Source organism: Fundulus heteroclitus, chromosome 6, assembly GCF_011125445.2.
Source record: "Fundulus heteroclitus isolate FHET01 chromosome 6, MU-UCD_Fhet_4.1, whole genome shotgun sequence".
Classification (NCBI taxonomy): Eukaryota; Metazoa; Chordata; class Actinopteri; order Cyprinodontiformes; family Fundulidae; genus Fundulus; species Fundulus heteroclitus.
Window position 1 is genome coordinate 18,064,025 of NC_046366.1, and position 72,089 is coordinate 18,136,113.

The window sequence follows — 72,089 nt, forward strand, 5'->3', positions numbered from 1 at the left end:
TGTGGTAGATGACAGGCAGAAAGGTCTGAGAATGAAGACAGGTCCGTGAGTGAGTTTGGCCATACGCAATGAGGCAGATGATAGCTGATAGATCCAATGGGCTTGGCAAGGTTCGTGGTCAGGATACAGTCCAGGTTGATGTCTAGAAAAAACAGAAAGCCAGTGAGGTGTCCGTCAAGGGCAAGAAGAGATGAGGAAAGCAAGAAACTTGAACTTGGTAAAAAACAAAAACTTAGGACGGCAGGAAAGAAACGCTGGACATCTACTCACAGAATGCTTTCAATAATCTGGCACTGACTGACAGAAGAACTGTAGTATATAAGGGCAGGAGAACCGGGGAATGGGATTTAGGAGTGATCTAAAGAAACCAAAGAAATGTTGTTGTAAAGATTAAAGGAGCAATGAGCAATAATTCAGTGTTTTAGATATAAATAACTTAAAAACTAGTGATATGACCAACTAAAGGTTTCTTTTCAGATTGAATATGGTATGACGTCACACACCGTATCTCTGTTATTCTGCAGTCTCTTGTTTACAAAGCCAGGCCGGCCATGTGTGTAAGTACGTCCATGTGAACAGCTGCCACTCAGGGCTTACCCTTTCCTGCCCATAAAATGTCATCAGCAGAGCAGTGTAGCGTTGGAGCAACACACCAGAGAGCCCTTCCAGCAGATCTTGCTAACAGCATTTTCTTGCTAACAGCATTATAAAGTTATCAGTTACTCATTTCTTCACCAGACATTGTTCCTCCAAACGGTGGTGCTGTTTAGCTGTGTTTTAATCCTTGCAAATATGTGCATACGAAGTGATAGGTGAGAAAGGGAGGGGAAAGGGGGGCCAGGTTGCAGCTGGAGTAAGGGTAGAGAGGGACATGGCTTGTCACACATTTTCTACAGACGGTGCTCAACAGACCACCTAGTGGTGAAATTTTGCTTATTGCTACATTAAAGGTATACTAAGTAAAATCTTTACCGTAATAAATCCTCTTCTAAGTCCCTATGATGGTAATCCAAGTGTTTGAGACGATTAAGGGGTCTGTCATCTCTCCATATATGTCTCTGGCCAAAAAAACACACTTGCAACTTTCCATGCCTCCGACCATGAGGCAGTCTTGTGGCTCTATTCTCGTCCTCACGGTAAGCTTTATGGCAGCCCCATGTAAGCCCACTAGCATTAATAACAGTGTTACCAAGTCTGCTTATCATAAGCAATGCGGAGGGGCGAGAGTGTTTCCGACAGTGCTATTTTAGAAAACGCCCTGTAGTGGGAGTGCCACTCGAAAATCCCTTAGTATGGCTTTAAAGGTGCCATGACATCACTGTATAAACCATTTCATGTAGTTGATATTGCAGAATATGTAAATTCTCCAAAGAATTTCATTAAAAAAATAACCTGGTTGGTTGTGCAGCTCTACCTAGTTGACTTCACTCTGATTGGCTACAACCATATTTGGAAAACCTCCACGCTATTTCCCCCTTCGTCCACACCTCCCTTCTCAGCACAACACAAACCAACATTATGGTTTTATGGCTAGTTGAAGAGTTTGTGTTGTAGGATGTCGGCCAGGCAAGGCTAAGCTGACCAAAGGCTTTAAACTGGAACAGCGATTCAACACAGTGGGACCGAAGCCACTGGGGAAGACTGTTTGCTTAATGGTGTGCTCTGATTGGAGAATATGAATTATGTTGAAAGACAACCAAAGTAGACAACCCGTTTTCTGATCTGACTGTTTTTGAGCAAAGCAACAAAGCTGACCGCCCCTGAGCAAGTCCTTCGATATTCACTTTTGACATTCACACGGCCACATTAGTGTACAACAGATCATATTATACTCCTAAAACCTCAGAAAAGGGACATTTGTTGTCATGGCCCCTTTAAAGCTTACAGACGAGGTTTGTGCTGCAATACTGATAAATACTGACTTTGGTCAAGTCTCCACAGCTAAAACCATAAAAAATGAAACATACAAATATGACTCATATTTAACTTATGCAAAACACTGTTATATTTATGGGAGTCCAAAAAGCACTATCAACTGAATGATTCATTGATTCATTAATTTTGTCTGCTGCTTCCTGTGAAGGAGACAAGTTTCAACATAGAAAATTCTACTTTGGTAATAAATGAAACATCTCTTTATCTCACATCATTAGGAGTCTTTTTCTGTCATCCATGTGTTGATATGAAAACCGAAATAAAATTAAAAAAATAAACTTTCATATCATTCGGGAGGGAGTTCTGACAGCTCTCAAGGCCACTCCCTGGGTAATGTAAGCCAGGCAAGCAGGGCAGATATGTTGAAAGACTTGCACTAACAATAGCAACTTATCAACAGCACCAGATCCCTGTTCTGCAGCATGCCTCAATTACTCTGCTCTCCACTTCACCACTTTCACTTTATGAAATTATGCCTGTGGCCAGCTTGAACTATGAATAGTTGCATATCAGGTCTTGCCCTTCTGCTTGCTAATTTAAACTATGTTTTTAAAGGTTGGAATCAAATTTTGAACTCTTAACTTAATTTCAATCATTCCCAAGACCTTTTGCTTAGTCTAGCTGTTTTATTTTTTATTATTTTACTTGTCTGGATCAAAAAGGGTTTCATGGCTTTTTTTTTTTTTGGCTCCTTGCATTTAATAGTAACACGCCCATCAAACTATTGTGTATCTGCCTCGTCTTTCAACAGCATTAAACGATACAATGCCTCTGTTAAATCTTGCAGCAGCATTGTTTTGTTATGCATCTGCTTCTGTAGCATGCACAGTTTGATCTCAAGTCAAGCAAGGTCGACTCAAAGTTTTTTCTTATGTCAAAAGGTTCAATGGCTGACGATCACAATCTGAGATTTACTGTATAGGATGTTCGTAACAGTTTGTCTGCTAACATGCTGTGTGACACTCTGGATTGCATATAAGAAAGCAATAACCAGCAATTGGGGGAGTGATGCAAAAAGTTTTTTTTTAATTTACACCAAATTGTTTTTTAAACTGTGGCAATCAGACAAAGAGATGGGTCTCAAACATTTTATCATTTTATAGTGGGATGAGTACGTAGAGGAGTTGTCATGGTTCTCGTAAAATAACACAGGATTATTTATATGAATTAACATTATGTCCATAGGTCTTCATTTAATATCATATTGGGTTAGGCTGTGTTGCTTTCATACTTCCGAAATGAAGTATGGAATGGGTACTGTGTTTGGACATGACTAGGCCTGTGATAGTGCTGGATCTAAGTGTCGATCTTCTATATCATATTATAAACTATTGCAATACTATAACAGACATAAGCTGGCCATGTATTTTCAAAGCTTAAACTTCTGACATTGATTTGTTTAGACAATACATCTACATGTGCAACAAAATCTAGACAGTAAATATTGATTTCAGCATTTTAGGCAGGCTGGTTACATGTTGAATTTCATCCTACTGCAGTGTCACAGTAAGCCTAAATATGTCTAGGTGAGTTTTAGGTGTTCAACTTAAAACCTACGGTTAAATAAAGAAAAAACATAATTTTGACTATAGCCTATTTGCTTTTGGCATTTGGAGTCAAATATTCATTAAAAACTACCATATCTTTTCGTAACAACAGTTTTTGTAACTTACTTTCTCCAATACACCCACATGTATCACTTTTATTTGCTTGTTGCAATTATGCAGTTTGGATACTATGGGGATACTATTTTGAGATATCACTTTTTTAGGTTTCTGTTACTATTTGAACTCCTGAAGTACTGGATGAGAAAAATGTTCGGGCTCAACAATATAAAAAAAAGTGTACACATCACTGATTGATAAATGTAAAGGTGGGAACTTCTACTGTTTTTTACTTGTTAGGAATATAAATAAACTTGTTTTCATTCATATGATTGACACTTTTAATGCTCAAAAGATTACATACAAGAGTTTGCCACGTCAAATAAATATCTCAAGATTGCATAGGGTCTCAATTTCCTATTGCTTTATTGCACTGCATTTGCCTAATAATAATTTTTCACCCCACAACAAATTACTTGTGCAGCACAATATTCAACGCGTATTCCTCAATTTAAGTTTTTCCTTATGGTTGTTATTTTTATCCTTTTTCTTTTGCTCTTGCAAGGTGTTAAAGTGAAGCTATATAATTTGTAGAGGAGTGAACTGGAAAAAACACATTCCTGAACAGAAGAAACAGCGTGGTGCTGCGTAAACAATGATGGATTTCATGCCCTCTCATTGTCAGAGTTGGGGGTGGGTGAAAAGACCCGCAGAGGTTTTGTTTATTTGTTTTATAAGTAGCACCTTTTAATAGAGTTTGGATAACAAAAAGATATGCTTTATTTGCTTAGATGGAATGGACCATTCTGCTGATGTGCAAAGTCCTCCCAGCACACTTAAAATACTGGAAAATTCCCAGACATAATGCTGGCAGAGAGTAAGCAGATGTTCCTCTAAACTATTTTGTCAAAGGAGGGGAAAAAAAGGATAATAAATGCATTGCATTAGGCAATACAGCGTAGAGTGTGCAAGGCGAATTACCTGCAATAAATGAAAGCACAGTCGGGAGAGGATGAGATAAAGTGAGCGGGTAAAAATAGAGAAATGTGCTCACCGTTTGCAGATTTGTTGTGTGAAATAGTTGGCCATTATCTGGGCAGCGCAGAGAGATTTAGCACAGTGTGAAGAATGCGAAGGTGTGTCCTGGCGTGTAATTAACAGATAAACCTGTTGGTTCATTAAATGCATATGCAGTGTCATGCATTCAGCGTGCTAGTATTGATTGTCTGGACATCTCCGCGCACCTCCCTGCTCACCAGACTCCTGACACACTGCATCCATCACCCCACCTACCTCCAACATATTTATAGAATTTTAATTAGTTTTGAGCTCCAGCCAACATCATTAGCGTTTCTCTCTCCTTTTTTTTTTTTGCCCAGCAAACAGCCATGCATGGCAATAATGGAGACAGAAACAGCAAGTACAAGGGCACAGAGTTGGAGAGCACAGGACAAAAGGTTGACAGTTTAAAATGACAATGAAAAATGAAAGCAGTAAGAAAAAAAAAAGAACCAGCAGAACATGTGGACCGCAGACTTGAATGTCACCTTGGAAAAATGTCTGCATGATTAAACAGGTAGCTTCAATAGTTTTCAGTAATGACTATGTCTGTATACAGTCGGCACAACGACTCCAGCATACCTTTAAAACAGGCAGTGTTTCAAACTAGCTAAAGCTGCATGAAGGAATGTTGTGGACAGTATTCAGTGAGAGGGAGCCGTGTTTCTACCGTCCAAGGAAAGCCGGAGAATAGCGGAGAGGGTAAACCGAGATGGGTGAGGTCAACGTAGACCAAATAAATGTGGTTTTCTTAAAACAATCTAGGAGTTTGTTTCCTGAACCAGCAGCAAAGTCCAACAAAACTATGTTAGGTATGCTTTCATAACATGTTTTCATAAAATGCCCAAATTTGAACATGCATAAAAAAGCGACGAAACAAACCTGAATTATTTTCTTAGGCTAACCAAGCGGTTTTGATCGAGATGCCCAAATATTGTGTTTCTGTAGCAGAAAAACAATTTCTACAGACGCTGCAAACTGCTTTAATCAAGCAGTTTAAGCTTATATTCTAAAGTTAAAGATAGAGGTAGGCTACATAACTCAGAAGATGCTTCTAAAGCTTTGTTGTATAAATGCGTAATCATTACCAGCTATGTGTCAGGACTCAGACAGCAGGGCTGTGCAGCTCCCGGCCAGTCCTGCTATTTTCCCTTCACAGGTGTTCGTGGTTGACTGGTGGGCGGAGACGCACACCTGCGACTCATCCAGCAGCACTCGACTGACTACAAGAACAGCGTTCGAACAGCGAGAGGACGCCAGAGTGTTTTCGTTGCGGTATGCTTCAGCAGCCACGACCTCTCGCCAGTTCTTCCCTCGATGCTAAAGCTTTGTCTCTGTGTTTCCCTAAAGGTTACCTTCTCGAGCTCCAAGATCCCCTTCGTGACGCATCTGTTCCCTCGACCTCCTCCCGAGTCGAGCCCGGATCCAAGGCTCACTCCTACAACCTCCGGTTCCCCTCGCTGTTCAGGATCCCGGTGCCACGGTGCTGCTCGGACCTCCTCGCCCCGCTCAACGGCAACCCGAACACCTGCCATCAACATCAAGCTGAGTCCTTACACACACAACCCTCCCGGCCGCGTACTCTCGCACCTTGTGGTAAGCTTACGCTCTGTAGTTATCTCTGTTAGCCTATGCTAGCACTAACCACTTACCTTACTCCTAGAACGATCCGGTTCCCCGTTCCCGAGCCTGCCCGAGCCGTCACCTCGTTCCCCAGACCGTCCCACTGTCTCTGAGTTATCCTCCCGTCCGCAGACTGGTTCTGCTGTCTGAACCTCTCGAGTGAATAAAATTCTTAACTTATACCTGTGTAACCGAGTGTGATTCTGCATGTGGGCCCGACACCTAAAACCTAACATGACAGAAGAACACTCTGGCCACCAGTTCGACCCAGCAGACACACTCGGTGGGACCGTAGCGGCCCAGCAGGACCAAATTAGGGGGCTGGAATCCACCGTTCTGGGCCTGCAAGGCCAGTTGCAGAGTTTAGCCGGCCAGATTAGCCAGCTTACCGCTATGCTAAGCGCTAACCAGCAGCCTCCTGTTCCGGCTTCGCCCGGCCCCGCCCCTGAGCCTGTCGTCCCTCCTGCAACGTCATCACCCGGTACAGAAACCTCCTCCCCTTCTCCGGAGAAATTCTCCGGAGACAGCGGAGATTGTGGAGGATTTTTGTTTCAATGCACTTTAGTTTTTAACCGATCCCCGCGTTTATTTGCCCAAGACGAGGCTAAGATCACTTTTATTTTACGGTTACTTACGGGTCGCGCTCTTAGATGGGCTGAGGCACGTTTCCCTGACTGCCAACAGTTTGGTGTTACTTTTGATGAGTTTTTGGCTGAGTTTAAGATGATCTTCGCCGCAGAGGCAGACCAGGTTCAGGACTCCAGGCGATTGTTGGCTCTCCGACAGCGGGGTAGACGTTTGGCTGACTTTGCCATCGAGTTCCGCACACTGGCCGCCGCGGCTGGCTGGGAGCAGCGCGCGTTGAAGACTGTGTTCTTCCAGGCATTAGACGAGTCCCTTAAGGACGAATTAAGCCGCCAAGAGGAACCAGCTACGCTCAATGAGTTTATCTCACTAGCTATCCGCCTAGACAATCGTCTCCGTTCCCGCTCAAAGAATCGCCCTCTCGGACCGCTCGCTCCTCGGCCACAGTACCACGAGCGAGACCTCCCTAGACCCGCTGATCCTCCGCTGCCGCCACCCGAACCCATGCAGTTGGGCCGGGTTCGGCTCACCCCTGAGGAAAGAGAGCAGCGCATGAGTTCAAGGCTGTGCTTGTATTGTGCCTCCGCTGCTCATTATGTTAGGAACTGCCCTGAACGGCCAAAAGATCAGGTCCGTCGGTAATAACGGAGGTACCGACGGACCAACCTAAGTTAACTTGTTCGTCTCCTCCGCGGCTTTGCCTAAGAGCAACCATTGTTTCTCCTCGAGCTACCCTTTCGTTATCCGCCCTAGTTGATTCAGGGTGTGATTTTAATTTGATTGACAGCTCTTTCGCCCGACGGGCGGGGCTGAAGATTTTTCCTCTCGATTCGCCACTTCATGTTTCGGCCTTAGATGGAGGAGATCTCCCGAGTATTTCCTACAGAACCCAGCCGTTTGAGTTAGTTATTTCTGGTAATCACAGAGAACGGCTTTCCTTTTTTGTTTTTCCCGTAAAACACGCCCCGTTGGTTCTCGGCGTCCCCTGGCTGCAACAGCACAATCCCCACATTAACTGGGTGGACCACCGGGTGGAGTCCTGGTCGTCTAACTGCCATGCAGTCTGTTTACAGTCTGCGGTCCCTTCTTGTCAGGCCCCGCCGCAGCCGCCCCTTCAGGCAGATCCTGAGTCCCTAAGATCGGTGCCTGAGTGCTATCACGACCTCAGGCAGGTTTTCAGTAAATCACAAGCCTGCTCCTTGCCCCCGCATAGGCCCTACGATTGCGCTATAGATCTCCTGCCGGGTGCCCCGCTGCCGGCCAGCCGTCTCTATAATATTTCTCAGGCGGAGCGTCAGGCTCTAGAAAAGTATATTAAGGAGTCCCTGGCTGCCGGGCTTATCCAGACCTCTTCCTCGCCGTTAGGGGCAGGATTCTTTTTTGTTTCTAAGAAGGACGGTTCTCTACGTCCCTGTATTGATTATCGAGGTCTTAATGCTATTACGGTGAAGAATAGGTATCCCCTTCCCCTTCTCTCCTCGGCCCTTGAACCGGTTCAGTCAGCTACAGTCTTTTCCAAATTAGATCTACGTAACGCTTACCACTTGGTGCGGGTCCGCCGGGGGGACGAGTGGAAGACAGCCTTCAAGACTCCTTTGGGTCATTTTGAGTACCGAGTCATGCCTTTCGGCCTATGCAACGCCCCTGCCGTCTTCCAAGCCCTAGTGAATGACGTCCTCCGAGATTTCCTAAATGTGTTTGTGTTCGTCTATCTAGACGACATCCTTATTTATTCTCGTAACCTCTCTGAGCATCAACAACATGTGCGCCTAGTCCTCCAACGCCTGCTTGAGAACAAGTTATTTGTTAAGGCTGAAAAGTGTGAATTTCACAAGTCCTCAGTAACCTTCCTTGGTTTAATTCTAGAAGGAGGACGAGTTCGTTCGGACCCCGAAAAGATCAAGGCAGTCCTCGAATGGCCAGTCCCCGAAACCAGGAAGCAGCTCCAACGTTTCCTGGGGTTCGCCAACTTTTACAGGCGTTTCATCCGGGGTTATAGCCAGATCGCCGCTCCCCTTCACTCCCTCACCTCAGTCAAAGTACCCTACATATGGAATCCCCAAGCTGACTCAGCGTTCGCCGATCTCAAGAAGAGATTCTCTCAGGCCCCCGTCCTTGTTCACCCCGATTCGAAGAAGCAGTTCATCGTTGAGATTGACGCCTCCGATACGGGAGTCGGAGCAGTGCTTTCCCAGAATTCAGACCCAGACCATAAGCTACATCCCTGTGCCTTTTTCTCCCGACGCCTAACCCCAGCAGAACGAAACTACGACGTCGGGGACAGAGAGCTGCTCGCCATCAAGCTCGCCCTGGAGGAGTGGCGCCACTGGCTTGAGGGGTCCGAGCAGCCCGTTCACGTCTGGACCGACCATAAGAACCTGGCCTACATTCAAACAGCGAGGAGGCTAAACCCCAGGCAGGCCCGCTGGTCCCTCTTCTTTTCTCGGTTTAACTTGTCCATCTCATACCGCCCCGGTTCCAAGAACCTGAAACCAGACGCCCTGTCTCGCCTTCACTCTCCCCCCGACTCGGAGGAGGAACCAGCCACTATCATCCCTCCATCCTGTGTTTTTGGTGCCCTCCAGTGGGAGATCCAGGATTTGATTACTCAGGCTCTGCGGACTGAACCTGACCCCGGAACCGGACCTCCTGGCCGATTGTTTGTTCCCACTTCCGTCCGTCCCCGAGTCCTACAGTGGGCCCATTCTGAGAAGTTCTCCGCGCACCCTGGCATCCACCGTACCCACACGTTCATCTCCCGTCATTTTTGGTGGCCCTCCTTATCCCGTGACGTCAAGACCTTTGTCCTCTCTTGCCCCGTATGTGCACAGAACAAGCCATCTAACCGACCGCCTGCGGGTCTCCTACAGCCCTTACCCATACCTGAGCGCCCCTGGTCCCACATAGCCCTGGACATTGTCACCGGTCTTCCCCCCGTCCCAAGGAATGACAACCATTCTCACTATAATCGACCGTTTTTCTAAAGCCTGTCACCTAATCCCACTCCGAAAGCTTCCCTCAGCACTTCAAACGGCCCAGCTCCTGGTCAGACACGTTCTCCGCCTCCACGGAATTCCGCAGGAGGTTCTGTCTGACCGTGGTCCACAGTTTGTTTCTCGTGTGTGGAGGGAGTTTGCCGTGGCCCTGGGTGCCCGGTATACTTTAACCTCCGGTTATCACCCACAGACCAACGGTCAGACAGAACGTCTGAACCAGGAGCTGGAAACCGCCCTCCGTTGTCTCACTTCTCAGAACCCAACTGACTGGAGTAAGTTCCTCCCTTGGGTCGAATATGCGCACAATAGCCATGTTTCCTCAGCCACTGGTTTATCCCCCTTTGAAGTGTCTTTAGGTTATCAGCCTCCTCTACTCCCAGAAGACAACTCACGTATCACAGTCCCCTCAGTAAAGGACCATATCGCCCGTTGTAAGCAGTATTGGAACCAGACCATCCAAGCCCTCAAGAACACTGCCGAGACCAATCGCCGATTCGCTGACCGGAGGCGCGTCCCTGCCCCCAGTTACCATCCCGGTCAGCGAGTCTGGCTTTCCACCCGAGACCTCCCCTCCCGAGCAGCCTCCAAGAAGCTGTCCCCACGTTTCACCGGCCCTTACGAGATCATCTCCATTGTCAGCCCCACAACTGTCCGTCTCCGTCTCCCATCTCACTCCCGAGTTCATCCAACGTTCCACGTCTCTCAAATCAAGCCCGTCGTCTCCAGCTCCTTGTGCCCTCCGGCCGAACCCCCTCCACCCGCCCAGGACCATCATGGGCGCCGCATCCAGCGGATCGTGACCTCCCGTCGGCGTGGTAAGGGGTTTCAATACCTCGTGGACTGGGTTGGCCGCGGTCCCGAGGATCGGACATGGCTCGCCGGCTCCTCCATCCCGGATCAGTCTCTTATCGACTCCTTCCGTTCCTCCCGTCCCTCCTCGTCATCCTCGGAATCGCCAGGTGGCGATCCTTGAGGGGGGGGGTGGTGTCAGGACTCAGACAGCAGGGCTGTGCAGCTCCCGGCCAGTCCTGCTATTTTCCCTTCACAGGTGTTCGTGGTTGACTGGTGGGCGGAGACGCACACCTGCGACTCATCCAGCAGCACTCGACTGACTACAAGAACAGCGTTCGAACAGCGAGAGGACGCCAGAGTGTTTTCGTTGCGGTATGCTTCAGCAGCCACGACCTCTCGCCAGTTCTTCCCTCGATGCTAAAGCTTTGTCTCTGTGTTTCCCTAAAGGTTACCTTCTCGAGCTCCAAGATCCCCTTCGTGACGCATCTGTTCCCTCGACCTCCTCCCGAGTCGAGCCCGGATCCAAGGCTCACTCCTACAACCTCCGGTTCCCCTCGCTGTTCAGGATCCCGGTGCCACGGTGCTGCTCGGACCTCCTCGCCCCGCTCAACGGCAACCCGAACACCTGCCATCAACATCAAGCTGAGTCCTTACACACACAACCCTCCCGGCCGCGTACTCTCGCACCTTGTGGTAAGCTTACGCTCTGTAGTTATCTCTGTTAGCCTATGCTAGCACTAACCACTTACCTTACTCCTAGAACGATCCGGTTCCCCGTTCCCGAGCCTGCCCGAGCCGTCACCTCGTTCCCCAGACCGTCCCACTGTCTCTGAGTTATCCTCCCGTCCGCAGACTGGTTCTGCTGTCTGAACCTCTCGAGTGAATAAAATTCTTAACTTATACCTGTGTAACCGAGTGTGATTCTGCATGTGGGCCCGACACCTAAAACCTAACATGACACTATGTACATCTAATTTTTCTATATTTAGCCTCTATATTTATTTTTCAGGTGATTTCTCAACCCCTCGCGACCCCAGGGATAAGCGTGTTAGAAAATGGATGGATGGATGGATGATTTCTCTTTGAATTGTTGGCTGAGCTTTTCAGGTAACCATGGAGACCGTGACTACTTCAGATTAGGCTTAACTCCTTCCTATTTGATAAAGCTAGATATTAAAGTGGCTTAGGTTAAATTGTAAATGTCCTATACTTGCAAAACGCTTTATCAAATTCTGAGGACTCCAAAGAGCTTTACACTACATGCACGTACACATTCACACGCTGACGGTATGTAGCCACAGCTGTCCTGGGGCAGATCGGCAGAAGTTAGGCAGCCATACAATCGGCCCCACCGGGCCCTCTGACCACCGCCAGCAGGCAAAGCAGGTGAAGTGTTTTGCTCAGGAACACAACAACTGAGACGGTCGGAGCGGGAGTTCGAACGAGCAACCCACCGTTAACAGGACGAATTTCCAAGCTCCTGCACCATCTCACCCCACTGTCGATCATGTTATCCTGAGCTATCTCTGTAGGTATTCTGCGACAGGCTTAGACTGCTGGAAGACAAAGTTATCACTTTTCCTCAATCTGCTAATTTCACAGACTATACTCCATTGGTGTATTTTTTGCAATTATCAATGCTATTAACTTCATGTTCTCTCTGTTTTTTTTTCTCTTCATAGAAGCTACACTTCATTCGGTGTTTATGTTTTTAACCAGTTTTCCTGCTTTGAGGATGCCATCAGTTGGGCTATTGTTGCCAGTAGCATCAGGTTCTCGCTCCATAAATGCTACTTTATGTCTTTGACTCTCTCCTGGGCACTAAGATTAACTTCAGTAATGAGAAAAAATGGGGCAAAGTATGCTAGCCTGTGTGTTTGCCAGTCATATTTTGACATATACATATTTAACATAGCACTGGATGATATAGAAAAAGAGCATATGGATTCAATAGAAATTATATTAATCGATATCGATAATTATCAACTCATTCAAAACGTGTAGTTTAAGTACTGGCCTGGCCATTTAATGCTGTTGATTAGCGACCTATTTTTAGATACAGAACACTGAATTCAAACTCAATCCTTTATTCAACCAACTTTTTACCAAAACCGCAAGTTCTTAAAAAAGAAAAGAAGAACACATGCTCTCTGAACTCTTTGAAGGGGGCGGAGCTTGGTTCCTGGATTTGCGTTTGTGATTGGTTGAGAGGATGTAATGACTGTAATATTAACTTACATGGCTAGAATGCAAAAGGAAGGAAAATTGTAATTCAATTGAACTTTTTATTGACCCTTTTTTTTCTGTCATCGACATAGGTCTATCGATCGATATATATTGTTATTGATTTATCATCCAGCGCTAATTTAACATACATTTTAACAGTGCTGTGAAGTTTAATTCATATATATAAATGTGAGAAAATAGTTTTTTACATTATAATAATAAAGCAATTTTGCATGAGAAATACATTCTTTTACCTCCTCACTTAAAATGGCTATATTTACACACATACATTTCACATAAAGTACACATGATTAAAAAAGCATCTTAAAGGAGGGTTGTCCTTTTTATATCTCAGAAATGTATTCTGGCATGCTGCTGACTGAAATGAGCGTGAACCCCATGGTAAGGCTGTGAAGAGCCTTTTCTGAGTCCATCAGAAACAAGATTGCAGCAGCGTATGAGTCTGGAAAGAGTTTTAAAGATGTTTCAAAAGAATTTAAAATCATCCATTCCACTGTGCAGAAAACAGTCTATCAGCGGAGTACATTTAAAACACCTGCCAACATGCCAAAGTCTGCCTGTCCAGACATTTTCACCCCACGGCCAGACTATCGGATGTTGAGAGAAAATCCCAACACCCCTAAACTAAATCCCTTTGCTTTCCAAGAAAAACAAGACAAAAACAACAGAAGAGACTGATAAGAAAATATAGACAAAGGTCATGACTTCTGGAATATCGTTTATTGAACAACTGAATCTAAAAGTACATTTCAAGAAAACCAGAACAGAAGACATGTTTGTCATAAACTTAATCTGCATTAAGTTTATGACAAACATGTCTTCTGTCTGGTGCCAGTAAAAAAAAAAAAAAAAAAAAAAAAAAACTGACTACAGTGAAGCATAGCACTGTGGCGGTGTGATGGTTTGGGGATGCTTTGTTTGCCCAACTTACCAGCACAGAGTCTATGTGCTGTCTGAGTTCTACCATATGATAATGTAAAAAAGAAAAAAAAAAAAAAAAAGATAATAAATTGAGTAGAACTGGACCCTCCAACTGACAATAACCCAAAACACACCGATGAATCCAACAAGGTCTGACTGAGACCTGAAAAATCGTCAAATCCTGTCATCTCCTGTCCTCCCAACCACCGGCAGCTGAGAAGACATTGCTTGGAAGAGAAGAGGATGCTATGGTAGGTAAAATGCCTACAGGTAACAGTTAATAATCAGAAAATTCAGAAACAACAGTCAATAATCAGAAAATTCAGCAACACTGGAAAGAAGCTGATAAAAAAATCATACCCTCTGAAGCTGATGGTTTTCTGCTTAAGGTTCTGTTTATACAACAATGATCCCATTGAAAATTGATTTTTTTCCTGTTTCTGTTCTGATCACAATTTCCATTTAGAGGGCAACTGAAGATATGTGAAAATGGTGTAATTCCCTTGCCACGCCACTATATGGTGCTATGTTCTTTGAAACGTATTATCAACTAACATTGACATGACAAGCCTCCAGGGTTGACAGTGGTGTCATCTCAGTTTCTACTGACTTCTGTCATTCTCTGCACGAGCCAGGGATTCCCGGTATCTATGTTTTTTTCTGTTTACATGATTATGGAGACAGGGACATTTTCTAATCATTACACTCTGGAACCGGTTTTAGAATTGGGCCATCGTCAGAGAAAACATTAGCCATTCATAAATGAACATTACAAATGTGACCAAACTATACAATTTTCATCAGAAAACAATTATATTAACAGAGCCTGAGTCATACAAAAAAACCCACCCAGCACCTCTAAAGCTGGACTCTATCTTTGTTTGGCCAAACTCTGGCATTTCTGAAAACACAGGTCATCCTTGACATCTGACCTGCTCTGCATGACGCTGAAAACACAACTGCTTTAAATTAATGTAGCACTGACAATATTCCCTTTTTTCTATAAGGTGTACTGGATATGTCAAATGTTTCTACATTTAAAATGTTCATCCTCGAACACTGTCATAATTCCATCACTGAGAGGAGAATGTACAACCATGCCAAGTAGTGTGTTGCTAAACATTTGTTGTAAGTATACAGACTATGTTGAACACACTCATTTTAAAATGAAAAAAAGCATTTTGTGCTTTAGCACACGTTTAATTGCCAGCAAGTCGTTTTTCATGACAACACACTAATTGCATGAGATAATACAAACATATTTTACTAAATTAGCTTTCAGATGCGGCTGCCTGAAGAGGCACTATACTGTAGATTAATTTGGGCCTTGACTCTCTGCTCTGTGAAGAGAGAGAATTCAAACAGGACATAAACATGCACATGATCACACAGTACTCACTTACAGTAAGGGTGACCTAATTAGGCTTGAGGGTAGATGTAATTACAAGCAACCTTCGTTTGCCCTGTTCTCTATTGTACCGGCTACTTGCAGAGTATGGAGCGACTCACCTTGTGTTGCCACTGCCGTACGTCTGAGACTTCAGTGAAACTGAGGTACCATTTATACTAATTTAAAAATATATTTTTCAAGCCGAAATTCCATTGCGGGCAAAGCTCAATGTGTGATATGAAAAAAATACATTTAACTTGGCTTTACTAAATGTTGTCATTCCGAGATAAGAAATGATTAACTCGTAGTTTCGGTTTTTTTTAATTGATACGTGTTAGCAGATGAGGCATTTGCTTATCGCAAGACGAGCACTTGCGAAGTGTTGGGATGAAAGTTGTTGGCTCGGTTCCAGCTTCCTCTTTTCAATGTGCCCCGGGGAAGGCTTTTAACCACTTGTTGCATACCGATCTGTATGTTAGTGTGTGCAATTGGGTGAACATGATTTATAGAGTGAAGTGGCTTTGAGCAGTCATACTGAGCAATATGTTTCCGGTTTGTTGAAGCAGCATTGTTGGAAAATCTGTACGTACTAAAAAACACTGACTGCAATAAAAACTATGAGCAAGGCTGTAGTTTCTCTGCTTAGGTGACATTTAGGAAGTTAGATACATATTTAGAAGTTATTGATTTAGTGTGTGGATTGTGAGGGCCAGTTAACCAAAGAGTATGAAGTGCAATGGTGGGAAGGAGTTTAATTTCATGTGATGAATTAATCTCAGGGCTTTTTTTTCACGGATACAAGGTCAGACACACACAAATGTAAATATTTTCTTCATTTATAATCTTTTCGCTCACACATTTATAATATTTGATTTTTTGTAGTGTATCATTTTATGTTTTCAGGCTATCATTTTTCAGTCATCCATAACCAACATAAAAAAAGGAAATAAATCTGGTATTATTTAAAGTGTAATGTAAAAGCATGATCCCGCCCACAGACACATTTTTAAAAAATGGCACCAAAGAGACCCTAAGAGGTGGGGCTAAGTCAGAGGATGAGAGGTTTCAGCGGCACTGTGGTGAGGACAAGGGAAAGTGAAATGTCGAAATGTGAAGATGTCAAACTGGTGGATCAGTCTTTTGAGGTGGAGGATTTTTCACCCTCCTCATCACCGGAGGTTGAGGGAAGCTTTGTGGAGCTTTATCAGTTGGAGCTGTTAGCTCAAGGCACTGACTCAGCGACGCCCCCGGAGCTGAGGCTGTAGAGGACCGAATGGGTGCAGTTTCTGAGTGGTAAAGGTGATGTGTGCAGCATCGTTCCTAACATGGGCTGGCATTCAAAGCGGTAACATACGCTAAACACTATCTTTTAATGCTTCCAATGCTCACCATTCCAGCTCTTGAGTTTGACTCACCACAGGGCGTTTGTCTGACTGAGATGCTTTTAAACCCGAACACGGGGCTATGATGATGAAAGGTTGTACTGTTTGAACCAAGAGGAATATTGAATTGAAAAGCAACCATTCAACCCTACGAGGACAACACTAAGGTGGTTTAAAGACAAATATTGCAGAACTAAACAAGTTCACACAAAAAATAGTTTATACAATTTATCCGCAAAAAATTTTGAATTGTTGAATGTTTATTTTTAATAGTGATTTTAATCATCCCCACAAGGGATAGACATGTTAGAAAATGGATGGATATAGCATTAGGATGTTTGACAGCTGTTTCCTTGGTGCATGAGGTAATACTGGCATTGAATAAATAAATTAGGTGCCAACAGGTAAAGGTGGGAGCTTGGACAGTAGAGTTTCAAGTTAAACTGATTGGGTTTGGTAGTTGTTTGGACAAGATAAACATGCTGTTAAAACTGATGCTGAAAGCTGAAACTCTCAAGAACTGTATGTTTATGTGTAGCTATTTTATAAAATACTGGAATATGACTTGATTTAACAATTGCAGAATCTGTGTACAAGCTATTTTCAAGCCTGCAAATAGCCTTATATCAAAACCAGGGTATGAAAGATGATTGTCTTATGTGGTTGGATGTTTCTAACTCTCTGTAAGAGGCAGTGTTTACATTGGGTGTCAACTAGGTTTGCCCTTTGTCCCAGTGCTATTTTAAAATGAAAGAAAAGCCCTTAAAGTTGACTTGCAGACAACAAAAACACAAAAGCTATTTGCTAACATCATAGTGTTAGATTACTATGACGGAGCCATTTAATGTCAAAACCTAACCATCTCCGATGAAGGATCAAGTCAAGTCTTGGCATTCAAACTGATCTCAGGCATTATCAGAATTACCCAGATTTTGTGTCAGAGATAAAAAAAAAAAAATACTGATAAATTTTAATTATACATTACACCTGTAAAAAATAAAGATCTAATGTGTTTGCCCAGGCAAGCATGGAATATAACAGCATAACTCTGAAACAGAGTGAGCACAGCTTTGATCATGAACGAAGTGTGTTAACTTTAGAGTTTTTTAGAAATCAGGTTATTTTTGTCTGTTGATTTATGTGTTAAAGAGAAGAGACCTTTATCCTGTTGATTTGTTAAACTTGAAGACTTTTTTAAAACTACAATTTTAGCTGCTATGAGCACATACTTAAAGACATTTTTCTTCACGTGTGATTTTTTTATGCTGGAAATAATTGAAAATAACTCAACAGCTAGACAAAATTAAAAAAATAGCAACTAACACTGAAGCATTTTCTAAACAAAAAAGAAAAAGGAAGGTCCAAGGAAACACAATCTTTTGTTTTCAAGGAGGTGATGAAGCTCAGTGAAGAACTATTTCACCAACAGCGCCGTCATCTTTAGAAGCAATTTGCTGTTGGCCATGTTAGTAATTAATCAAAACCACCTTGTTATTGCATTTAATCCATAAAAGAGACATTAATCATACTGGACAGTGACCCTTCAGAGGTCAGTCTCCTGTATTTGCAGGATGCATGGTGTGCGTCCTCAGCCAACACCAATTAGTTACTGTGCACATATTAAAAAAGCCCCTATGTGGACAGAATTTAAAGATCTTTCAAAAACGTTTTTTACACCAATTTTTCCCAGAACAATAAAACTGTATACCCCAAAACTTTCACATCAATAGGTCAACTTTTTCTAAATTACCAACAAGGTTTGTCATTTTGCCTTTATAGATATTTGACTACGTTGTTTTTCTTTTTCTTTATTAAAAAGCCATTTTGCATTTGGAATAATTGTTTTATCCAAATATGCTTTTCTGGTAGTTACAAGGAAAATGCCAAATCCACAGGGCTCTCTGCAGGCTTTGTGTGTGTCTGTTTGTCTTACCTCCTGTTATTAAAGGGCGTGACGGTCAGGTGCGTCCTCACAACTGCAGCTCATTGAGGTCCGGATGAGCTTATAGAGGCACGTATCCTCTGAGACAGATATCAGATTGTCCTTGTACATTGTGATAATCAGGCCTCCTCATAGCTTGCTGATATATTTCATCCTATGATTCCAGGTCACCCTATTGTTGCCCTGCTTCCAGGAAACCGTTATTCAGTTGCTGTTTTGTCCGGTACGACAGTCCTCTGCCTGCTTGTTTCTGACGTTCATTGGAGAACTCAGCTCAGGGTCCCCACCACTAATCTCCTCACTGCTCCTGGATCTGCTGTCTGGACACTTCCACTCACCTGCCTGTCCACTCACCTGCCTGTCCACTCACCAGCGTTCCACCGTTATCTCTGTCTTCCCCTGGAAAGAAAGACAAGAATCATTGTCAATCTGAACTGCACACCACGACCTGCCAACCTCAGCCTCTGTGGCCAAGGCTCAAGTTCCTCCCTGGAAACTTCACATGCACCACAATTGTAAGACCTCCACTTCTTCTCCACTTTCCTCATCAGCTGTCAAATCCCATTTCGTTCAGTAACCACTCACCTCTCCTCCTCAGTGTCATCCTGCAATCCTCCCCTGTCCTGGAAGAAACATTCATTTATTCTCGTTTGTCAATAAACCGATTAAATCAGTTATCATTGTCCTTAGTTGTTGCCTGCACAAGGGTCTCACATACAAACAAAAAAATCCAGAAATAGAAGTCCTGTATATTCACAGGGTACGTTTTGCATTATTCAGTGGAATTAATACATCTAATTCCAGAGTGTTGCACTGTGTTGGAACTGATAATGACGAGGCTTTGATTTGACCTCTTGGTAGAAAGGAGGAAAGGTTAAAGGAAAGGACTGACTGCCAAGTGTACTTGCATCGATTTTTTTCTCCTTCATTATTCCTTTAGCTGCCACTAACATGTGACAAGTTGTTTTTTGGGATATTGGGCTGACATTCGATGAGAGTTGAATACGAGGTTGTTTTAGAGTGTGGAAGAGACTACATTTTTTAAGGGGAAGGCACATGTATCCAAAAGCAGAACACGAGACCAGAAAATTAAAACAAATTGGTCAAATATGTCTCATTATTGGTTTGACAGTTTGACTTGAGGAGTTTGACTATTTCAAGATCCTTTTGTGTTTTCATTTCCTGTGTAAGATTTGTTGTTGGTGTGCTGTGCTTGTGATCACTGCTGTGTTGCATGACCTATTTCTCCTTTCCCTCTACCACAATTGTAGCCCTCGCTCTGGCTCCACGGACATGCCTAATAGTTGTCTTGTAGCATTTTTGCTTAAACTCTGTGTTTGGGTTTTGTGTCACTGTGCAATATGGCAAGACATCTTCACTTTGGTCTAAATGTTCCAATAATATTTTCCAAATGTTTTGCAGCTTATTCAAACACACTGCAAAACAAATTTTGATACAAGTTGTCTCTGTTTTTGCTTATTTGTTGTGAAGACCTATGGCTTTTTTTAGTTTTTAGTTTTTTTTCTAAATCCCAGGTTCATTCCGGGAGACTTGCTGATGAACGCTTAGGAGGAGGAGGAGACTCAGATGGAGTGTGCAGATTTTTTTTAAATGGCTATTTCCTGAAACCACTTAGAACTCCTACATTTTTAGAATTCAGTTGAGCAGCAGCAAGAGTGAGCTTGATGCAAGTCACGGAGATTATAACGGGTATAGGTATAGGTAAAAATGTTCATGGAATGGCCAACATCTAAGAATTTGAGTAGTTTGATCGGAAATGTCCAGACTGGAAGCTGTAACTACAGTTTCGACACAGAAAGAGTGGACTGAATAATGCTCTGGTGAAATGCAAGAGACTGCTGGAGATAGGCACCAGCTCCCCTTGCCACCTCAACAGGGATAAGCGTGTTGGAAAATGGATGGATGGATGAAATCCCAGACCTTGTGCGGCTTGTCTAGAATGAATTCAGTCAGAGCTGAAAGTCGTACAAATTAGTAAAGAAATAATTATGAAAGTAAGATATGCCATTCCGAGAGGAAAGAAAGTGATGATGCAGTTCCATTTTGCATGAGTTGTCAAGGAAGAGACAGGATGCTGGCTGCTATATACAAGAGATTAGAAATGAAGAACTTTCCCTGGGGAATGACATGGATGTCATTGTGACCAATAAGGGTTTGTAAGAAGGAAGTTTAAAAGTAGTAAAGAGATTTTTTGCATCATTTTCCAGAGGCAAAGGGGCTTGGCAAGCAGATGAGTCAGAAGTAATGCCCAGACACTCTGTTGAGGTGCATCGACCAAGAGTGCTTTCTTTAGAGACGGCTTCAAAGTCTGAAACAGTTTCAGTCAAAGCACAGAACCAATAGGAGAAGAAGAATAATGATACCACATGTGATGTGGTATCCCTCCGCCCCAGCATGTGCTGGAACGCTCTTATATTTTAATATTTGTACAATAATGACCACCTGCCCTTTTTACTAGAGGGCAAATATATAACTTAAGTCACTTCAGCGATCTCTCCTCCGCTGTGTGTGTGTGTGCGCGCGCTCCGCTGCAGCGCCGGCAAAGCCGTGCTGCGGCGGAGCGCGCGCACACACACACACACACACACACACACACACACACACGCGTGTATACATATATACTGTAGGACCCGACTGAGTTTGCACTGGAAATAGGTACGCTGGATTCCGTCAAAAGTCCGGTTTCTGTCAAGAAACTCTTCTAAAAAAATCCATATCGCTATCAGATGATGATAGCTCCACGGAACTCTCATCACTGTCACTAAATACTTCATCACTCTCTGCTTCGTACAGAACACCAGTCGTCGCCATCTTGGAAAATAGTGCGCCGTGACAAACAGAGCGTTGAAACTTGCTCAACTGCGGGTCCGCCGAGTGACGTCAAAAAATGGGAGGTGACAGTACTATTCTTCACCAAGATGGATTCCTCCACATAAACATGATTAAATGAAAATTATTCATAATTAAAAAAACGTATAATTCTTTGCACAGTATGTAGTAGTTTTATATTTAAAGTACTTTCAGCAGTTTGAATTCTGATTTTGACCGGACTTCTCCTTTTAAGCACAAAACTGAAAACGTACAGATTGGGCGGGTGAGGACAAGGACAATACAAGGAGAGAACCAGAACAGGGGTAGCATAACAGAGGACCTGACAATGAGTGTGGGTGATGTGGCTGAATAAATAGGAGAGGAGACAGAGAGAAAGGCAGGTGAAGCCATTAGCACAATTGGGTAATTAGGCTAATAGAGAGAGAGCGCAATGATACGACTGAAAAAAACAGAATCTAACCAAACCAGGATGAATGAACAGGTATGACAAAATAATCTCACTAACTGAACTAAAGACAGGCAGGCAGGAAAATTAGTAACTAACTCGAACAAGAATAAACAACTAAATAATAAAGAGCAGATATAAAATGAGGAACCGAATAAGACTTACAAACTATATTAAAAATGTGAAAACACAAACAGAACTGCACGACCCCCAGGAACCTAAAAATAGTCAAACACCTGGAGATTTTGACAATCAAACCCTTAAAACCACTTATGCCTCTTCCTCTGTGCCCAGACAGACCCCCGCCAGGAATCTACCTTCGCTTTTCAATAAACCTGTTAAACTACTATTTAGTGTCTGTATGTGTTGCCTGCTTCAGAGACAATTATTTTGTAAAACCTGACACCCAGTGTATAAAGACATAGGGCTGTAAAATAAAAATATGAAGTTTGTAATTCTTCTGCACAAAAATCATTCAGACTAAAACATCTGGTGGTAGAAATATTTTGCTACATTTATTTTAGCAGCGTCATTTTTATTGAACCTTAAAACCTTGAGCTGTTGTAGATGCATATCATGGTGACACTTATTCAGATTGACCATACCTACTGAGATAAAAAACAAAAATATGTAGACTTAAAAGCAAAATGTCAGATAATACACAACTGTGTGTGATTATGATTATGATTTTGTTGTTGTTGTTGGTATTGTAGGCACAGCGTTAGACAGAGATAGAATTGCTATTACCACTATTATTATCACATGCCTGACTGAACCACCAGCACAGCTCTTCATGGATAATTTTAGAAAACCAACAGGTACAGTAATGAACCATCTGACTGATACTTTGGTCTTAACAGATTAGAATAAAATGGTGTCTGGTAAAATTAAATTCTTGTTAAACAAGACAGGAGAAAACTGAAAATAAATTTCCAGTTATAAAAATCTTAGAAGAAATAGTGATGTAAAACCAAATAATGGTTAAAAAATCCAGTAGAATAAAATTTCTATCTTATTTGATTATAAGACTAAATCCAGTCCGCTTTCTTAAAACAGAAAACAAACAGAAACATCACTGGATTTAGCATGATAATCGTACAAAACGTACATGTTAAAATCTTAGTGATTATACTGCTGAAACGTTACAAATCAGCACTTAGGTACTTCAAGTTATCCTGTTGACCAAACACTTGCTAAACACAATGCAGTGCCTTGTAAGAATTGTTCATACAAACCTTCATAAAACCTATTTTATTTGGATTTTATGTATTACACCAACAAAACATAACACATAATTGTGAAATTCTGAGTTTGGAGTGCATTTGTGAGTCGACACTTTGCAGAACAAACCCATACTGTAATGAAGACTGAAAGTTTTTTATTAAGGTATACATCTATCTGCTTTGCACATCAAGGCTAATGCAACAACACGCTGTATTTAGCTCCATCCATCTTGCCATTTGTTTTAAACAGCTTCTCTGTCCCTCCTAAAGAAAAGTATTTCAACATACTGATGCTGCCACCATCATGTTTTCATTTTAGCAATAATCTGTGCAAGGTGATTAACTCTTTTAGCAGGGGATCAATGGGGGTTTACAGCATCTCTCCTGAAATCCAGTTGAGCGAGTCTATTATAGGTGTTTTCCACTTCTTTCAAGTCAGAGCAAACAAATCCCTTTTAGAGAATGCAAAACGCTTTGAACCAAGCTCTCATTGTCCTAAGGCGTGCACAGTAAATCATAATGACTTGACTTTAAAACCAGTTTTTCATATGTTGTTGAGACAAACTCATAAATTATACTGTTTTTTTTTACGTCAGCTATATCAGCTTTCATTTAACTAAGACTGTAACATGTGAAAACACTGACTATGTGATCTGAACTCCCTTGACTGCAACCTTTGTCTTCATGACTGGTTCAAGCTCAAAGATAGAACTAGAAACTGATCATTTGGCTTTTCTTAATTGTTAAAATGTTTAACACTATAGTATCTTTTAAACATATTTACATAGCATTAACTTTTTTTTAACATGTGTCATGTTTTTAAATATATGCTTTTGGAGATTTACTTGATAGAGCTATACAAAGTAGCCCCTAAATGTGTGCTGAAAAGAACCTGAAACCTGGTTTTCATATTAGAAAAAAATAAATAGAATTAATACTTTAAAGGATGACCTTTTATTGCTGTTACAGCTGCACAAGTCTGGTGTGTATCTTCCATAGCATTGTTTATCTTAAGACTGAAAATTGTACCCATGTTTTTTTTTTTGTTTTTTTTTTTCAGAAAATCATAACTTCAACCAGACTGAATAGAGGGCATCTGTGGGAAAGCATTTTTAACTTTTGCCACAAATCTTGAGTTGGATCTGGACTTTAACTGTGCCAATTTACCACATTAATATTCTCGGATCTGAGCCGCTACATTTCCTCTCTCTTTCTACGTTTAGGGTTGGGATCCTCCTGGAAGGGGACTCTCCTGCCCTGCCTGAATTCTTTTGCAGCTCTTACAGGTTTTTTACCAGTATTTAGTTCCAGTCATCGTCCCATCAGCTCTCACCAACTTCCTTCTTCATGCTGAGAAAAGGCAACCTCTAGCATTACGCTGACAGAAAACATGATTGGACCGTCCATCTGAACAACAACAGTGGGGGTGAAAAGTGAAAGGTTCAAAGTAACCATCTGTTCAAGATGCAAAACAATTTCTGTATGATGTCAGTCAATATCTAAATGGGGTTGGAAAACTAAAAGGGTTCTCAGAGCTGAAACAGGACAATAAAATGTATTGATCAGGTCTGGTGACAGGTCAATAATGACAATGGCAGGCCGGCTCGATTCAAAGTGCCTTGTATTCACCCTTTTAGCATTTTTCATGTTTTGTGGCCTCACAACCAGGATGTAAAATGGGTTAAGAATTTGCACCATTTAAAGAACATATCTAGAGCTTGGAAGACGTATTATTTTATTGAGCAGCAAACAATGAATTGGTCAAAATAACAAAAATGTCACTGTGCATAGCTGCACCCCTCTTTCCTTTTTTCTTCTTCAGGTGTGGGATCCATGCTAGTTTGCAACCTCCTAATTAGCCAATCATAACATCAACATCCGACGAAATTACGCTTTGCGTAGCCTGGTTAATTCCTTTCGAACCAGCAGGTAGAAACATGACTAATTAGCATTTTCTTTGTTTTTTCACCACATTTTAAAAGTTCACTCAAAATTTGCATTGCAATTGGATGGAAACATGGCTTATAACTTATCCACGTGGGGTGTGTCGGGTCAGTGCCAGACATAGTGTTTTCCTTGGTGGTGGAAAAGTTCAATTTATTCTCATCCGACCAGAGCACCTTCCCCATACATTTGGGGAGTACCTCATGCCTTTTGGACTTAACTTAAAATGTGCATTCTTATTTTTAACATCAAGTGATGCATTTTTAAGGGTAAGCACCAGAACTTTTCACTTTTTATGGGCTTCATAAAGGGTGTGGATACATTTGCACAACCTAATTTTCAAGTTTTTTTTTTATTATTTCTCATTTCACTTCAATTAACTTAGACTAGTTTGTGCAGAACCATCATATAAAAGAAGATTAGAAAACAGGTTAGAATGTAAAAGAATTGGTGAAACACGAAAGGTGGTGAATTCTTTTGCAAGGCACTGTATCTGTTGGACATCCCGTGTTTCTAAAACAAATATATTTCTGGTCAGACATCGATAATCAAGCGTGTTAAACACTAAAATAATGCTTACCAACTGTTCACCAAATGACTTTTTTTTTGTTCAAACTAGAATACAAGACAGTTAGGCAAGTCTTACTCGCTGCTTTGATTTATTATTTCTTTCTGTTGAATATCTGATTCACAAACTCAGTTACATCAGATCTCTGCAGATCTCCGTCACTTGGCTGCCAGTTGAGAGAAGATGTATGCCAAGTGAACTCAACAGAGCAGAGCAGATTTGTCAGATTCCACTTAAACTGAGCCAGCTGCATGAGATATGTGGTCACCCCATGTGGTTTCCATTGCACATGGCATCATTTGCTGGGGCGTTTGGGCTCTGCTTGCTGTCAGATGACTGTTTTGGTACGCACAGAGGCTTCTGATTGGATGCAGTTGATCCAAGCCTGACAGCAAATCAATAAATTATACACCCTTAGCGTCAGCGTTACCCAATATAAAAGGAATCTTTTGAACTCAGCTTCAGAACATGAAAAGGAATAGCCGCGTATGGGGTCTCGGTTTAGTTTTCATCCGCAGGCTTTTGTGTAGAAACACAAGAAAGTGGTCACAGGGCTTAGTGGAAGACTTTTTTTTTTTTCGCTGTGCAGTATTGGATTTCCTGACAGTACTGGGGATACATTTACTCAACAGTAATGAAGTTGTGTTCCTATATGTCCTCTTGTAACATGCAGTGTTTGCAGTTCTTGTGTTTTCCTGCACTGGAACTTCCAAAAATTGCATAGAGAGAGCTCAAACGCAAACACACACATACAGAAAGTGCTAAACTTTTACATTTAAGTTCAATCATCGTCATCCTGTTTGAAATTCCAGCAGTTTCTCCTAGCTTAACAATTTCCACATATCCTCATCAACATGTAAATCTTTTCTTGTTATGGCCACTGAGCTTAGAGGTTTAAGGGGGTTGAAATTTGGCTGCATAGAGTACATCTAAGCTTCAAGTCTTAGCTGGTGTTGTTTTGACACTGTAGGTGTCAAAACATTCCCGGAAGTTAAATGTGCAGCGGGCCAATTAAATTCCACACTAAGACTGTGTGGTTATCAGGGCATAACCCCTGAGTGAGAGTATGTTTTGTAGTCAGCTGAAGTCTCGTTCTGCACCCAGCCAAGAAACAGGCAATGAGGCGAAGGCAGCAGCTCACACAGACGGTGGTCTGATCAGTCTTATAGATCTTCCCTGCAGGGGTTTCACACCAAGAGTCGGCTTTGCCTCCATCTGCGCACTGGCTTAATGTTTAACAGTCCTCCCCAAAATCAACTTCCAAACACCTACGTGTGAATGGCCTCACGTCTTTATGTGTTCATGTCAGGCACTCTGCCTCTCTTCTTTATACTCCTAATCTACCTGTTTATCCTCACCTCCTCAGTCTGCCTAACCTCTTCTATCTTGTCTTTCAACTAAAGCAACTCACATTCTGAGCTGATCTCTGAATGTTCACGTCTAAATCCCTGTAGTTGTGCTGTTAAATTCTTGGAGTTAGTAAAACATGACAGTAAGGCTTTACAGAGGGCTCACTTTGATAATAATAACTTTGGGGGGAAGAACGTCTCTCCAAGTACCCCTTTTTTTCAGTTTTCATCAAATAAATATGCTCAGGCAAATGTGAGGGTGATAAACAACAACATCTCAATCCTTCATCTGCTGAGAGTTTATTTTTCACTAATGGTGAAATTGCAGCTATTTTCTGCAAACCCTTTTGTTTGGAAGATGTTTCTTTGAATTTAAAATAGAGGACTCTGAGCTGAACTGATAAACAACCACTTGCAAAGATATGAATCCCCTTTGAGCTTTTTTTTGTATTTTGTCGCATTATAGAATCACATTTCCATGTGTTTTATAGAGGGAGTGGTGGCCTAGTGTTAGAGAGCATGTCATTTGCATCCTGGAAAGGCTGCAAGGTTCAAGGTTTGAATCCCACACACTGCCTCTCTAGGTCCCTGAGCAAGGATCTTAGTCCCATAATGTTTCCTGGGCACCATACAGTAGCAGCCCACTGCCCCCTAAGGGATGAGTTAAATGCAGAGGACAGATTTCATTGGAATGTATGCTGCAATGCATAATGATAATAATAATTATTATAGGGATGCTATGCGATAGGCCAACATAGAATGATTGTGTTCATTGCTGCAAAGTAGGAATTATCCATGCCCAATGTGAAAAAGTAACAGTGACTGAAGTTTTTACAGCAATATGGTCCTGGGTTTGAAACCCACCCTGGGGTCTTTATGCATGATGTTTGCATGTTATCCCTGTGCATGTGTGGGTTCTCTCCAGGTACACAGGCTTCCTCCTACAGTCCAAAAACATCACTGTTAGTTTAACTGTTCGCTCTGAGTTGCCCTTAGGTGCAAGTGTGTGCATGCAAAGTTGTTTGTACTGTGTGTCTCCATGTTTGTCTGTGATGGATTGGCAACCTGTCCAAGGATTTATCCTGCCTCTCAGCCTTCGCGACCCCGCATGGATAAACGGGTATTCATGATGGATTGGATGAAGTTTTTGAATGTAATAAAGCAAAAAATCTGAAAAGTTGTAAAGGGAATGGTGCTTTTCCATGGACCTTGCCCATAAAAACGTAAAGAAACCAGGAAAAAAACAAACATAATGATTTTTTTCCTAGCACTCAAAAGCAAACTACCAAACCTATAGTGAAGAATGTAAGACCCAACTGAATGAACAGGAAACTCAAGTCTATATATATATATTTCTATGTCTTGCCATTGCTCTCTGACCTCCAGTTTATTGCACTTCAGTACTTCTGTTCAATAAAGACAAACACAAACGGATATCTCTACCACAGACCTTAACAGGCTTTTGATGTAGGTCAGAGGAGCAACTGCACAGCTGAATGGCATCAGGAGCAGGAACTTCCAGCCATTCATTTGACACAGTAATGAGTGTAAGGGCTTTGTCCTTCACCCAGCTGCTACTGTGGTGAACATTCATGAGCAGGCATGAGCATGATGTATATATATATACATATATATATATATATATAGATAGATAGATAGATAGATAGATAGATAGATAGATAGATAGATAGATAGATAGATAGATAGATAGATAGATAGATAGATAGATAGATAGATAGATAGATAGATAGATAGATAGATAGATAGATAGATAGATAGATAGATAGATAGATAGATAGATAGATAGATAGATAGATAGATAGATAGATAGATAGATCTCAAATTTATGCACGTTTGTTCCTGGTGAAAACATCCCTTCATTGTGCCTGGTGATTTCAACTAACTACTTTCTATAATAATATGAACACACACACTCTCTTCAATGAGCATTAACGTGGGATGAAAAAAAAAACATCTTTACACCGGATTGGCAGTCATTGCAGCTTCAGTTTCATGGTAAGTCTCTGCACCCTCTGCACACCTGATATTTATTACAATTCATCCAATTCTTTCTGGCAGGTCCTGTCAAGTTTCATCAGATTATAAGTGAAGCATCTATGAAATGTCATCCTCGGGTTGCTCCTCAGATGCTACGCGGGATTTCAAATCTGAGCTTTTGGCTAAGGCACTGAGAATGTTCGTGATGCTTTTCCAAACCAGTATGGTGCGCATGCTTTGGTTTACAATTATGTTGATAGATTACCCACTAATTCAGTCTCAGCTTACATTCAGCTTGCTGGGGGATATTTGGCAAAGACTCATCTATAAATTTGACTCTCTCAGTCACTTTTGAGCACCTGCAGAGTAGTACTGTCCCTTTCTGTGGTGACGTTTTCACATGGTATGGACACTAATCTCAAAGAGTACATGGCATTCATGACAAAGCCGTTTCACAAACCTTTACATATTGGTGGTATCAGATGGAAATACGTTTTATTTTACCATCAGATACTTAAAGTCACCACCTATTGCTGTGTCCTGTTATAATCATTGCACATGCGTCAATTTATGGTAACGTCCACAACTTGTAACATGCTGCCAGTGTTCTGAACAGCAACATTGATTTCAGCAGGAAAGCCCTCAGTTATGATCATTGTGTCAAGCTGCTATTCGTGTGTGGCGGGGTTAAAACAGTCTTTCCTCAAGTCCATAGAGTTGGTTGCCATGTTGGTTTCACTGCTAGTTATAGATATGGAGACACTATAGAGGCTGGTATTTGACACTATTGTGTTGTTTGCAGTGGTTATGTAAATTCTGATAATTTGCCTTTTCATCAGATCTACAACTACATGCTTATATTTTTGATTTGATTAGGTCTTTCTATTGAAAGATATTGCTTGAATACAAATTGTGCTTATGTTTAATGCAAAATAGGAAAATCAATAAGAAATAAAATGTGTTTATGAGCGGGTCTTCTGCGGTTAAATAGATATTGGTTTTACCGGAAGAATTAAATAATGAAATTGATTTTATGCAGTTTACTACTTAAATCCTTTTGAGTTAAGATGTACATCAGTAATTGGGGATTTGTGCCAAACAGACCTTTCTTGTTAAAATGCAAATAGCACTCCATTTGTGTGAATACTAATTAACAAAGTAACTTTGCTAATTAGAAAATTATTTAAAAAAGAAAAATCATTTTCAGATGTAGGCGTTATAAGATGAAAAAGTGTTAACATATTTAGTTTGTTTGTTTGTTTGTTTTTAAATTGGCTCTATATCTGAAGCCTTTCACTCATATCATAGTTATGAACAGAATAATGGATCTCTGCCTTTCTCTCTGCCTATATAAAAAGGCACCGAAAGTGAAGCAAAATGAACAAACGTAAACAGGAAAAAACTTCAGTGAACTTGTGCATGTGAGGTAAAACATGGTTAAAGACATCCAAACAAATGGACAAATATTTGATTCAAAGAGATGTACAGTTGTTAAAGAGAGGCACAAAATTTCCCACATTGTCTAAAACTTTTTGCATAACAAAAATATTCAGATTTGAAACGATACAATATGACACGTATGAATGGCAAAGTCAACAAACTGAGTAAAAACACATAAAATAGTAAAACAACAACAGAAAACAATCTAAGATGGTAAAACTATTGCAAATAATGGGGCAAAATTTTTATTTAGTCCTAAATAATACACATAGGACCAAATATAATGATTATGACCCAAAGACAATATAAAGACAATATAAAGATATCTACGCAGCTCTTAGACAGACTACATTCAACTGTTCTGCATTCCTAGAGACTCCTAGTGCACAACAAATTGTGCTTAAGGGCTTAAATGGGGATTTTGCATTATATGTCTAATTTATGGGTGGATCTCAATAAATCAGAATATGAAAAAGTTAATTTCATTATATAAATATAAAGAAAATAATTTGTATATTATATTGATTACATGCACAAAGATTATATATTTCAGGTATTAATTTCTGCTTATTTTTCCAAGGCTTGCAGGTGATAAAACCAGATGTCAATTTCTGCAAAACATTTAACAGGACCAGTTAAAGGGAAAAAAATATATACAGAAATGTAGCCCAGATAAAAAGTATTTCCAAGTACTGGATAAGTTAGGCACTCAATACTTAAAATAAGTATCAATATGTCAATCGACCAAAATGATGCCATGGACATTAAACCTGATACCTGATATTGGTACTGTTGGTGGTTTAGGCAGGTTCCAAGTCCTACTGAAAACCCCATCAGCGTCACCATAAAACTTATCAGCAGAAGGAACCACGAAGGGTTGTAAAGTTTCCTGATAGACGACTTTTTTTAAAGACTGTAAACCAACACCAGCAAATGGCATGACTCCCCAAATCATCTCTGGTTGTTGAAATTTCATAGGGGACCTCAAGCAATTTCTGTTTTTCTCCACTCTTACTCCAAACACTGTGATATTGATTTCTAAATAAAATGGTAAACTTATTTTCATTGGATAGAAGGACTTTGGTCCCTTTCCCCCCGTATCATTGGTAAGACAGTTCAGGAGTGGCTTAAGATAAGGAGTTCAACATTTGTATTCCTTGTACCAGACAGGTCTACGTGGTAAATCCTTAGGCACTAACTGCAGCTACAGTCCACACCATGTGACTCTTTCTCAAACGTCTTAGCTTTGCTTCATGCTCCTGTCAAAGCTACACACAGCTTGTGAACAGTTTCTCTACCATGTGTTTTTCCTTCCACTAAAGCTTCCTTAAATATGCTTGCATACAACACTCAGAGAGATTTTTTAGCAATGATCTTTTGTGATGTAAAATCCTTTTTTAGCAGTCCTTCCCCTGATTGTGTTGGCAACAATGTGACCATATCATGTTCCTGTATTAGAAGGCTTTTTATTGGATTTTCTTTAACACTAAGCTGTAATAATCAAAATTAACAGGAATAATTGCCTGACATATTTCCGTAGAGTCTGTGAATAACAAATATATAAATGTCCAACCTTTGGAACTGAACTGCTGAAATAAATTTGCTTTTCAACGACCACTTCCCATTTATATATTCTTTTAATTGGCCTGACCTGAACCCACATCACGCTCCGAGCCTCACTGAAAGGCTGGTGATGGATTTGTCTAAATATTTTAGCTCTTTAGCATGTTCTGAACCTAGATCGTCAAATTGAAGCACTGCCCTGGAACGCTGTTGGAGTCGATGATCAGTTCTGCCCTGATGGCTTCCCAGGTGAAGCACGAATGCAGCGGCAAGCCTGAACTAGTTACCCAAGTAAACATTATCGAGGAAAACTTTTAGCATATGATAATCAGTTTACATGTGTTACATTAAAGTATTCTGAGTTTCGTGTGACATCTTGTCACATCCTCTCCCCTTAGATGTTCTGTTGTGACTTTCACACTTTAACTGAAGCTGTTTCAGGTGTTTGATTACACATGCGACAGAAGAGCGGGGAAGGAAGAAAAAAAATCATCTTCAGAAGCAAGCGACCTTCTAAAAATATTCCTTGGAGCCGCTTGCATTTTAAACACACCGTTGAGAGGGTAAGAGTGACACCTAGTGTCTATTGCAGTAATTGCAGCGTTGCGCCTTTGCAAAAGAAAAGTGCAAATAAATCATACATGTAGGAAGTTCAAACAGTTCAAGTCTTTTTCAGGAGCTCTTCTCGGTAATTTGAATAAGTCATCTTGCATGGAGTAACGCTCACAGTGCGTGATTTAATTATTCACAAACCAGCCTAAATTCCACATATGCATGACCTAGTTGTTATCCTCTCCCTTGACAAACGTTGAGCAAATGGCTTCAGCATGTACATTGATAGGAACTAAAATATCCCTACACATGCCACTTAAAAATGATAAATCTTGAAGCCAGAGTCATTAAGAGGTTGAGAAGTTTCTTTGCTCCATCAAGTTTTCTCTTTTCTTTTCTTTTTTTGGCAGCTGAAAGCAGCTCTTCATACTGACCTCCCGTGGAGCTGAGTGTTTTCAGACTCTCTGGTGACGACTGAACACACCCTATGCAGAGAGATTGTTTTCACAGTATGAAGAAAACTAATTACAAGCAATAAATTAATTTCACGCTCCTGCCTTAGAATTAATTGCATCTTTACAGAAGCGAGGGAAAGTGATGGCTCAAGCAGCCCCCGATAAGGATGGACAAGGGGTAGATTGAATTATGTGGCTTATCAGTGTTTAGCTTCACTGTACATGAAGTGGAAATTGATTTTGTTAACCCTAAAAATAAATGCATCGTTCAGGTATGTTTTAATTTTAACTGCTAATGATTGTTTTGAAACTTTACTCTTTAGCGTTTATGTGTTCTTTTGTTTTTATTTGCTGGTAAAAATAACTGAGAGAGAAAGTGCGAGGTATCTGATGGTGAGATCTAGCGTCGCTGTGTCAAGCTTTTTCCACCCTCGTTCTCAGTTTGGACGACAGTGAAGCATTTCACGCTCTCTTAGCAGAAACCCCCTAAATAAATTGTGTCAAATGAATTTCCCCTTCAAACAACCTTTATTCTCATGTCTCAAGGCTAAGTCATCCCTGTGAGTCAAGGGTTCACCAGAGGTCAGTGGTGCGGTCATTGGGGTCGAGGGGCGGGTCACATTCTGGACAGGTCATTTTTCATTTCTGATCCTTGCACATGGTAACTTAAAATAAACGTAAGTGAATAAATGTGAACCACTGCAGCAAGCAAACTGACAAATAGTGTAGCGATAGTCAGCTGGATTTATTTGTAAAACAGAAACAATATTATGCATATCTGTGTCAAAAGGGCCTTTTTGGATGTTTAAGTTAACAGCTATTTTTTAATTAGATATATGTATTATATTAATATTTCTAATTACATCTTCTACATTTAAGTAAAATATTTCCTCTGTATTTAATCCATCTCTCATGGAGCAGTGTGTTGCCACTGTGCAACACATGGGGACCCAGAGTGGCAGTCTGTGGGAACTTGCACCGGCCTTTCTCTAACCACTACACCACCACTCCCCACTTAGCATTTTCCAGTTAAGTGAGTTTGAAAGATATTCATTTACATTCTTACACATTTGAGAAAGTGTTATTTATTTCTGTGGAAATATTATCACATTTAAACAAGATTACTTTAGGTTTTTTTGTTTGTTTGATCAACTCGAAGCCTTATTTCAAGAATTAATGTTCCCCCTTCTTCTCCTTGTTCCTTGTCAGTGTTGTCCATCTTTAATCATTCCAAAAAAAGTAAAAAACAAAGCAACTGGACTGGTTTTCCGTAGTTGAAGACGTTTCGCTTCCTCTCCCGGAAGCTTTCTCAATTCAAAAAGTCTGGAGTAATGTGGAGCATCAAGCTTTGTACCATTGCCCAACAAAGGCCTTGCAATGGCTTAGATAACATGCAAATTCAACCGAAACAGGTCAACCCCTTAGTAATGGGCGGTCTGACTGAGAATCTTCACCAGCATCCATCTTTAATCCATTATATGACTGACGGTCCTTTATAAATTAGATTCTCAGCTTCAGTTTCAATTGTGATTAATCAGAGAGAAATATTTTGCAAGACAGCAGTTAAAGGTTTTCACATGGAGCAACAGCCGTTAGCGCACAATCTTCCTCAGCGTAGTGAGATCCCACACACGGTCGGTGTGTCTTGCAGGAAGGGTCCAACTGTGGTAGAAAAACTCGGTAACACTTTATTTGAAGGGGTCTACATAAGACTGACATTACACTGTCGTAAACATGACATAACACCTGCTATGAACATAAATGACTCTTTATGAATGTTTAGGACTGTTGTCATTAATTGTCATTCGGTAAATTATGACACTATTAAAGCAAAGTTGACATTGTTTAAAATGTCTTTGTTATGACAAGCCCTTAATTTAACAGAACCCCAAGCCCTTAATTTAACGTAATCCCAAATCAAGCCCTAAATTTAACGTAATCCCAAATCAAGCCCTAAACTTAACCTTGTCTCTGTTAATGTCAAGTTGTCATAACATAAAGTCATAGAGTCATTTATGTTCATAACAAGTGTTATGTCATGTTTATGACAGTGTAATGTCAGTCTTATGTAGACCCCTTCAAATAAAGTGTAACCAAAAACTCTGTACATCCTCCATTTGTGAAGTGCTCAGAGGAGCCGATCAGGCACCAACAACCGCATCACATTAGAAACACTCATGTCTCCTCTCTTCCAAATCTTCATTGAGCTCCAGCCAGTCATATTCGCCATGTCTAGATGCCCAAATGCATAGAGTTGCTGACTCGCTGATTTTCTCACCAAGCAGTTACACCGTTGTGCCTATTAAAGTTGCCGGTGTGCACACAAAACAATGCCGTGCTTTCTGGGTTTGCAAATAAAGGCTTTACAAATCAAAAGCAATTTAAAAATCTGTAATGAGAATCAAGTATCTATAGCAGAATTTCAGAAAAAGATCCTTAAATCAGCGTCGCACTGATTGGATGTACTTAATCCAAGTGGGCATTCATTGCACGTCGACCTTTTGCTTTCGCATGAATCTATAATGTGTTAATTCAAGACAAATGACTTCCCTCAAAAACTATTTGATCAATTAAAACTGAGAGGTGGAGGGTTTAAGTAATAGGAAACCTCTAGGTTTGATCCTGCAGCCTGTGGATTACTAAAGGTGTCACCTTACTCTATAAACCGTGTGATCGGTGTATTACCAAAGGTGTTATTGGACTTTGAATCTGAATCTAGGCTCCTGTGTTGTGTGAAATGGATTTCTCCTGGAATATTCTGTTCCCCTGACGTCTTCAGCTTTACATACTGTGATGTTAAGTTTAGCGGATGGCAGACAGGTGAGGAGAACACGCTTGTGTGCGGCAGGTACACAAACCTTCGTAAACCAGCAGTGCAGTCTGTGCAACCAGGGTAACAGATTATTTCAGGAAAATTAATTGTTCTCACTGCATTCATTCTATTAGGTCTTCAATATCTTCTTGAACATGAAGTCAAATCGGTCTCTCATCACACAAGATGACAACGGCGAGTTTTTGGTAATCTGCTTGTGACCTCATTTTCTATTTTAGGATACCCGCTATTGCAATTAACTTAAATTGATTCGTTCAGTTTTAAGTTAAATTGAACATGTTTATATGCAAATGTCAACATGTTATTACGTTCTCTAAGTACCTGAAACAATAATGTTGAATCAACAAGAGATGTTCTTAGATAGATCCAGCAAATGCCAAATTTCGTTTTTTTTTTTGTTGTGGTTGCAAATCTCATATGAATTAAGTATCGTTAGCCTTTTAGCCGTGCTTGATCATATTTTCCCATAAGTGGTAACACTGTGGGACACCCATTGCCTAATGAGTGGAAGTGCAGATAATAAATGGAAATCTTTAGGGCACAAAAATAATATATATATTTTTTTTTTTGCCAAGATCTTATGCTACCCCATATAATGCTGCCCTGAGCAGTGAGCCAGATCAGACACCATCAATGCTGAATTTGTGTTAAGTATGTATATATTTGCAGATATCTGAATAATTTAGAACATGGCTTTATTAACAAAATGTCATGGAACATTTATTTAAACCGTTGTCTAAAAGCAAATAGTTGTTTCAAGAACTGTTTTTGCAAAAAAAAATTCCTGATTTTGAAGCTGTACTTTTTACCTTAAGAGACTTAGTGGCCAAAAAAAAAAAAAAGACAAGGGAACATTTTGATCATTCTAGTGCACTAACTTGATTTGCAAGAGACAGAATGTAAATAGTAGCTTGTTGCCAAGGATTTGGTTGTGTTGCAACATGACACTGTTCAGAAAGCCACACCCAGTGAATCATTTACCAAAGCACACAAAACCCGAGCAAGCCGAGCACCCATTACAACCTGGAGATTCTGTTCCACATCTGACTCTGGCAAAGTCAGAACTACAAGTTGGAACATGGGGTTATGGGTGTTTTGGGTTGCTTTTTTTTTTCCCACTGAAAACCACATTCATTAACTCTGCTTTGGATCTCACTTGAATTTATTGTTCTTTTCAGCTCATCTCAATCCGAACCTTAGAATAGCACAACTTTGATCTTGTTTAATATTCCAAAAATGCATTATAAATCCAATTACCTGATAATAAATATATGCTTCCCTTAAATAAGTAGATTTGTAGGCATTCCACTGAAGTGTCTGACCTCGCATATGTCTGGACAGTCTTGAATTTGGTTGACAGGCAGTGTCACACCCCACTCCTCCTGTTCACGCCCTTGTGTTGGCTTTCACATGCGCGGTCTCTCAGAATGTTGCAATAGTCCCAATGACAGTCAGCAAAAACTACACCCAGTTAACTGTAAACACATTCTTTTGCGTCTGGAATGAATGAGCCTGCGCACATAATTGCTCGAAAAAGAAAAAAACGCAACGGAAAATTCCCAAAGGCCAAACGAAAGAAAGCCAAATTTGGGGTGAGTTGGGATAAGCACTAGTTTTTTAAAAAAAAAAATAATACAATAGTTTTATGTATTGAACACTGTGTGAAATGTCAGCAAAGGAAATAAAAAAAAAATCTCTTAAACTGTACAGAACAAAACAAGCTATACAACAACAAAGATAAAAAAAATTACCTCGAGAACATATGAATAATAGAAGCGAAAAAAAAAAAAAAGGTGATGACAAATGAATTATGCACTTCCCATTCTCTTCATATAAATCTTAACTCTAACATCACCAAGGCTATGGAAGTTAAATCACATCTGACATCTGCTTTGTTTTCAGTGCAAAAGACTTCTACCACAAAAGTAAAAAATAAAATAAAATAAAATACAACAGCCTAAAACAACAAAAAAAACAAACGTGAACAGAACCACGGCGGGCCATCCCAAGCATTCACATCCCACGCATCTAAATCATGTACAATCAAAAAGTAAACAGAGCTTTATGGTTCTTGTTCATCTCTTCGTGCAGACTTCCGCAAGAGTTTTGAACTTTGGCTGAATTGAATTCAAAAAGTCAAGGTTTTCCTCAAAAGCATGGTCGCTGCAGCATCCCACGGAGCCAACAGGCGAGCCCACTCCCTCGTAACCGTAGCGGTGCAGGACGTCATCGCCATCTCGTGGGTCTTCCTCGCTTCTCTGTAAGTTGTTCAGTTTCTGGTAAAAGGGAGGGAGAGGTAGTGGGTTATTACTCTGCGTGAACTAAACCTGGACGATAAGAGGAAACATGCCGCGCAAAATTGATTAAACAAGGCAGGTCAGGATAAGACTAGCAGCCGGATATGGGAGTTTCTGTTGTTCCTCCGGCTAACGGGACTCACTTCACTGAAAACCAGCTTTCTGTTCTGCTTGTCTCTTGCACATTTTGAGCTAATTTGAACCGAACAAATTCAGAAATGAAAAAAAACACGTGTATTTTGTGTTTTGAAGAATCTTACCTCGTTCAAACAAAGGCCATGCGTCCTCCAAGTTTGATAGCTGGTTAGCTCGCTGGCGTGGAGACCAGAACCATATTCCGCGCCATTGCCAAAAACCCGGCTTCCATTATGCAGACTGTACTTTTCAAACTGGCTAGAGGACCGATTCTGCATATTCAGCGTGTTAAATACGGAGCTCTGTTGAAATCCATTGTCATGCACGCTGTGTCCTCCAATCGTGCTTGTGCTCTTCTGTCCGAGCAATCCCATATTCATCGTGGAGCCCTTGATTGAACTTTTTACCCCCTGCTCATACCCATAGTCGGGTTTAAAAATATGCGTGGTATCCTGAGGAGCAAAACAAGCCACAAGTTAATGACTCCGACAACATGATAAATACATTTAAAAACAAGTTAAGTTGCCAGTAGGGTTTCTAATTTACACACAAGTTTTCATGAGAAAAGGCTTACCACTTCGTCGCCGGGGGCCTCTGTGTTTGACGGAAGTAGGATCCCGGCACTGTATCCCATATCGTCAAGTGGAATCTTCTCTCGCTTTGTAGTGCAAACGAAGAACAGGAGTAAACCTGGAATATCAACACAGATGTGTCAAAAATGTGTGAACAACTGTGAGTCTATATGGCAAGTATGACAGGAGAGAGCAGCGTTTAAAAAAAGGAAAGTTCTGATCGCGATCGTTTCAATTTGATGCAATTAGGCTCTGTGGAAATATAAGTGCTGTGTCCCTCACCTGTACTAGAATAATGTCTCGTGTTGTAGAAGATCAAATAAATCCTCACTGGAACATTGGAAGGCTAAGCGCCCTACTTTAGCTCATTTTAGACAACGCATCAGATTTTACAGAAATAATAATAACTGAGGGGGATATGCTGGAGCTCTGCAGAAACGCAACTAGAATTACGCTTTAGCAGCAACATGGGGCGAAGTGGAACACAAAATGTTCCTATTGCGGTTTTACTTTCTTGTACTTTCAACTATCAATTAGAAAACAGGCATGACCAGGAAATGCTGTCAGCTTGGGAGAAGACTGAGACACAGCAGGAATGCTTACAGTTTATAAAATAACTAGACCGGTCACTGTTACAGTTGGCAGTGCTGAATGTGCTAAGAGTGCTGCTAGTAAATGTTGCTTTTACTTATGTGTCATTTAAATAGCAAACTTTTTACTGTACTGAGCTGCTTGATAAACACACCCACACACACACCCACACACACACACATTGCAGAATCATAAATGACCAAAACTCTTGTTAAATGACACAGCTACGGTGTGATTTTGTTGCACACTAGGGCTGCTTCTCTAACCATTTTACAGAATTTTACGACCCACAACAGCCACCGGGTTAACAGTGGAAGCTTTTTTTTTTTTTTAAATGCATGTTACGTTCTGAAGTCCATTGTGCCACTCCCTTGTCTCAGCAGTCGGAATACAGACTTAGTAGCGCCGCAGCCGACAGTAATGTATCGGCTGCGGCATTGGTATCGTCATAATGGCTTATTTCTGAGAATTTTTTACGTAATTGTGCAACAAATAAATATGAGCAGAATGAGAGGTCTGTGGATAAAAGCTCCAGCTGCTTAGCTTACAGCATCTGTTTGCTTGATGATATTCACATAAATAGTAACAAGTAAAAAAACAAGTAAAATCATGCAGATAACACATAATATTAATAGCATCATAGGACTATAGCCCAAAAACTTTTGTTTAGAAGTTGTCTGTATTACAGTGCATTAGCCATCTGCCAAACTTAGCCAAACTTACAACAGCTTTCAAGAAGCTGTTGTAAGTTTGATGGGTAGCTGGTGTTTGACTTTAAAAAAACCTCATTAAAAAAAAAAAAAAACGCTCTTTAAATAATTTCATTAGTATATTGATCAACTCCAAGTTGCCAAGACGTCGTCTCTAAATTTTAAGGAACCCTTCAACTGCATCCTGCTTTGTTTTTTTTTTTTTTGTTTTGTTTTTTTTGCTTGCCCTACTGGCAAGATAAAATCAAAGCACTCACCGAGCAGAAGGAGGAGGAACAGGGGTAACAGCAACGCCAGGATACCCATTGGCCCCAGAGACACAGAGCGATCTTTGTCTATGCATTTCCCATTTACGCATTGGCAGATCCTCACTTCCGTCGTCTGCTTTTTACCAATTCCCTGCTGATCTCCCACAAAGAAGGAGACGTCGTGAATCCCTGTAGGAAGTTTTTTCTTCTGCTCCAACAACCCGGTCGTCCCTTGAGAGGAAACACGCATGCACAAATGTTTAGAAACTTTTGTTTGATTAATTAAAAAATCAAAATGCACAAAGAGTGCTTCACCTCTAAATGCCCTGATCTAGACCATTTCAGAAAAGCCTTTGCATGTATTGTTCCAAAATTAAATGCTTGCAAGCATACAAGTGCATCAGAATTTCTTTTGACATTCTTCGTTTTTTTTTCCTGACCTGCTCAAGATTTGTTTCCTACTACCATTTGTTTCCTAAAGGTTTACAAAACCTTAACTCATGTCTATATCAGCGCAAACACCACCCAAACATCTCCTTTACAATACACAAGACAAATACCAACCATTGATTGCCATGATGTTCCATGTGTCAACATATTCTTCTGAGATCGCGAAGCTGAAGGGGGCAGAATATGGACTGTTGTCGTTGTCTTCCGGAAAAATATACTTGGAGGTCAGTTTGTCTCCTTCCTCACACATAATCAGTCTCTCTGGGATTATTGGTATGTTGTCATTTTCATCCAGTATCACAAGGGTGACTGTTCCTGTTCCCGTTTTGAAGCCTAAAATTCAAAGGTATTCCATTAGTTCTCAGGTGGAAAAAAAAAAAAAAGGAAAAACCTAAACATGTTTGTACAAAAACCCCTCACGCAATAGAACGCAATCGTTTCCTTTTATTTCCATCAGTGAGAGTTTTTTGTGCATCATGGGTGCAGTAGCAAGCTTTCCCAGTAAAGTTGATCACACAAGATCGTATGAGTCACTGTCCAAGAATACAGACATTTCTTATCAACAGATGTTTACAGGTAAAACAAAGACGGTATGTTCAGACAAGTACAAAGGTGTGGCTTTAATTCTAAACAGCATTTGGCTCATACAAAGCTGTCATCAGAAAGGAATCAGGTGGAAAGAGGAAGAACAACCTGTACTGTGCGGTAGTGTAACAAGTTTCCTTCAAAACCACAAAATCCCTTTGAGTTGGACAAACATCAATCATTAACTCCTCCATGAATGAATTATAATAACTTCACTAAGGATTCTTTTCCTTCTGTCTTCAATCATATTTAGGTATGATTTCAAATATGAACTTGGAAAATAAAACTTTTTTTTTTTTTTTTACAATTATGTAAAACTGGGTGGTGGATTTTTTATATATATAAAAAAAAAAATCCCAGTCCTCCCAGTTCCAGTCCTTTCGCATTACATCTTGACTGTAAATCCCCCCCACACCACCCAGGCTGCCAGCTATGTAGGTTTGAAGATTTTTTTCAATTATGGTGTAACGCTCAAGATTCCAGTGACCTGGCACACGAAAAAAAAGCAGCTTTGATCGTGTCATTAACTTACTGGAATCCGTAGCTCTCACAGTGATGATATACATTCCATCCTTAACAAGAGGGGACTCTCTGTCGATTGTGTTCGTAACGGTCAGCTCTCCTGTAGCCTGGTCCACGCCAACCCATGATCCGGGATCAGTTTGCTTCCTATACCTATGAAACAGTAAAGAAGATGCAACCGGTCAGCATATAACAGGATTTTTTTTCTTAAGGATAATTAAAGCAATTCATTTTAAAAATTAATCGCCTTACGTGATCCCATTGCTATTCCGGCTCTCCGGATCAACAGCTTTGTACGTTCCTATCACTGTGCCATTCGGTAGGTTTTCTTTGATTGTGTAGGTAACAGAAGCAGGGAGGAATTCTGGACCTTCGTCTATATCGGTCACATCAACTTCCACCGGGACGGTCAGCCAGCTGGCGGTGGTGCCATTCAGCTTTGCTTTATTCTGGGCCGAGATCTCGAGGTTCACTTTGCTGTTCTTCTCATAATCTAAGGGCTGGAGAGCAGAGCGGGTCATGAAACATACGAATAAACAAATTTAATCATGTACTGTAATAAGTATGAAGAAATTATAATAGGACTAAATAATTAAGGAATTTGAAATCAACCCCACCTTTGTAACATAGAGAAGCCCTTCGTTTGTTGTGGGATCGGTTTCAATCCTGAAATTTCCTGTTTCATTTCCTTTCGTTATGACAAATTTGGAAATCCAGTTGTCTGAGTTTTTTAAGTCCTTGTCGTCCACAGGAATTCTCAGGATAAGTGTCTCCCCTTTATTTTCTGGAATGGTGGCTTTAAACTGGAAGGGAAAAAAAGAAAAGAAAACAGGGTGTGTTTGAATAAGGGATGGGCTGGTTACCGGTATCCAGATACAACTGAGGTTCAGAAGAAATGCACCCACTATCAAAACTACTATTTCCTGCCATGCACACTGCCTGACAGCTGGCGATCAGAACCCCCGAACACTTTGTCCTAATTTACAAGAATGACAAATCTTACTGTTCAGCGGTTGCTTACTAAATATTTTTCCACAATTCTATATTTTAGAATAACATAACTGTAAATAACATAACTGTAATCAAATATGTGTATATTAATTTAGCAGCAGTAGGATCAAAAGTTGTTTTTCAGTTTCAAAGAAACACAACCAAGCAATGGAGTTGTTTGAAAATGTCTTCTGGACAACATGAAACTGGAATTTCAGACAGGGAAAATCCCATAAAAGCCCATTCTTAGACCGATGTATGCATTTGTTCATTCATTTATGTATTATCATTATTACTTTTCTTATTTGATTATTCATCCTCTAAGCACTTACGGATGGTTGGCGGAAAGTTGGTGGGTTGTCATTGATGTCGAGCAAGGTGATTGTGGCCGTCGCGGTGTTAAAAAGACCATTTGGTGCCCCCTTCAAATCTCTGATTTCTATAGTCACCATATGTCTGTCTTTTGTCTAGAAATAAAACATGAGAAGAAAAAGGTCACGTGTTGAAATAGGAGATGAATATAAACCAGTTTGTTACGTTTCAAGAAACAAAGTCAATCATCTGTTAAGAGTTGGCAGGGCTCACCTCTCGGTCCAGTTTATTTGACACTGTGGTGATGACGCCCGTATCTGGGTTGATGGCAAAATATTCCAACCCGTCTTTGAGTGTAAATTTGATCTTCACGTGGTCTGTTTCGGGATCATCTTTGTCCGTGGCTTCTACTTTGCCCACCACCAAATCTATGGGGAAAAGCGTGTTTATTCAGGGGATGCTTTCGGTACGGGTTTCATACAACTTGACGGTTGGGTGCTCGCTGCTCCTTACTTGTGGTTTGCTCGAGCACCGAAAATATAAGCGGGCCCGAAAACTCTGGCTTATTATCATTTTTATCGTCCACTGATACAGTGAGGTCCAAAGGTAAGTCTTTAGGCTGTTTGGTAACTTCTGTCCACAGCGTTGATTATTAGCTGTGAATGCACACATATTGAAACATTGACAAATATCAGTGACAATCATGCGTAAAGAACATCTACTAACTGAATTAATATTCAGCATCAGATTAAAAAAAAACAAATGTCTTAAAAAACAGAAAAGGTTCCATTATCCACTGTCGCAACTGAAAATTCCTTACATTTAATTCTTGCATTCTCATTTATAAGAAACGGGAGAAACATCCTAGTTTGCATTTTTGCTGCATTGTACTGTACCGCTTATATAATCTTGTTTAAAACAAACCAATTACCTAGTAAATTAACTGCGAATAAATGATTGTAAAAAAGGGGACAAAACAATGTAAATGGTTCAGAGAAGGAACATAACGTTAAGTTAGTACAGCAGGTTGAGATTTTCCTTTTTAGAAAACCTACTATGAATTTTGGAAACTCCTCACGGTCCAATGGCTGGTGCACTTTCAGTACCCCAGTTTCTTTGTCGAGGCTAAAGATGTTGAGCGGGTACTCGTTCACTCCGGGTCCTTCAATGGTGTAGTACACATCATATTTGGCTTCTGAATTTGACGCAATCTATAAATGACAAACGAAAATAAACATAAAAAAGTAACAACTTTACAAGAGCATTAATTAACATGAGCCATATATTTATAGTAGGGTAATTATAATCGGTTATGCTTGAAAACTACTCTTAATACAATTGGGTATTTCTAACTTCGAGGTCCAAACTATTTTTTCCATAGTTGATTCAATGAGAGGTTCAATAAATGCTGCATCTACATTTTAATGTCTGCTTGAATGTGCACGTTGTGTCCTGTTTACCAGCACAGCTGCACTACTGAATGTAACTCTTGTAGAGAAGCTTGCTTGATTATGACAATCGTTGTTTATTGATCTTTGACTGTTTACAGTTATAGATTTAAATCCAAAAACATTTTTTGCTAATTGTCTAAATGTTTTTTGTCATCACTTTTACCTGCAGTAAGTGCTACAAAATTCTAAATCAAGATGGAGGCCAAAATCTTGAAAACAAACCAAATGTTTTTCTGTTTATTTTTCTGTAAGGCAGGGATGTACAACATGAGGGCCAGGAAGCAGTTTGTGTTCCTCGGAACGATTTTGTGTGGCCCTTGGCAGCACTTCAAGAAGAATAAAAAAAAAATAAGTCTACTAGCAAGGGTTAATAGTGCAGATTGAAACCATAAAAACTAAAAATGTTAGATCCAACACAAGTTTTCACAACCAAAAAGTGAAGTACAAGAATATTCTACAAAATGATAACCTTTAATTATTATACTGTATTTTAAAAAGCAACTTCTTCCTCTTTTTTAAAAGCCACAGTTAAATTATGTGTTTGTCTGTTTTTAACAGCCACCAATAAGAAGGCTGAAAAAAATCAGGTTCTTTTTACTTTTACATGTTTAACCTTTTTTCTTTTTTTTTTTTTCACAAAATGACTCAAGATGCCATCTGTTCCCTATATTAACGGCATCTTCAACAAAAGAAAAAGTATTTTGACCTGGGAAAAAAAAATACAAATTAAGAGGAGAAATTGAACTTCACAACGTGAAAAAGAGAAACATTGCACTAGAAGAACCAAACGATCCAAGATCATGCCAAATCGTCAACAGTGAAATCCAGCTAACTGAGTTAGCGACGTACGAAGAACGGACCCCAGGTTTACAGATCAGTCTACTTTGTTTCATTAATCACTGAGTATATACTTTACTGCTGGACAGGTGAAAATGAAAAAGTGACCACTTATTACTGTGCTGGACAGGTGACCTGTCCTTGGCGTGCCCCCGCCTCTCACCCAATGACTGCTGGAGATGGGCACCAGCTCACACCACGACCAGGCACGGACCAGCAGGTTTAGACAACGGATGGGTGGACTAATTTAAACGTGCCAGCTTTGGCCCGCATGGCAAAGGTTTTGAAACCACTGCTCTGAGGCACTCTGGTGTGGTTTGAGCTTGGATAACTTTGTACGTACATGCAACAGCCACAAACATATTAATACCCTTAATACGCATTTTGGGGTCTTCTGGACTTCACGCAGTGTACAATTACAGGCCATGTACCATTTGCTTTTTACCCAGCTCTGTGTCATAAATAGTGACCTTCCCCATATTCTTGAAATAAAAAAATAGTTCTATAAATGTGTTGTCCACATTATGACGCCTTCAGGGCCCTGAGATTAATTAAAGCGCTGCCTTGGCCCAAAGTAAGCAGATATAAATTGAATTTAGGGAAGAACAAAAATATTGTAGATTTGAATTAGGGAAGAACAAAAATGTTGACCCATGTGGAGGAAAAAAAACAACAACAACAAAAAAAAACTCATACATTTCACATACCCTTTCAACGTCTTTAGGAAAAGGCCCAACGTCGTTCTCCAGTATGTTGATGGGCGGAGGGCTCCACCGTCTTTTGGTGCGCTTCAAAATGGCCTGACCCTTTTCCTATAACGTAAGATTATTATTATTATTATTATTATTATTATTATTGATGTTGATTAAAACCGTCGTTCAGCGCGCTTACATTGGTCTTCTGCTTTGTACCGCAGACAAGGTGAACTTCCATCTCACTGGCCGGCCCACTGCCGTCCTGAGCCCTGACAGAAAATGTCCGCCCGCTGGTTGCCACAGAGACCGGACTGAGCGCTACTACAACCCCGTTGCTCTGTACGGTAAAACTAGGGTCCTCCACAGTTAAATGAAGAGTCTCGGGGTCACAGCCGACAGCTTCAACTAAGATAAAACATCCAAAGGGGAAGAAAGTGGGTTAAAAAAAAAAAGCAAACAACACCAAACCATACCGATGCGTTGATTTAAAGAAGTATAACACAGACCGCCTGTAGGTGAGAGTTGAGAGCAGCGGTACCTTTTGTGAGGTGGTATCCAGCTGGGATGGTTTGTGGCGAAAGGACGTAGAGAGAGCCGGGGATAGAACATGACTCCACGCAGGAAAGGATCTGAGGAGGGAAGGAAAGTTGTTTTCACTATCTTAACAGGCTCGTCTCTCTAAAGGGGTACTCGCGTTTGTTACATGCGTCACATTCTCGAGAAAACAATAAAGGAAAAGCATTGAAAGTAAGTAACGGTTTTTAAAAAAAATAATACTTATTTAAAGACTTACCAGCAGCAAGTAAACAGGATAGAATACAATCTTTGTCATTTTAGAGTAAAGGGTAGTCGGACTTTGTCACCGGACCGACTCAGGAAAAGTCCACAGGAGTTGCTATCTTGATCAATAAATGGCAAATGTTCTTGCGTCTGGGTTCTAGTAGATTTGTCGCAAGTCCTCTCCCTTTTTTTTTTTTAATTTGGGGCGGGTTATTCTCCTCGGTTTCAGCCCTCTGATGGCACACAGTCAAACAGAGTCACACCTAGGAGGCCTGGAACAAAACGATCCGACTGACAGAGAGAGAGAACACCTTGGGGTGCTGAGCACAGGGCAGGGCAGGGCAGGGCGGAACTGCATTTTGAACTACTTTATGCTCCTGCATTTTTTTTTTTTTTTTTTTGCATTTATTTCTCGCCATCAGGGGGAAACCTTGTCCACGTTTTTGCGTGGACTGAATCCCCTTTCTACAAGTAAATCTCCCAGACATATTCTAATAAGCTGAACACATACAGATGATCTTTAAATTCATATTTGACTTTAACTAAATACGCTGCTTTTGTTTTTGTTTGTGTTTTTTTAGGGGTTTCTTTTTTTTCTTTCTTTTTTTTTTTAAAGACCTCTCCCTGCCTTGTAGCTACAAAGCTTGAACCCTGGTTGCTCCTCCTCTTGCTCTGCAGCTTCACTCAAACTTTCAGAGCAGAGAGTGCTGGGTTTCTCATTTAACACCACAGGAATGTGAACCTAAATGGAGCCTCTTGTGGGGGAGGATGTTTTCCCACCACATTTCACTATCTGTGTAAACTACTGATAAAACTAAGCGGACGGTGTCATAAGATACAGAAAACCTCCCCAGTCAGTTCAGTGTACAGGGCAGAGAAGCCTTCATTGTGGGGGGGCTTCAACAGGAAAGCTAAGAAAAATGTCCGGAAGACTGTGCTGCTGTGAGTCATGGGTGTGGACATAATGAACGGAGTGGGAGCTGGGATTCTGCGGGATAACGCACAACACACTGAGCAAATATCCTTTCTGGGGTCTGCCCCGTCTAAAAAGAAAGTTTGTTTTCACAACAGGCAATGTTCCGCTTGTTTAGAAAGCAAACTATCTTCTGCTTATGTGTCTGCTTTAATTCTTCCTCTTCCACCTGTACCACTCATGGAGGGGGGAAAAAAAGCCTTACAAAACAAACGTCCAAGCACGTTTTGATTTTTTTAGTAGGAATCCAACGCGAGTTGTGAATCATTTTTCCCGGCAATTAAATAGATGCATCATTTTGATTAGTACACCTGTTGAGGTATTGCTGTTGTTGCCGTTTCAGTGGGCGCGTCACTCCTGCATTGTGACACACTGTTTTTGAACACAGTGCGACAGCAGACACAGTGTGACATAGAAGGCTGGAAGGCAGAATGTCCTCACCTCCCTCAATTATGAATGATATCATGACACCATTTCTGACGGTGACATGTGACGAGTTCCGCATTCCCAGATACCGCCGGAGAAGAACACCACCCTCCCCTCCCTGTTTTGGACTAAGTACGTTAAGTCTTTTGTAGCGTGTGAGCTGCAGTGGCTTGCAAAAGCATCCACACCCCTTGCATTATTCACGTTTCATCATGTTCAAACCACAAAGTGCAAGGTATTTTATTGAGATTTTGCTGGATAGACCAACGCAAAAGTGTAGTGGGTAATTGTAAAGTGGAAGATGTTGGATACCTGATTTATAAATATCTTAACCTATACAAAATTGAAATTGTTTGAGTGATATGATCAGAAAAAAAGGCCCACCTGCATATAATTTAGAATCAAGAATCTTTATTGTCACCATGTCTCACTATGAATGCTTTGATTAGACAGACACCGGCTCAGGATGCACAGAGATCACATATCGCAGTTAGACAAAACAAGTCATAATATTTCCACACTTATTTTATGAAATCAGTTGATTGCACTGACCAACATGCTTGCTGAAAAGCAGATCTGTAGGGTCATGTCCAAAAAGTCCAGTACCAATGTCTTTACAAACGATATAGAATAATAGTTTGTCGCATAAATTAGTCAATTAAATACTGTGCAAAAATTTTAAACCTTAAATTTACAAAACTGCATGGATGGGTGTCAAGCCAGTTGCTTTTTAGTCTATTGGTTTTTGATTTAATGTTTTCTGAAGCGTTTACTTGTTGGACCTGGCACACACAGTGGATTGCCTGGGTGGGTGGGATCAGTGGCAATGTCTCTGTCCCTTTTCTGGGCTCACGTAGCTTAAACCGTGTCCAGAGGTCTCATTCATAAGGCTTGTATATGCACAAAATGGGCCCTGAAAGGTCTCTTTTCCACTCAAAAGTTGGGATCTATTTAAAAAAATAAAAAAAAACCTGACGGGAAAATGTCTGGTCCTCGCAGCAACTCTGAACGATGCATGTACTCATTTCGGAGAAAGGGGAAAGTGGTGAGTTACAACTAAACGGTGTCATCATTCCCCTCAGATGATTAATCTCCATATCAGACTTTAATCATAGATCTACTTTATTAAAAGCATATAAAACCCCAGTGTTATTCATGCTTGCGCTGGTGACACTTAACTATGCATAAGGTCCTTTCAAACGAATAAAAGAAATGCCCATAAACCATTTTAAACCTTAAATAAAAGTCTGAAAAACATCATATCTGGGTTTTTACCCATCATATTGCTCCCCCTGATGATCATCAGGGTGATGTGTACCACAGATTAACAGATAAATTGTGGCAAGATGTGTGGCAATTGTTTTAATTGCTGTACAGTTGTGCGTAATGCTGCACAGTGGATGCTTTGGCACTGCTGGAAGACCTTGGAAAAGGGAGAATTAGGAGGGAACGCGGTTTCAGGGATAAAAGATTACCTGGAAGTGATAATGACTGGCCAATATGGCGCTTTAAAATCCGAGCATTGCATCCTGTTATTACCTACAAGGGACATTAGAACAAAAACTGCATTGTGTAAACCAAGGAAGACAGTTGACAGTTCTGGACCAAAAAAGGTAGATACGTTTAATGTAGGGTTAGGTTATAAAAGAAAATATCCCAAGTTTAGAAAATCCAATAGAGTACTGTTCTGCCTATTATCTCAAAATTGAAAGAATGTATGGTACAACTGCAAGAATAGAAATATATGACCATCCACACAGCTAGCACTACACATAGCCCTGAACGTACCATCCCCGCAGTGAAACACAGTGGTGGCAGCATCATGTTGTTGGGATGACTTTTCTTCACCGGATACTGGATAGAGCTAAATACAGGGCAATACTTGAGGAAAACCTGTTAGTGGCTACAAAAGTTAAAGCGGTCCCATCTTCAACAGAATAAATGCCCTGAACCCAGCAGCCAGAGAGACAAAGTACTGATTTTGATCACAGTATATTTATGGCTAGAGTGGCCTAGTCAAAGTCCAGACCCAAATCCAATGCGGTACCGCGCGCGAGCTATTTTTAGAAACACAACGTCACAATGACGTCACATCACGTGGTACGCAGTGGGGCAAACTCCTGAAACCCGCCGCTGCTTTGCTTTAAAAGAGACGTGCGTTAGCCTAGGTTTTACTCGGTAAACGACTGCTTTTTCCAAATCTAAGACCATGGTTTTTAAACATTGTTGCTATGGAACGGGCAACAGCGACTCGAGTTACGCTGATCGGCCGCATATGAAGGATGTTTTCTTCAAGACTGCCAAGGAGAAATGTGTGCGCTGGGACCGGGGCGGTCGGCCTACACAACAGTTCAACCCGGAAAAAGTTACCAAATTCAAGTACATATGTAGCAAGCATTTTGTCGGAGGAAAGGGCCCAACCGAAGAACATACTGACCCAATTCCAGCGACATCAAGTCAAGGTAAGAGTATTTTGGTGGCCGACATGTTAATAAAGTAGCGCCTGCTACCATGACAGCATATAGGCTATCATGGTAGCAGGCGCTAACATGATAGCCTGCTACCAGGATAGCTTACTCAAAAACATTTCAAATGAGACAAACATTAAACATATACCCATTCCTGGACGGTGATTGCAAACAACAACAAAAAAAAAAAAAACGGCCAACGCTGCCATGATCGCCGCGCAGGGAAAAAAAACAAAGCTTACCGTTCATCAACTCGGCCAGTTTTCCAGTCTTTTTAAGCCCTCGAACCTCAAGCCATCGTTTGAGCTGAAGGTTGGTGTGTTCTTCGACAGTGCAACCAGTAAACCGTGTGCCTGGGACATCGTCTTGGGAAAGTTTAACGGCTGTAAAGTCGGTCAGATCGCTGGTTCTGTTGCGCTTGTAATAGCTGGGTTATCCGTGCGTTCTCTCCTGTATGCCCTACCTAAGCGGCAAAAGGGGCGTTGCTCTTGAGACGGTGACGTCACGTGCGCGGTACCGCATTGAGAATTCATGGCAGCATCTGAATACTTATCTTCACGTGTGCTCTGCTTTCAATATGAATGAACTTGAGCTATGTTGCAGAGAGAGGTGGGATCACCTAAAGCATGTTTGTTGTGTTTTGCAACGGTTTTAATCACATAAGACCAACACCTTTGCAATAAATGTATGTTCAGTCCATGAAGCTGTTGCTTGTCCAATACCTGAAGTTGTTCTGGATGTTCGGACACCCTGTTTTTGCCCATGCTGAAGCCTCAGTTAACAGGAACCAATATAGCCTCTGTAAAATCTGCATCAACAACCCACAGGTGAAGATTTATTGGTTCATCTCAACCACAAATGAAACGAAGGACTGCGCTTCCAACTCCCCGCTGTGTACAGCTCGGTCCTCCAAAGCATTCCAAGAAGATTACATAAGCAGTCTCATCAGGATGTTGCTCCGCTCACGCCGAGCAAGAGCCTCTAATGACCCAGGACAGTGACAGGTGGGTCACTGATTTGCACCTGACCTGGAAAGCATCTGGGAGGATGGGCCTCCATGTGCTTAAAAACAGCAAAAACAAAAGACTGCTGGATATGTGTTGAAACGTTTTTTGTTTTTTTTTTAGAAAAACTGAGCAAAAGTTTAGTTGCCTCTGATTTAAGCCTGTTTGATGCTGCTTTTAAGGCAAAGAGTTAAAAATTTACTGTCAAAACTTTTTGTATTTTCCAAAATACACCAACTGCATATGATATAATTGCAAAACAGGAGTTTAAAAGCAATGTTGAGGCCCCAAAAGAACCCAGTCTAATAGATACACCTCATTACTTATGTTGTTGTCGGTTTGGAACTAAACCCCCTACTCCATCCTTCTCTATTTTGGGTTAAAGCTCAGACTAGCTAGGGTTCTAAAGACCTTTGAATCTAACGAGTATTACCCTGATTAGAATTCCTGTGAGACCTTTTTAGCTAGATAAGTACGACACGACCGATCTACCACCTCCGTCCTAGGACCACACCCTGTTAACTAGTGTCTGTTTCACGTTTTGTTTGAAACGTTCTCACATATTATGGCCACACCAAAACCACCCATTCAACTAGAGATTAACTTGATTACCAAATACAATGAAAAATCTTTCCTTAAGTGATTAAAATGAATAAAGTCTGTGGATTATAGTATACTGTATTTACAGAAACTCCCAATTAAATGAAATAACCTGAAACTGGATTTTCCTTCTCACATCTTTTACTGGAGGGTATTTTCATATGCATTGTGACCATTCTTGTTAGTAAGTTCCCTCTTCTTTTTTAAAATCTTTGCTTTTTCATTAAAATCAAGAAAACTATGGCAGCACAAAGACAAAACATGCACACAGTCTGGTCCGCTGCTTAAAATGGTGATGAACAATCTGTGATGCTCAGATTTAGAATTTCATGGGCCCTGGTGAAGTTTATCAGACTGGTGAGAAAAGGTTGGCCAAGAGGACTGTGTTGTGTGTTTTATTTTATACTAACCTTAACGTCATCCTGTAAAGTAAGTACTGAGAGTGGCAATGGTCTTCCTACGTATTTGCTGGAACCTCCCAGGCCAATTAATCTGAAATAGACATTTTTATGCTGACATTTAAGAGAGAAAATAAAATGACAAGCTTTACATTTATTTATACATGTTTTTTTTATTAGATCCATCATAGTTCACCTTTTTTGAATGCCTGCATTCATTTCTGGTCCAGGCCTCAAGAAACAGATATTTTAGTCAAAAATTAGAAGAGTCAACATATTTTTCAAATCCTTGACAAGTTTTGATGATACATTTTAATGTGTACATATTTGCTTACAGCTCAAAAAAATGCTGATAAAATTCTGTAGCAATAACAAAACTTGATAAAAATCCTTTAGGTTTGTTATAGCCTGTCGTTGTTCTGTTATTATTAGCCTCCATTTGTTCTGCCTTAACAAAACTTGGAAAAGGAACTGCTGAAAGATGGACCTCACAACAAAAATTTATACAGCTCCTCTGACATTCTGACCAACTTGCATTCAAACACACTTTCCATCACAGCCAGTTGCGTAGCCAGAAATAGCTTTTTGTCCGGGCCAAATAAAAAAATGGGTGGGCCACTAAAAATAATCAGGACCATCACCTATAAGATGATTTAGTCACAAACTGTAACACTCTCAGAGCCGAGTGCAGGCTGGGCTCTCTCTCTCTTCCTCTGCAGGGTGTGACGGGCAGGTGCTCCACATCACCACTGATTGCTGCTCTTCTTAAGGATCAGCTTTCCAGCAGGAGGGAATCAGTTTTTACTCGCTTCCAGCGTGGTACATGACCAACAAAGTATTTTTTCCGAGTCTTACCTTACCTTAATTTCTACTCCTTGCTTTAATCCAGAACCTTGGACTCTCGAGCTACCGCACTTCCAAGTCTGATCTCCTCGTGCCAAGAACAGAAACCCATTCATGCATCATTATGCATGATTCAGCTGCTGAGTTTTCCTCTTGATCTGCTCCGGCTCTTGTAGATTGTTACATTTCATAACTTCTCTCGTCACCTTTTACAGCGACGGATTTGTGGAGGAGTTTAAGTATCTTGGGGTCTTGTTCACAAATGAGCGGGAGATCGACAGGCGGCTTGGTGCGGCGTCTGCTGTGAAGCGGGCGCTGTACTGGTCCGTTGTGAAGAAAGAGCTGAGGCAAAAGGCAAAGCTTTCGATTTTACCGTTCCTACCCTCATCTATGGTCTTGAGCTTTGGGTCGTGACCGAAAGATCGAGATCCCGGATACAAACGGCTGAAATTAGTTTTCTCCGTAGTGTGTCTGGGCTCTCCCTTAGAGACAGGGTGAAGAGCTCAGTCATCCGGAAAGGACTCAGACTAGAGCCTCTGCTCCTCCACGTCGAGGGGAGCCAGTTGAGGTGGCTCAGGTGTCTGGTTAAGATGTCTTAAGATTCCTGGACGCCTCCCTGGTGAGGTTTTCCGGACACGTCCCACCGGGAGGAAACCCAGGGGTAGACCCAGGACATGCCCGAGGGACTTTATCTCTTGGCTGGCCTGGGAACGCCTTCAGGTTTCCCCTGGAGGAGCTGGCCCAAGTGGCTGGGGAGAGGGACGTCTGGGCCTCCCTACTGAAGCTGCTACCCCCAGCGACCGACCCCGGATAAGTGGATGGATGGAAGTGGGTGGGCCTAAGCCCATTCAGGTCCACCCACTGCTACGCCCCTGATCACAGCACTGCTAACCTCTGGTTTGTATTGTCCATGCTTTATCTATTGATGTTGCGTTCACAATAAAGCATGGAGAAAAGGCTATAATATGCCCATCAACTGACAAATAGATAAATGACTCAATTCTCTCCTTTGTCAAATTGCACTCCAATTCCGTAGCTACAGATTGCTGCTTCATCCCCTCCTCCTTCCTGTACACAGTGGTTCCAATGTACTTGACACATAATTTAAATTAGGTATTTTCAGAAATTATTGAGATAAAGGGTCATAAATGTACTCAAATCTCAGAAATAATTTAATGGTATATATTTATCTAAAATACTCTGTTTTACATTTTTTTGGAACATTCTGCAAATCTTATGACCCCCAACTAAACCAAAATTACTTTGATTTGACCTATTACTGCTCGGTCGCATTTACTGGAGATAAAATGTGTCCAGAGAGTAAACTATAAGCTGAACAATACAAAGAAATATTTAAAAATGCTGAAGTCCAAGTTGCTACAGGAACAAAGTTTTATTTTTTTACGTCTGACAGGCTTTGACTGTACAACTTAGTAAAAAAAAAAAGGTAACTCAGTTTCGACCTGGTGTTATTCAAGGGAGGTTATTTAGTTGTATAGTTTAATAAAAACCATGACTTTTTTTCAGGACTGATTGTAATATTCTAAGTTCTGTTATGGTTTATGTTAGTTTTAGTTTTTCCTTCTCTCTCCTGTCTTTTATTATCTGGCTGTTTTGAGTTCTGTCTTGTCTGGTTTCTTGTTTAGATTAGTGTTTACTGTTGTAGTTTATTCTGTTATGTCTTATGTTTTTTTTTTTTTTATCTGTTCTTGTTTTGAGCCTTAGCACTGATGTCTGGTCTAATTACTTACTCTGCACACCTGCCTAACTCCACCCCTGCTGCAATCACCTCTCACCGGTTTCACCTGATTCCACCTCCATATAAACTGCTGAGACCAGACATCAGTGCCAGGTTGTCCTGTTGAGTATGGGTGAGTCTCCTCCTGCAAATTCTGTATGTTGGTTTGCTTTTTGGATTTTTGACCCCTTTTCCTCCAGAGACCTGAGCCATTGTGTCCGGTCTGTTCCTGCCTTGTCTGCCCTGCTCGTTTGTTTATTTTTTGTGTCATCTTTTTGTTTTTGACAGCTTGTTTGGATTTGTCCCCTGTTCTTTTGATTTTGTGATTAAAAAGCTTCTTTTTAAAGAAACCTCTGCTGGTCTGGCTAAATTCTGGGTCCTTTCCCTCTGATCATTACACTGACATTGATTTTTTGTTATTAGTTATTGTCTATATACTGCAGCTTTACCTCATTAATATTGTTACTGGTTCAGCAACATTACTGTATGATTCCTGGGAGTTTGAAGGTAGCATGCTGTAAATTAGGAGCCGGATAGAGGCAGAATGAAAACGATGTACAAATTAAATTTAAGACATTTGTTGTACAGGGACACTGCTTCAATCATTAAAGGTAGAGTCAGCGATTTTTCTGGTAATTTCTGCAACTCCCTTTTTAAATAACTGCACATGTGCTAGATCGTCTTACTCTTGTGCTCCTGAGGGGGATTGCGTGAAAATAATCTCACAAATCCTCTCTGGTCTTCTTTCTTGATGCCTTTCTCTTCTTCTCACGACTCAACCATGTTCAAAGTATACGGTGAGACAAGTGGAGCTGCAATAGCTGCGTCTCAATTCGCAGGCTGCGTCCTTCAAAGGACGCATTTTAAGGCCGGTTACGTCACAACGATGCGCGGAGGCTGTCCCATTTGGCAAAAATTCTGAGGATGCTTAAAATGCAGCCTCCGAATGCGTCCTCCTTTTCCCCGAATTCTGAGGATGCACCGCTACCATCCTTAGTGGCCTTCCCTGCCATATGATTTCCCGAGGTGCTTTGCAGGCTTTTTTTTTGCTGACAAGCGTTTGTTTAATAACTGGTATACTATGATCATTAGCAGGCCCTTGTGGGTGAAAGTAATAGCAGGTAAATGTTACCTCTAACACTGCGCTCTGTCAGCCTGAGAAAAATTTGTCGCCGGTTTTGCTGCCGCCGAAGCCGTCTAAGCCCACTCTCCTCCTCCAATAACAGGTAAATAAAATAAATAAATAAATACAAATTTCAATATCCATTTTTTTGTGTCGTTTATCCTGTCGGTTTTTGTATGCCGCTGTTTTTCCCGGGCTTGGGGTAGACTTGATGACGTTGTGTCGCAACTAGGAAGTGCTCCAAAGGCTAGACTGTCCCATTTACCAACGGCTGAGGATCCTCCTAAGGCTGTGTAGGCTGGGTCCTTCGAAGGACGCAGCCTGCGATTTGAGATGCAGCTAATGAATCGCTAACACTGAAGCTAACCGCTAAGCTAACAAGATACATAAACACTAGAAGTATGCAGCCAGCAAGTGACAGTAACAGGGAACATGCACGCATATTGGCGTTACATGAGCGCATCAGAATGATTGGCATGTGGTACAACCGATAGATAAGGCCCCGAATCTTGAGGGACAGAAGGGGCATGAGGGCAGACCCAAAACTGACAAATCCCTGCACATTGGACCAAACGGCAGGGATTGGTTAGAGTTTTTACAGGCCAACAGCTTCCACACAGATTGATTTAACCCCATTTTTCTGAATATATATATAATGTATTTGTCAAGGAACTGATTTGTGGAACCCAAATTCAGCCGCACACAGAGCTTCAATTTCAGCAGTTTATTGAAGGAGATGAATAGTGGGGGAGGAGACCGGTGAATAGTTCCAGACTGGAGCGGTGGAGATGATGGCAGGAGCTGGCAGACTTGGCGGAACTGGAGCTGGCGGACCTGAAGGAGCTAAGGCAGGCACAGGGAGTCAGGTAGCCTTCTGGGCTGCAGGGAGAGTGAGGAAGCTCCGGGTTTCCCAGCAGCACTGCAGCAAGAGTTCCTAGAGCTGGTGAAACAGCAGGGAGGCACAAGGAGGGAGAGTGCAGCTGGTGTGTGGCGAGGGAGATGGCAAGGAAGGTGCTGAAGGACGTGAGACGAAGGCTGGAGCAACAAGTGAGCGGAGGCTTGGCTTGAGAGGCTTATTGGACAGCCATAGAGGGAAGAATGAAGACATTCCAGCAATCAAGGGCTGGCTGAGTTCTTAAGTATGGTGACTGACAGTGTAGTCCAGTTTAATTAGCAGGTGGAAAAGATCAGGTGAAGTGGAAAACAGAGTGTATGGGAGGAGGAAGGTGCCGGAAAATGTCCAGGGTGCAATAGGCAAGCAGCACCCTGACAATATTGAGTTGACTACTTTCAGGACCATTTTACCCAGTATAACAAAAGCGTGTTTCTGAACAGGATTACCAAATACAGCTTCAATTCTTAAGATCCAAAGAAGATGTGGCAGACTAGTCTAGACTAATTTTCTTGCCCAACCTGAACTGGTTTGGTTTTTTTTTCCTGTGCCCAAATGGATTTTTTGTAATACTGTAGAAAACAGGCGTGCTTTTGATATCACTGTTCATCGAGAATAGTACCCACAAAAGAGAAGACACACCCAGTACTGTAATACAGCACATTGCACATCCATCAGGTCAGAGCCTGCAGCAACCAACAAAAAAGCTGAAAACTTTAGCGAACTGTCTTTGAAACAAGGAGAAAGAAATGGATACTCTGCTCAAATGCAGTCTCGTCGTTCTTCTGGGGTTCTTTATCACTGCAAGTAACGGCTTATATATTATATATATATATATATATATATATATATATATATATATATATATATATATATATATATATATATGTGTAGATATAGGATATAGTATAGATATATATATATATATATATATATATATATATATATATATATATATATATATATATGTGTATATATAGTATATATGTATATATATATATATTATATATATATATATACTATATATATATATATATATTAGGGCTGTCAAAATAACGCGTTAATTTCTATTAATTAATTTAAAAAAAAATAACGGATTAAAAGAAATAACGCAGATTAATCGGTGAGACGCGCCTCCCCTGGGGGGGGCGCCAAAGAGTCACAGGGGAGGCGCGAGAAGACAGAGAAGAAGACAGCGCTGCCGCTTAACTCTGTGAAACAGTGTAGCGATATTCGTGCCTTCTGTTTGAGCGCGCAGGAACCAATCCAAGCGCTCAGTGAAACATCTTTTAACGCTCAAAACCGGTCTGACACGGTCTGAAAAACTCTTCTCAACCCACTGTCCTCGCGGTAAGTTCCATCTCTGCTCGCACCTACTTTGCTCGCGCACACCTGCTCATTCCGCTATGCGCTCTCTCGGCTGTTAAAGCCAATCACAGGCAGTTTTTTTTTCCATCCAGAGTATGGCTTGCAAATACTGCATTCAGATTAATTAAATCAAAATGCTGCAGCCTTTGGCAGAAATTGCTAAACATCACCGAGGGATTGAAGAAAAACAAATAAAAAGTGTCATATTTTAGCCTAAAATATTTAGGCTAAAGTATTTAGACTAAAATATTAGAGTTAGTAAGTGAGGTGTGAAAAAGAGACAAAATGCTTTTGTCTCTTTTCTTTCCAGCTTCTGGGAGGTGATGGAAAAGTTTATTCTGATCATAATCATCATGAATGTCATCATTATTTAAAGAGCACTTTAACACGAGGTAAAACAAAGTGCCAAACATCAGAAATACATCAGATAAGAGATAACAACTAATAAAATGCTTGTTTGTTAAAATAGCAATAGATCTAAATTGTGTATAATAGACCCTTTTCACAGTGACGTCATGCAACTTCCGTTCTGCGGTGAAGCAGGGTATCTTTACTTCCGCTTTCTCCGCGAGCAGTGTTTTTACATAGGGAATTCACACAGTCCCTCACCAATCTACCCAAATTTCGTTTGGGAGACGTGCACAGACTGGTACAAAAGCTTTCAGCCACACCAGCCTCCAAACTCGACAAAGATGACAAGTTCTTTGTGGAACAGTACCTTTTCGATTATGAAGGTAAGAGCTTTGTCTTCTTAGCTCTGTTGTTAGCATAGATGCTAGGATAATGGTAGCTATGCTACCAACAGGACTTTTGTCATTTATTAGTTTTCTATTTCTCCATTATATTGCTACGCTAGCTTTATTGCTATATCAGCTATTCTGTTTCACAGCTTTTAGTCAATGAGTCACACCAGGGATATAGTTGATGTATAATGTTGAGCCTTTTCTTACTTTGTTTTGGAACAGTGTCAATGCTGTTGGCCACTTGGTCACAGCTCTATGAATAAAAATGAGGAGCCTCATTCCCTCCCGTTTTTTTTTTGTGTGTAGTATTTTACTGAAGTTGCAGACTTTTGCAGTATCCCTCATAATTCCTCTGTGGGTTCAGTGTGTTTCTCAGTCTCGTCAGTAGATCTGGAGCCTCAATTAATAAAATAATTCTGCCCATTCCTGTTAAAACTGTGATAGTTTAGGACATCATAGACTGAGAAAGACGCTGTCAATAATGTTGCAAGCACACTGCATGCACACTAATAATCAGTTCACTATAGTATTTATGGATTATGCTGCTGTCGGGGCAAACCCCTTGTGTCCTATACTGTTATTTTTCAGGAACTGACCAAAAAAACATGGATTTAAAAAAACTTCAGACATCACACTTCATATATTTTATTTATTACATAGATACTTCATAGCAGCTCTGTCCATTTTACCTTTTACCTGTCCTGTTTATCCTGCTGCCTTGCTTCGGTTCCCCTCTGCCTTACAGAAGAGCCTGCTGCCGAGCTCTGGTGGGTTCTCCCCTGAACTGTCAATTCTCTGCCGAGGTGTGGACCCTGCTGCCTGATCCTGGTTCCAAGAAGTCTCTCTCCGGTCCGTCAGCTCCTGCCAACACCATCACCCTGTTCCCGTGCAGTTCTACCTCGCTGGTTACATCACCCTCCATCCCATCAAACCTTCAATAAAGACTTTCATTTTAAGTCCCTTGTGTGTGGTTCTGGGTTCATCCATGGACAAATTAGATTTAGACAACTTTATTTGTCATTATTTATGCACAGAGTGCGTACAGAACGAAATTCCGTTTGCATACAGCTTGAGAATTACAGTAAATTACAGCAGTGATTTAACAGTAAACAATTGAAATGTAAACAATGCAGGAGAAAGAGACAGTGTGCGATCACAGTGTACAGGTGAGTATTTTTAAAAACCATTTGTATGTGCAGAAATTAATTAATTTCTCAGATTAATTTCCTTTCATTAACAAATTGATTTTGACAGCTCTAATAAAATTTTACGTGGTGAGCCACTGAAATTATCTTGGGAATAGCTAAATTAACTTATAACTCAATTATCTTTAAGAAAGAAAGATGGAGTTTAATTTGTTAAAGACCACTTGCAGAAACATAGGTCTCCTCGGAAGAGAAGTGCTGACTGCAGGCGTAAGTGCTGCCACGAAGGATTTTAAAATTTGGCCCCTCGTCTCTTATTTCCGTCACCCAACGGGCTCCAGTCTCAGCATCAGCCGGGAAGTCATGAAAACTGAGATATGGAAAGTTTTTTTTGTTGTTCGAACACTGTGGGACACTGCAGTAGCGGTTTCTCTGTGATTGTGCCATGCTTGGTGGATATGATGCTGCTGAGAGATGGACACAAGGGGAGAAAAAAATAGATCAACTATAATACTTTTTAAAACCTTTATTTAACCAGATAAACTCCCATTGAGATTAAGATCTCTTTTTTAAAGGTTGATCTGACTAAGAGGTCAGCAGCACATGTCATTACTAATACAGTATAATAAAAACAATTTCAGGCTTCTACTTAAAATATACAGTATTTTGCACAAAAACTAAAAAAAAGTGCATTAATATAAGTGCAAATAATATTATGAAGAAAATTCATTATAATACACAGAAAATTCAGAAACAGAAGTACTGTCCAATAGACCCACGGTAATTTTTTTTAGGAATGAACAAAAAGATTCAAATGGAATAAGATCTTTTTAATTCAGTGACTGCAATTATATATATATATAACATGTCACCATAATCAAGTAAAGGGAACAATGTAGCAGATAAATGTCTCTTTTTTCACTCAGTGAACAAGATTTATTTCTATAATAGCAAAGCTACAGTAATCATTTTATAACATCTACATCAGATTAATGACAGGTAAAGTAAGCTAACAAGCTGCTCCATGTTAGCTTTGATCTTCATGTTACTGTCCCAATCAAAGCATCTTTATAACAGCAATGATCGCTACCAATACTAAGGAAAATAAAGATAGTCAATAAGACACGTTTAATATTGTGCTCTCAGTCTTACCTAATGAAATCACGCTGATTACTGATGGGTAAAAGTCTGGTAAGGTAAGCTAACAAGCTGCTGCATGTTAGCTTTGATCTTCATGTTACTGTCCCGATCAAAGCATCTATATAACAGCAATGATCGCTACAAATACTAAGGAAAATAAAGATAGTCAATGCGACACATTGTGGTCTCAGTCTTACCTTATGAAATCGCGCTGATTATCAGTGAAACACCTCTTCACCTCCCGAATTTTCTATGTAAAAGCATGTAGCCGGAAGTAAAGATACCCTGCTCCGCTTCAAAACGGAAGTTGAGTGACGTCATGTGAAAAGGGTCTATTAGCCTAAAACGTAGATTGAAATATTGAATATGTTGACGTCTGTTAAATTCAGGTTTTCTTTTTTTATTATTATTTCAGTTAATGTCTCCTGTTGACGTGAGTTCAGTTTGACATTGGCGTCTGTTTAGTTTAGTTTGTCTGCTGTTGAAAAGAATCATTTATGAATTTGATCTAATGACAGCTCAATTTTAAAACTAAGCCCTCTGTCTGTGATGTTTCAGTAAAAATAGCATGTAAGATGGAAATATTTGGATGGATATTTTATGAATAGGCCTTTTTTATGAATGTACTTTGTTAATAGAAATACAAAATTAAAAAGCCCTGGTATAGGGTAGTTCAATGCTATTGTTTTCATCCGGGTTTTTCGCGCCTGCGCGCCGGACTGGAAGGCAGAAGGCGAGCACAGCGGCAGACGCAAACAGAGCAAACAACGAGTTCTCGACGTATTTTTCTTCTTTAGATATTTGTATCACAAGATCGTTTTAAGAGTAAGTTGATGGTGATGGTGAAGTTGATAGAGTGAAGGTCATTCTGCTGCTAGGAGAGGTGAGATGAGCGGCTGAGATCTCGCGAGAGCTGTGCGTAAGTATAATGGAGGTGTTCATGTAATTCAAATCAAACAAGCTAAGGTAAGAACGAACCAATAACTAAAAATAATACAAAGTTAAAGCCCAAACATTTACAACTGTCTTATTTTCTACGAGGGAACAAACTGGACGAAGAGACCGTGACGAGCCTGGAGTGCTACCTGGACGAGTGTTTTGATAGCATCGTGATGGGGAAGGCCCAGAAGCCTACAGCTGCTAGCACACCATCACTTAAGCGCACTCGTTCTAATTCCACCAGTGCTTCTTCTTCCACTTTGTCCCCAGACAGGAACTTCAGCGACATCTTGGAATCCATCGACAAGAAGCTTACCAGCCTTGATGCGCGTCTCGCCTTGGTAGAGGTTCTACACAAGGAGTTTCAGTCTCTGAGAGAATCGGTGGAGTTTAGCCAAGCCCAGCTAACAGCTATGGCCGCCGAGAACGACGCGCTGAGGGAGAAGGTTACGGAGCTGACCGAAGGGATTATCCAGCTTTCCGGCGAAAATAAGAAAATGAAGGAATCCATTCTGGACATACAGTCGCGAAGTATGAGAGATAATCTCGTCTTTGCAGGCATTCAGGAGCAGCAGGGAGAGATAGCAGAAGAAACGGTCCGGAACTTTCTCCAGCAGAAGCTAAAAATCCCGGCGGATCAGGTAAAAAACATCACTTTTCATCGAGTCCACCGGCTCGGAGGTAAGAAACCCGACAAAACCCGTCCTCGCCCGATCATAGCTAAATTTGAGCATTATAAACAAAAAGAATTCGTTAGAAGTTGCGGCAGGGAACTGAGAGGGACAGACTTTAGTGTTAATGATCAGTTTCCTAAGGAAATCCTAGATCGCAGGCGAGTGCTGTTCCCAATCAGGAAGAAATACATGATGGACGGCGTTAAAGCCACCATATCGGTTGACAGACTTTATATTAATGGACAGTTGTTCAGGGATCAGAAGATCACCCCTTGGCTTTATTAGTTACACCACAGGTGGACTTAAAGCATGTTTCAATGATTTAAAATAAATAAATAAAATAAATAAATAAATAAGACGCACAGATCGGTACACGGTTATAAATTAAATACACGCACAGCTAAAGAGTACGTTGGTATGGTTGGTGTTCACGGTTGGGTACAGAAGGCACGGGCTATGGTTTATCCCTTTACACACTCTCTTACTCTTTGCACTTTTTTATTTTTTTGTGTATTTCTATCTTATCTGTCTGCTTCTTTCCTGAACATCAGTCAATCACAAGCACATCATATGATGCTACCTGGGTCTATGTATGACTATTTTCTCAAGGGCATGCACCTTCTAACTTCTCACTCACATCTATGGCGAATGTAAAGTTTGTGACATGGAATGTGCATGGGGCTGGCACCAGAGAGAAAAAAATGAAGATCATTAACCAGCTTACTAGATTAAAGGCAGATGTTGTATTATTGCAAGAAACCCACAAATCAGCTACAAATGCAAGTGAGCTTAATTCACCTGAGTTCCCTAATGTGTTTGCGGCCTGCTATAACTCTAGACAGAGAGGTGTAACAATCTTAATCCACAAAAGCGTTAGTTTTAAAATATTAGATAAAACTATAGATCCTGAAGGTAGATACATAATAATTAAAATAGCTATCCATAACCAGAAGCTATGTATTGTCAGTATATATGGTCCAAATGTTGATGACCCCTCTTTTTTCCACCAATTCTTCCTTGCACTTTCAAAACACGGGGATTGTTCACTAATTATAGGAGGTGACTTCAACTTTGGTTTAAATAACGATATAGACAGGTTGAATAAAACAGGGACTCAGCGTAGTTGGCAGTCAGTAAATGTAGTCAAACAATACATGAGTGATTTTGGTCTTTGCGATGCATTGCGTTCTCTTCATCCTATTAGTAAAGAATACACTTTTTTCTCAAATGTTCACCATTCGTACTCTCGTCTGGACTACTTTCTTATAAGTAGCTCACTGCTGTCGGTCGTTTCAGAGACAGTAATTCATCCTATTGCTATCAGTGATCACGCTCCTGTTACTCTCACCTTAATTAATAAAAAAATAACCACACAAAACAAAAGCTGGAGATTTAATACATCACTGCTTAAAGATGAAGAATTTATAAAATTCATTAAAGAACAGTGGGCTTCATACTTAGAATACAATGATCAACCAGGTACATCGGCATCGATATTGTGGGAAGCTGGAAAAGCAGTGATGAGAGGTAAAATAATTTCTTTCTCATCTCATAAAAAGAAAAAAGAAAACAAAAAGATTCAGGAATTAGAAGAAAAACTTAAGTTACTAGATTTATCTCAAGAAGAAGGGAAGTTAGGTAAAATCCGTGAAGTAAAATTAGAATTAAACCACTATATTGAAAAGCAAAATAGATTTCTAATACAAAGGCTCCGAATAGAAAATTTTGAACATGGCAATAAGTCAGGAAGCTTTCTAGCTAATCAGCTTAAAATAAATAAGGAGAAAACTACTATATTTGCAGTTACAGATTCAACTGGTAATACAGTAAGTGAACCAGAGTGTATAAATAATACCTTCCGCGATTTCTACAAATCTTTATACACACCACAGATAAATCCATCAGAGAAGGATATTAAGCAATTTCTGGATAAAATTACACTTCCTAAATTATCAGATAACCAAAGAATGACACTGGATTCCCCGCTGACAACAGCTGAAACCCAGGAAGCTCTTAAAAGCATGCCTAATAAAAAGGCTCCAGGTCCAGATGGATTCCCCACTGAGTTTTATAAAGAGTTCTGGAATATTCTAGCCCCAACGTTCCACAGAATGTTGCAGGAAATACAGGAAAAAGGTAGATTTCCAGCTAATATGAACTCTGCCACCATCAGCCTTCTGCTCAAGCCAGACAAAGATCCTGTGTTGCCCACTAGTTATCGTCCCATATCCTTAATTAATGTGGATATTAAGATAATCTGTAAAGCTTTAGCAAAAAGATTAGACAAAGTAACTCCTCTCATAATACATCCAGATCAAACTGGTTTCATCAGAGGAAGGCAGTCATCCACAAATACACGCCGATTACTTAATTTAATTGATTATTCCTACAGTAAAAACATTAAAACCAATATATTGTCTTTAGACGCAGAAAAAGCATTTGATAGAGTAAATTGGAAATTTTTATTCACTACTCTTCATAAATTCGGTTTTGGCGATTTATTCATAAACTGGTTAAAAATTCTATACAATTCTCCAACAGCCTGTGTCAGGACAAATAATCAAATATCTTCCAGTTTTTGTCTACAGAGGGGCACCAGGCAAGGATGCCCTCTTTCTCCATCACTTTTTGCCATCTTTATAGAACCTCTAGCAGCAACTATCAGACAAACAAAAGCTGTAAAAGGTATAAAATGCATGAAAATAGAGCACAAGATTAGTCTGTACGCGGATGATGTATTACTTTATCTCCAGCATTCAAATAATTCTCTTTTACAAGTAATTAGAATACTAGAATCTTTCTCCAAAGTATCAGATTACTCGTTAAACTGGTCTAAATCTACGGTACTGTCAATTAATTGCTCTCTCGAAAACTCCCTAAATTTACAAATGCAATCAGGAAATATTAAATATTTAGGTATTACTGTGTCGAATAAATTAACAGATTTACTTAAACTTAACCATGCCCCACTTTTAAACAGGATAGAAGAGGACCTTGAAAGATGGAAATCGCTTCCAATCACACTTATGGGTAGGGTAGCTTCAATAAAAATGATGGTCCTACCTAGAATTAATTATTTATTTTCAATGGTCCCCAATAAACCATCATCTGACTGGTTTAAATCTCTAGACTCTGCCATTTCTAGATTTCTTTGGAAAGATAAACCCCCACGTATTAGCTTAAAGACAATACAGAAGACTAAAGACAGGGGAGGATTAGATCTGCCTAACTTCCATAACTATTACTTAGCAAATAGGCTACAATACATCTCTAAATGGATAAAAAATAGTCTTTTAGATGAGCCTTGGTTAGATATAGAACAGGAAATGTGCAATAATATCATGATTTCAGATCTGCCGTTTATAAGCTCAAATATAAAACGGCATACATGCTTCAAATATATCAACATTAGTTCTACTCTGACAGCATGGTGGGAGTTCCTCAAAATGACAAAGTCATCCCTTATCCCATGCAGTCGTACACCTATCTGGAATAACCCTGATATCCTACAAAATAATAAAATGATAAACTTTACATACTGGAAGAATAAAGGTATTAAATATCTGGAACATCTACTTGACGGAACCGAGTTCATCAATTTTGCTAAACTAAATATGCAATATGGCATTAGTAAAAATAAATTCTTGGAATATGAACAACTTAAATCTATAATTAAAAATAAATATAAGCATATTAATGGTGGTTTACAAGTCCCAACTAATATAATGGAGTTCTTAGATTTAACCCCCCCCCCCAAACTACTGTCTAAATCATACAGGACACTGACTAAAATAGATGATTCGATATCTCTTCCTATAATGAAGTGGGAAAAAGATTTATCAGGCACCTTTGAACAAAATTTCTGGGCTCAGACATGTCTAAGAACTTTCAAATTGACTAGAAACACCAACTTACAACTAATACAATACAAAATCCTTCACAGAGTACATTATACAGGACAAAGATTATTCAAGATGGGTCTGGCACAATCTAATATCTGCCCACACTGCATAGGCAATCATCCTGATAATTATTTTCATGCGTTATGGTTATGCACACCAGTCCAGAGGTTCTGGACACAGTTATGTAAGGACTTATCAAGGTGCTTGAGCTGTAAGATTACACCATCCCCATCAGTTTGCCTGCTCGGTAATTTTGAGGAAAGTCCTCTGAAAAAAGAAATAGTTTACATGGTTTTTACTGCTTTATGCATCGCAAAGAAAACTATCCTCATGAATTGGAAAAGTAAACAAAATCTCAGTATCAATCAGTATAGAGATCTTTTGTTGGATCATATTAATCTAGAGACAGCATCTGCTTCCACATCTGATTGGTCTTTTTGGGCTCCTCTGATCAACACCATCACTTAGTGGAATAGGGGGCGGTGGGTTGCTTCCTGCAGGGCGCAGTGGCTGGATGGAGGGGTTCCTGGGGCCCTGGGGGCACTTGGAGTAGGGCGCCTGGTGGATCCGGCTCCGGGGTCTGTTGCCCCCATCTGGGAGGAGTTTGGGAGGCCTACGGGTGGCCTACAGCAGCCGCTTGCGGCGCTCTTTGGGAGCTGCGTGTTGACGGACGTGGGTTACTGACCTGGTAGCTGTGCTGCCGCTGGGTGGGGCCGGGGTGGGTCTGGGGGTCTGGGGTCCCTGGGGCGCGCCGCCCTCGGGCGCGGGCCCCGGCGGGGCCTCGGGGGTTCCGGTTCCGGGGGGTGTGCCGCTTTTGGTGTGGGCCGGCGCGCGCCCGGGTGTCCGCCCCTGCACGGGGCCTCTGGTGCGCTGGGGGGTCTCGGGGCCCGTTGAGCTGGTAGGGGGGCATGGTCATTAACACCTCTGGGCAGATGCTCTTCTCCTTTATTGGAAAGGCACTCTGCCAGTGGGGGGAGGGGGAAAGGAGGGGGAGTAGGGATCTACCCAGCCTGGATGTCTACTGTCGAATGTATGGTGAGTTGTTTGAACGTTAGTGTTGGGGAGGGATTAAATCCACGGGTGGGGGGTTGGGGGGGGTTGACGTTCTGGTGGGCTTGTGTCCGGCCCCCTGTCCCGGTCCTGGTCTGTGTCGTCTTCCGGTGCGGGTTTCACCTGGGGGGTGGGGTTGGGGTGGCTCGTGCGGGCCGGCTGGCCAGGGTCCCCCCCTCTTATTATTATTATTATTATTATTATTATTATTATTATTATTATTTATTTATTTATTTAGTTTAAGTAGGCTTGGTGGGTGGGCTGGGGGGGGCTTAGGTGTTGGTCCTGGTGGGTGGTTGGCTGGCGGGCCCTGCGGCCTCTCCCTGGCCCCCGGGCTACGGTGGTGCCGCTGGCGAGGCCCCCTTCTCTAGGTGGGGCTTTCGGGGAGCGGGGGTGCCTATTGGAGTCAGTAGGGGAGCTGGCTCCCTGGGTTGGCTTCCCAGTCATTTGCTCCCCATCCCCGGACTCCTCCCTCTGCCTGCTCCATCACGCCGCCACACATGCAGGTCATGAGGGAGGGGGCGTTACTGGAGGTTGCCACTTTCTGGTGACGCCCCTCTCCCCAATTTTATTTTGCATCTTAGACACTTTCACTTCAAACATTTTTCACATCACACACTCATATAGGCCATGGTAGGGGGGGGGGGGGTGGGGGGAAGACGTCTGGGAGGGGGCTTATGTTGTGTGGGCCTCACCTCGGACGGCTCCCTTCACCTCCTCTCCCACTTAGACATTGAGGGTTCTGGGCAGTCACACGGAGGGGGTGCGCTGGCAACAGCTACCTTCCGAAAGGGGGGTGGGCTGTGCCGTGCATCCCCTTCGGCGCTCCCAGTTTTTAAACGCACTTGAGAACAACATGCAACAACACAACATTTGAGCAGGCGTAGGGAGGGTCGGGGTCTTCTGCACACCCCCGTTCTCCGATGGAGGCAAGGAGTCTGGGGCCTGGAGGAGGTGCGGGCCACTGTGTCCGGGGTCTTGGCGGGGGGCTGCGGTGTGCAGTCAGCGGCCTACCAGGTCTGGGGCTGATGCCTCCGCTCCCCCCAGGGGGCGGGGGGCAGGGATGGCAAGGGTAAGGTGGGGGGAGGGAGTGGGTTTATTAGGTATTTAGGGGGAGGGGGGGGCTCTGGCCGGGTGGCTCGTGCGGGTCGTGTTGGCCCGCCCTCTTGGGGGGGCCCGGTCCGGGGGGCGTCTGGTCGGGGGCCGGGGCCGGGGGTCGGGCACAGGCAGTCGTATAGTCGATTTGGGGTGTCCCCCCCCCCCCCCCCCCTTTGGTCAGTGTTGGATGTGAGTGTTATGTGGGAATGTGTGTACAGCGTCTTTTTTTTTTTTTTTTTTTTTTTTTTTTTTTTTTCTGTGTGTGGCGAGTGGGGCACAAGGGAGGGATGGGGTGAATGAGTTTTTTTTTTTTTTTTTTTTTTTTCAGGTATGGGTGTGGTCCGCTCCCTCTCCCAAGAACATCTCAAGTCTCCGATAGGTGCGGAGCCCATCCCCCCACGTCCTGCCCTCCTCCACTTCGTTGGCGGGCGCCTTGGCCCCCTGGCGCATTGGTTGGCTTCGGGTTTGGGGCGGGTTCCCGGGCGTGCGCCGGCCCGCTCCTGGCGGCCTCTTCGCGGGGCCTGGCCCCCCGGGGGGCGGCCGGGGCCCTCGTCGCGGGTGCGGGGCGCCCCTGGGGCCTCTGGCCCTCAGGGCCCATGGCCGGGACCACTTCAGCGGGGCTGGCTGCCGGCGGAGCCCACGGGCTCGTCTTCGCGGCTCTTGAGGGCGTCGGCATTGCGGTGGCTGGGGGATTTCCTCGGGGTCGTCTCTGCTCCTTCCTTGGGGGGGGGGGGTTGCAGATATCCTGTGTCGGCCCCTCCTGGGCGACCTGCTTTAGGGACCCCTTTGGGAGTCCGGGGTTACGGGTCCCCTGACGCCTGCCTCTGTGCTCGGGGAAGGTGGGTCTTTGGTTCTCCACAATCACTATCAAGCTATTTCTGGATAATCTTCACCTAAACTAGTGCACTTTCACATCTTCCACTGGTGCTGGGTCCCAGGTATTAAGTGTTCACTTATATACAGTAATCTTATAATTTATTTATTTATTTATTTATGTTGTGTCACTTTCTTTTTTCAAATATCACATTACACATGTCAGCTTACATAATAATATATATGATTTAGTAATGGCATCTAGGTGTTATTAGAGTGTATCTGTTGCTTTATGTCTGTTGGTTGTGCTGTTCTTTTTGTGTCTCTTTCCAGGTGATGGAGCAGACAGAGGACATTTTATCATTCTCTTCCTTTTATCTCCTCTTTCTTTCACCTCTACTCTTTTTTTTTTCTTTTCTTTCACTTTTTGTTCTTCCTTTACTCTCCCATTGTCATGTCCATATAATTTGAAATTCTCCTTGCAGGAATCATAATAAAGCTATTTACAAGCATAAATCAAGTGGAGCACTATGGCGAAAGCTGTTTGCTCCACTTGTAAAAGCCAAATCTGTCGAGCTCCATCTGGCATTGAGATATCAATTCCTATTGCCATAGTGCTAGACAGGACACTGGGAAAAAAAAAAAAAAAAAAAAAAAAAAGAGTAAGTTGATGGTATCAGATTGCCAGATACCGTCCAGATAGCGAGTCTGTGAATGCTGGCCAAACGATTTAGTCCGGCCCGGTGGCCAAATGCATTATCAGTATTCAACGGATAATGCATTAGATACAGCCGATACTTTAATGTATCTAATGCTGATTATTCATTGAATCATTTGAATTTAAATATTAAAATACTTTCACAGCAAAAATAATATGCGATTAATTTAGATTAATTAATTACAGAGTATGTAATTAAGTAGATAATTTTTTTTAATCGATTGACTGTATATATATATACACAGTATGTATATATATATATATATATATATATATATATATATATATATATATATATATTTCAATAGCCATTTTTTATAGCAGAAAATTACCATTATGGGTTGTTCCTAACACCATTGGAAGAAATTTCCCATTATGAAATGCAGGGTGGCACCTCATATTTACCAGACCGCTGACTTGTCCTAGTTTTCTCAACAGCTGTTTACAGTTGGATAACAACAGCAGTTTTTTTTTTACTTTGGGATTATAATCCAAGTATTGACAGGTATTATTTTGTGTTTTTACTTTTTGTTCCCCTGAAGATGGTTCCCATGAAGGTAGAAAGTGGAGTGCTGAGAAAGCAGAGAAGAATATGGTTGAATCATCGCCAGCCCTAATTGAAGGAATGGACTACACTGACCACATCTATATTGCAAGAGTGGGTACTTATTTGTTCTTTCTTTCTTGAAATGTTTATCAAAATGCTTTTAATAAAGAAGTATGTTGCCCAACACATGTTTTATGCAATTTAATTATATATATATATATATATATATATATATATATATATATATATATATATATATATATATATACACACACACACACACACACACACACACACACACACACACAGATTACTGTTAATATGAACTCTTCTTGTTACTGTCCATTGCTAAGGCTTTGTCAAAAAGTGAATAAATCCTGAAAGTAATACAAAGCTGATTTTAGCTCATTTTAGCCATTTAGAACAACTTAGGAGGTGTGTCCAACTACCTGACAGCTTTTCACTACTAAATCACTACAATATGAGAACCATTTACTAAAACTGAAGGAGCTATTATTTATAATAACTGCGAAGAACTTCACTCACAAAAAACTGATAATCACTTTAGTTGCCATTGTCTTACAGTATTGCAAGAAAAATCTAAATTTGGTCT

The 72,089-nt window shown here is 41.2% G+C and overlaps 1 protein-coding gene across 1 annotated transcript; it reads right to left on the minus strand.

Moving 5' to 3' along the window:
• Positions 1-36,843: 36,843 nt before the first annotated feature.
• On the minus strand, positions 36,844-47,204 carry dsc2l (desmocollin 2 like). The gene is made up of 16 exons (XM_036137777.1): positions 46,888-47,204; positions 46,633-46,723; positions 46,291-46,499; positions 46,107-46,211; positions 44,167-44,322; positions 43,625-43,760; positions 43,385-43,539; positions 43,132-43,266; positions 42,427-42,612; positions 42,062-42,309; positions 41,820-41,962; positions 40,817-41,035; positions 40,262-40,483; positions 38,706-38,821; positions 38,257-38,583; positions 36,844-37,975 (listed from the first exon to the last, which is right to left on the minus strand). Exons 1-16 carry the CDS (start codon positions 46,924-46,926, stop codon positions 37,775-37,777), a joined length of 2,688 nt encoding a protein of 895 aa, XP_035993670.1. The 5' UTR covers positions 46,927-47,204; the 3' UTR covers positions 36,844-37,774.
• Positions 47,205-72,089: the final 24,885 nt, after the last annotated feature.

Coding starts and splice junctions, on each gene's coding strand:
- dsc2l (XM_036137777.1), bottom strand. CDS start 46,926: ATGACAAAGATTGTATTCTATCCTGTTTACTTGCTGCTG. Junction 42,613..43,131: donor CAACTTTCCGCCAACCATCC/GTAAGTGCTTAG, acceptor TTTCCCTTCCAG/TTTAAAGCCACCATTCCAGA. Junction 41,963..42,061: donor CGGAATAGCAATGGGATCAC/GTAAGGCGATTA, acceptor ACTGTTTCATAG/GTATAGGAAGCAAACTGATC.